Genomic DNA, 72,089 nt, shown 5'->3' on the forward strand with positions numbered 1-72,089 from the left:
TAGGGGTTAAATCAGCCATTTGTGTGAGGGCAGAACACAACCCATACAATTGTAAATTGTGAACTCCCTCTCCAAGCCCAGGAAGACCATCAGTATGCAGATATATGCAGATGTAACCCCTGTCATACCCAGCCCTTCTTGTGTTAGTGCTGTCTGGTAAATGTTCACCAAGTGCAGCTGTTACCCAGCCCTAGATGTGTATTGGAGTCAGACTGCAAAGCACAAAGAGTCATAAGGACAGAAATGCCCACTTTCTAAAAGTGGCATTTCTAAAATAGTAATGGAAAATCCAAACTACACCAGTTAGCAGGATGTATCACTGCCATTTTAAACATATCAAATATGGCAACTTGACTCCTTTCAGATCAGGAATTAACACTTAAAACATACAAGGGAATTCCTAATGCTAGCCTATAAGAGGGGTAGGCCTCACACCAGTGAGAAACAAAATAGGCTGTTTGTCACTACCAGGACATGCCAAATATAAAGGCACATGTCCTTAATTTTACTTACACAGCACCCTGCCTATAGGGCTACCCTGGGCCTACCGTAGGGGTGACCTATGTGTAATAAAAGAGGAGTTTAAGGCTGGGCAACTAGTTTTAAATACCAATTCAGAGTGACAGTAAACTATGCCCACAGTTATTGCAGTAGCAGGCCAAAGACAGGCTTGAAAGGATACGTCTGTGGGTTGTACAAGTAGCGGTGCAGGCCCACTAGTTGTATTTTGTTTACAGGACCTGTGTATATGGTAGACCAATTAAAAGGGACTTACAGGAAAATCAAATATGCCAAACAGGTGTAAACCTTTTATACCATGTTTAGAGGAGAGTAAGCATGGGCGAATTTTGCGAATCTGGCGTTTGCGAATTTGCGTATTTGCGAACTCGCAATCCGCAAAATCTGCGAATTCTCGCGAATTTGCGGATTTTTTTGTTTTTATAGTGTTCGCAAGGATTTCTGCCAGTTCGCGAGGATTTTGTACCAGTTCGCAATTGCAAACTTACTTGTCGGCACGCAACGGTCGCGACTATGTTGTTTCTACGTCTGGTTCATCATCACAGGTTCACAGCACCCTCTGTTTCAACACTGCCACCCTCTGTTTCACCCATGCCACCCTCTGGTACATCACTGCCACCCTCTGGTTCATCATCATCACTGTAGATAATGGGGGGAAAAAGCAAGCACACCTGCCCTGCTTCAACTGACATGAATTAATTTGGGGTTGATTTATTAATGTGTCACTGTTTTAAAATTCCAGTCTGGCACCTGCTTCCTTATCTGTAATTTGCTTTCTGTTGCAGTGCAATTTTATTTTCCAGGACCTTTGTGGCCTACTTGTAGCTATTCTATGATCCGGCTGTGAGGGTCAGAGCAGGGTCATACAATTGTTGCAACTAGCAACTGAACTCTGGAGGGGCCCCAGTCAGGAAGCACTACAGGGAATGGTTACTAATGATGAATTTGAACTTTTGCACCTGCTGAGTGCTTTCAGTTTAGCAAAACTCGTTTTTCTGCAGAACAGCAAATGTAATGCCCCAAACAAACTTACTTGTGAAAGTTGATTTCTGATCCAAAAGTGATCCATAGAAAGTCATAAGGCCTCAAATCCAAAAAAGGGCAGGCAAATGTCAACCTGAGGAGTTATTCTGATAAAAATCATCATTTTCAGAAGGTATATGCTGCTTGCTAGTGGATTTCTTGTGCAGAATTGTAAATTTTGTAATTTCGCGAGTGCGAGATTGTTGCTGCCCGCCGCACCTACATGTTTGCAATTGCGAACTTACGCTGCACGCTGCAAAATTGTATCACCAAGAAAAAAAAATCCGCTGCATGCGAATTTGCGGATTTTCGGTAAATTCGCGAATTTACCGAAAATCCGCAAAATCCGCGAGCGAGCGGAACGGATTTTCCACCCATGCTTAGAGGAGAGACCACATGCACTTTAGCACTGATTAGCAGTTGTAAAGTGCCCAGAGTCCTAACTCCAAAAAAGGTCAGAAAAATAGGTGGAAGAAGGCAAACAGTTTGGGAATAACCCTGCAGAAAAAGCCAGGTCCAGCAGTGCTTAACTGCATTTCATGTATGTGACTTCCTAGGAAGGATGGTCTCTAACTCACACCCTGAACTTACAGACTGGTCACCTTAAGAAAATTCTACAGAATTATGTGGTCGACAGTATCAAAGGTGGCCAATAGTTTGAGGAGAACAAGCATACATGTCCCAAATCCAACTCCCATCATAGATCATCAAGGACAGAAAGCATTACAGCTTCTGTACTGTCAGCTGGGCAGAAACCAGCCTGGAATGGATGCACAAAGTTGGATGAACAAAGAACTTGCTTAACTCCCAAGTAACACAACTTTCTAAACTTTTGGCTTTATAGGCAGACCCCCCAAGATATTGTGGCATAGATTATTTTGCTGCATTAAAATTTAAATTATGCTGCATAATTGCAGCACTTTATTATACTCCTTATCATTCCTTTACAACCTTAAATATAATTTAAACTGATTTAGCAAAGTATTTAACTATGAAGTAGGAATGCATAAAGTGTCTGAGAGTGTTGATTTGCTATATTCTCCTTTGTGGCATCATTCTAAAGCTTAGGTTAAACCAACCACAATAGCAAAGGTAGACCCCCAGAAACACACCTGACCATGGAGTTATCAGGGACCCCACTGACCATGAAGACGTCAGAGACACCCCAGACCATGGACATGTCAGAAGCAACCCCTGGCCATGGAGACGTCAGAGACATCTATAACCATGGAGAAGTGAGAGACACCCCAGACCATGGAGATTTTCACGTGGTGGTCATGTGTTTGGTATTTTTATGCTCTGTTCTGTTTTTATGCAGCATTATTGTATTGATTATATTATATTGTATTGTAACAATTGTCCAACAGGGCAGATGGCCAGGGGAATAAAAAAACAGGTCCCACAGCCTCAAAAAGACCCAAAATAGAAGAGGTGCTTGATGTGTGCCGGTAGGTAGTGATGTGAAAAAGTAACCGTTTGTCTGTGATTATTTGAGACCTCTTCCCTGACCCACTCCCATTCACATTCTCACAGCCTGGGATATATGATGAACACACTTGTTGATTGGCCCTGTTATTACAGGTCTCAAAGTTTTCTACGCCGATAACACGCCAGAGAAATACCTGCACAGGAGATTTGTGTACTGTATTAATGGTTCTTCCTAATAAGTGCTGCCTCTTCCCCTTCTTTCGCTTCAGCTTCCCTTTGGGCACTTATTTTTGTATGCTGAAAACATTTCCTTATACATCATGAATGCATGCGGAAAGTAGGTATGCTTCTTTTAGTTAATATTGACTGCAATGTGGCAGGGAGCTGCTATTGCGGGTGTACGACCGCACTTAAAGACGTGTGTGCGTACATCCAATAGGAACTCCCCATTTTTTTGCTATCTGCCGGGAGACCATTGTTCGCGGCCATAATGGGAAATATTGCAGTCATCGTGCTCCTTAGCCAATTTTGCAGTAGTTTTGTGAAACGCAAAATTGCAAAACTCTGGTAGGTCTGTATAGGGGAGGAGTTAAATGGGGTGATAATTTACAGCACATAGGATTGTTTCCCTACCTCTTCAGCAAAGGAAATGTCACTGCAGCATTAAACCTGGCAGGGACAATACCCTGAGTGTGAAACTGGCTTAAAAGGACTAACAGAGGTTTGGCCATTATGACAGAAAAGCTCTCATAATGGGGTAAGGGAGCCAGATTTCACATTATGCATGAGAGAAGTCAGAGTCTCATGCTGAAACTGGGGAACCTGAAACAAGGAGTGAGAAATAATGGTGTCACAGTCCACATTCTCCACCGGTTGTTGAGGCAGAGAAGTGATCAAAATGCTATCCATTCATTCATTCATTCATGATTTTATTGTATGATTAATTAAAATCTTTACAATGTTTACAAACGATAAAAACAATGCAACAACAAATTTAAAATGCAAGTAAAAAATTGACATGGAGTCTGATTATTGTGTGTCAAAAGTCATTACGGTTATCATGTTACTTGGACAGAGCGTTCTAAATCCATTTGTTTCAGTTTTATCATTATATCATCATTATGTCTGTTCCTTTTCTAGTATCTGCTTTGTTGCCATAGACATGAATTTGATTTCCCGACATGAGAGGATGGGAGAGACGCCACTTAGCCACCGTATGACCGCCTGCCTGCAGGTGCGGATTTTCAATATGTTGAAGATTGCCCGAAGATATCTTCTTCCTAAGGCTTGCAGCGCAGGGCATACACATAGTATGTGTGACACTGTTTCGTTCTTGTATCCAAATTGCTATCCTTAATTGAGTTAATTTTCTCATTGAAAAAGTAGTGAGTGCTTCACACTAAGATTGGGGAGGGCTCTATCTCCTGGGTTTCACGCTTGAGTTCGTTTAATATCGTAAAATTTTACTTTGATTTATTTGCGGCTAAATTAATATGATGTGAACAAAAAGAGGATTTGGTGAAAAGGAGCAAGGTTTTATACATACTAAAACCCTCGTTAAAACGTTCTTTTTCAAAAGTGCAATAGTTCTTATGCCACTGCCTTTCAAATTAGCGTAGCCTGAGCTTTGCTGCTTTCAATTCATCATTGAACCCTAGACTATGTTTGGAAGGAGGCAACATGGTTTGAGCATGTACATCATGGTGTGGAGCAACAAATTAAACAAAATGCACAGATCTCTGTTCAACAAAGGGGATAGGAACTGGACAGTTTTTGCTGAGGATATTAACCATCTCCTGCATGATTCACCTTGCTACAGTTGGGAAAGTACTCTGGAATTTATTATTATTATTAAAACCATTTATTAAGCGCCTGGTTACCCAAAACAGTGTGTCCCCGCACTGTATACTGCACAAAAAAGCTAAAGGTGAGACAGGGGAAAAACAATTAAAGATTTATAATGGCACCGGGATTAGTCCTGGGGGAAAAGAAAGGTTTTGAGTTTTCTTCGGAACATGCTTTCGGAAGGCTCCATCCGAAGAGTGATCGGAGATCGTTCCAGCATTTGTCCGCTAAAAATCTGAATGAGCGTCCGCCCATCCTGGCTCTGGTGATTTTAGGAAGTTTGAACATCATCCTTCCGGCTGATCTCAAGTCTCTGATGGGGCGGTGTATTGTCAGAAGGTTAAGGAGATAGGCCGGACCTTTGCCCTGAGCAATACGATGAGCGAAACAAAGAGACTTAAATTTAATCCGCTCTCTTATAGGTAACCAGTGGAGTTTAGATAGAGCTGATTTACCTGATGCTCTGCGATGAAGTTTAAGTACTAGGCGAGCTGCAGCATTTTGAGCACATTGAAGTTGGTGCAATCCTTTTTGGCTCAGCCCTAGGAGTAGAGCATTGTGGGGGGTTACTAAGGCATGCACAAGGGTCTTTCTAGAGTCGATTGGCAAAAGATCCAGAATCTTAAGGAGAGCTTTCAGTATACTGAAGCATCTAGCTGTGACTTTGTTCACGTGTGTTTTATATGAGAGATCTGAGTCCAGTGTTATCCCCAAATTACGCACTGACTCCACAGGATGAGGGGGGCTGCCCAGTTCCATAGGCCACCACATATGCGACCATACTGAAGCAGATTTCCCAACTACCAACAACTCGGTTTTATCGCCATTGAGGCGTAGACAGTTGTGGTTCATCCAGGCTGATACAGATGATAAACAGCTCGAGAAGTTGATGGCATCTTCTCTACACTCAGGCGTGAGCTTCAGTAGCAGTTGTGTGTCATCGGCATAGCTGACAATACCCACCCCAAAACTCTCAACTATGCAGGCTAGGGGAGCCATATAAATGTTAAATAAGGTGGGGCTCAAACTTGAGCCCTGAGGAACCCTGTGGCCTACACTTCTGGGAGAGGATTTAAAGGGGGGGCAATGCATTTGGAAACTTCTGTTGGTCAAGAAAGACTCCAGCCAAGCCAAGGCCATTCCCTTCACTCCAATGCCTGCCAACCGAGTCAGCAGCGTTGAGTGCAGCACGGTGTCAAATGCTGCACTGAGATCTAATAAAACCAACGCTGCTGTCTCTCCATCGTCCACGAAACTCCTCAAGCCTTCGGTGGAAAAGAGTAGGGCTGATTCAGTGGAGTGACCTGCTCTGAAGCCCGATTGAGTGGGGTGCAGGAGCAAATGTTCCTCCAAGTAGCTCATGAGCTGCTTATTCACCACCTTCTCAACGACTTTAGCACAGAAAGGGAGGAGGGAAATGGGGCGAAGGTTCTGAAACTGAGTGATGTGAATATTGGGTTTTTTTTTAGGGGGATAACCTGAGCAGTTTTCCACACGTCCAGAACCTGACACTCTTTAAAGTAGAGCGATGTAATGAGACTAATCTGATCGATTATTGTCGTTTCCAGTACTCCTTTAAAGCAAGCCGGGGGGCAGACATCGCTGGGTGAGCCTGATTAAATGCTGTTGGCAATGCTCACTAGTTCTTGTTTCTCTGGAGTAATAAAACAAGAGAGGCAAGTCTCCGTGTGGGTGTTTGTAACTACTGCGTGTTCAAACGGCTGGCTGTTGTCTTTCGTAAAAGTGGCATGGATTTTGTCAATCTTACCTATGAAGAAGTCGGCGATAGAATCGCACAGCTCTTCCGAGTAGGTATCTTGGGCGTCCAGCCTGGAGGGACCGTGAGCTCTCTATAGATGGTAAAGAGTTCTTTCGTACGGTTCTCAGCAGAGTCAATTCTGTTTTTAAGGTAGCAGCGTTTTTCTGCTCTCAGCATTTTCTTGTAAGTATTGAGTTCTCTTTTATAATATAGTTTGTCCTCAGGGTTATAGTGTGATCTCCACCTACGTTCTAGATTTTTACATCTGGATCTGGCTAATTTAAGAGGTTGAGAGAACCAAGGGGCAGTCTTCGATTGCCTAGCAGGGGGTTTGGTTGTCCATGGCGCGATCTCATCGAGTGCGGTGGTCACCCATGTTTCATATTTATTCCAGGCCTCCTCCAGAGAGTTGCTTTGGGGAGGGAGATTTTTTTGGAGAGCACATCTAAAAGCTTCTTGATTGAGGTTTTTCCATTTTCTTCGTTTCATGGGGGGGGGGTTTAGAAAGAGTGATGTCTGATAGGGTTTTATCTACTGTGAACGGGATGATAAAATGATCCGACCAGATTATTCTAACCGGAGTAGAGATATCAATACCATCCCAGTCCGCAAAAATGGGGTCTAGGAGATGACCATGTTGATGGGTGGGGGATGTAGATTTAAGGTTGAGGCCCAAGGATGTCAGAGCATCAGCCACATCATGCACTTCCCTGCAATCTGTGTCATCAAAATGGAGATTAAGATCTCCTAGAATCATAAATCTTTTGTATCGCAGGGCGGCTTGAGTAGTGCACTCTAAAAGCTGGTTGCCAAACTGCCCTACCACCCCCGGTGGCCTATACACCAACAGCCCATGAATGGCATTTCTAGGCCCTATATTAATAGTGAATAAGCCACTTTCGCTATTATGTAAAGTGGCCTTCTCTAGGGTGCACTCTATTTCCGATTTGTACAAGAGGGCTAAACCCCCCCTCTTTGTTTGTGTCTGTCTAAACGAAGTAGACAGTACCCGGGAGGAGTTGCCTCAAGTGCCTCGGGGGACGATTCCTCGTCCATCCAAGTCTCAGTAAGGAAGAGTACATCAGGGCTTATGTTTTTTCAATGACCTGCAGTTTAGTAATATCATATTGGCTTAGGGTACTTTGTAGACGGTCGTTCTAGTGGATGAGAAAGCTTGTTTACATATTCCGCATGTTGGCGGCAGTGTATCAGCTTGAAAAGCGTGGGCGCAGTCAGTGAGCACACTTAGGCGCATTAGCAGTAATTCCTGTTGAGTATACAGCCCGGGATGCCCCCGGGTAAGCTGAGCGCGTTACAAGTTTCATATAATAATAATAATAATAGTATAGTGTATAGCGAGCCTAGATGGTACCAACCCGTCATGAGGAGCCGCCCTACGCCCTGGTCTGTCGCGGACGGGCGCTGACGGGCTGGACTCTGGCTTGACTCCGGCGCAAATCCGGCGCGCCCGCTGAACGCGTCTGCTGCGCGGAGTCATAGCCGCTTGTTTTTATACTGGTGGCTCAGTCCACCAAGGGAGTCAAGCCCTACCCAAGATGGCCGCCACCGACCCATCGCCCGAGACCCAGCCCTTAAATCCGCCAGACACTCTTGGGGGGGGGACAGCGCTGGAAAATAAAATAGCAGCAAGGATAGTTTTAAAAGCACATTTTACCCCAGTGCCTTCACCCTAAAATCGGTGAGGTGCAGGGCGTCGCGAAAATTGTCCCGCTAGTGCTGGGAGGGAAAGGACACACAGGGTAATTCACACAAGTTAAAATCTGATGTCAGAGTAAAGTAAATAAAAGACTGCCCGGCTCAAGCCTCAGGTGATTAGTGCAGTAAACGACTGAATCGGCCGAAATCCTTTGTTTTTATACTGGTGGCTCAGTCCACCAAGGGAGTCAAGCCCTACCCAAGATGGCCGCCGCCGACCCTTCGCCCGAGACCCAGCCCTTAAATCGGCCAGACACTCTGGGGGGGGGGACAGCGCTGGAAAATGAAATAGCAGCAAGGATAGTTTTAAAAGCACATTTTACCCCAGTGCCTTCACCCTAAAATCGGTGAGGCGCAGGGCGTCGCGAAAATCGTCGCGCTAGTGCTGGGGGGGAAAGGACACACAGGGTAATTCACACAAGTTAAAATCTGATGTCAGAGTAAAGTAAATAAAAGACTGCCCGGCTCAAGCCTCAGGCGATTAGTGCAGTAAACGACCGAATCGGCCGAAATCCTTTGTTTTTATACTGGTGGTTCAGTCCACCAAGGGAGTCGAGCCCTACCCAAGATGGCCGCTGCCGACCCTTCGCCCGAGACCCAGCCCTTAAATCGGCCAGACACTCTGTGGGGGGGACAGCGCTGGAAAATGAAATAGCAGCAAGGATAGTTTTAAAAGCACATTTTACCCCAGTGCCTTCACCCTAAAATCGGTGAGGCGCAGGGCATCGCGAAAATCGTCGTGCTAGTGCTGGGGGGGAAAGGACACACAGGGTAATTCCCACAAGTTAAAATCTGATGTCAGAGTAAAGTAAATAAAAGACTGCCCGGCTCAAGCCTCAGGCGATTAGTGTAGTAAACGACCGAATCGGCCGAAATCCTTTGTTTTTATACTGGTGGCTCAGTCCACCAAGGGAGTCAAGCCCTACCCAAGATGGCCGCCACCGACCCTTCGCCCGAGACCCAGCCCTTAAATCGGCCAGACACTCTGGGGGGGGGGGGACAGCGCTGGAAAATGAAATAGCAGCAAGGATAGTTTTAAAAGCACATTTTACCCCAGTGCCTTCACCCTAAAATCAGTGAGGCGCAGGGCGTCGCAAAAATCATCGCGCTAGTGCTGGGAGGGAAAGGCCACACAGGGTAATTCACACAAGTTAAATCTGATGTCAGAGTAAAGTAAATAAAAGACTGCCCGGCTCAAGCCTCAGGCGATTAGTGCAGTAAACGACCGAATCGGCCGAAATCCTTTGTTTTTATACTGGTGGCTCAGTCCACCAAGGGAGTCAAGCCCTACCCAAGATGGCCGCCACCGACCCTTCGCCCGAGACCCAGCCCTTAAATCGGCCAGACACTCTTGGGGGGGGGACAGCACTGGAAAATGAAATAGCAGCAAGGATAGTTTTAAAAGCACATTTTACCCCAGTGCCTTCACCCTAAAATCGGTGAGGCGCAGGACGTCGCGAAAATCGTCGAGCTAGTGCTGGGAGGGAAAGGACACACAGGGTAATTCACACAAGTTAAAATCTGATGTCAGAGTAAAGTAAATAAAAGACTGCCCGGCTCAAGCCTCAGGCGATTAGTGCAGTAAACGACCGAATCGGCCGAAATCCTTTGTTTTTATACTGGTGGCTCAGTCCACCAAGGGAGTCAAGCCCTACCCAAGATGGCCACCGCCGACCCTTCGCCCGAGACCCAGCCCTTAAATCGGCCAGACACTCTGGGGGCGGGACAGCCCTGGAAAATGAAATAGCAGCAAGGATAGTTTTAAAAGCACATTTTACCCCAGTGCCTTCACCCTAAAATCGGTGAGGCGCAGGGCGTCGCGAAAATCATCGCGCTAGTGCTGGGAGGGAAAGGCCACACAGGGTAATTCACACAAGTTAAAATCTGATGTCAGAGTAAAGTAAATAAAAGACTGCCCGGCTCAAGCCTCAGGCGATTAGTGCAGTAAACGACCGAATCGGCCGAAATCCTTTGTTTTTATACTGGTGGCTCAGTCCACCAAGGGAGTCAAGCCCTACCCAAGATGGCCGCCGCCGACCCTTCACCCGAGAACCAGCCCTTAAATCGGCCAGACACTCTGGGGGGGGACAGCGCTTGAAAATGAAATAGCAGCAAGGATAGTTTTAAAAGCACATTTTACCCCAGTGCCTTCACCCTAAAATCGGTGAGGCGCAGGGCGTCGCGAAAATCGTCGCGCTAGGGCTGGGAGGGAAAGGACACACAGGGTAATTCACACAAGTTAAAATCTGATGTCAGAGTAAAGTAAATAAAAGACTGCCTGGCTCAAGCCTCAGGCGATTAGTGCAGTAAACGCATTACTCAATGCAGTGCTGATCATCAGGAATGCTTTCAATTTAATGAGATGGCGATCTTAAGATGTGCAAGGGAGGGCCGACGCCTTATTCATAGGTGTGTTGTGTGACCATACCAAATCCATATTAATTCAAAGTAGGAGTCAGTAATTTTGGATATGCAGTGGAGTGGTCTGTATATGACCATGCACACCAGACAACAAGCGGGAAATTTAATTCTTATCATCAAAATGTTAACTAGGAATAGTGGTACAGTTCACAACAGATGAGTTAAGGATGCGTCAGGGAAATAATGACAAACCCGCACCCCTCTTGTGAGAGCCTCTATTTGTGTCAAAAAATATAAATTTAGAGGTTAATGCCTCAAAAATATCAGGCATAGAAGACACCTCCAGATATTGTTTCTGTAAGACAGAGTATGCCTCGTGAGTTCTCCACCTGCAAGTTGTTGATTTTTAGCGATATGCTTACTCAAGGACATGTAAGTGAAGAGAGCTATGTGTAGGGAATGATAGGAATTATTTGTGGGGGGACAGAGAAGGTGAGCTGGACAGAGAAGAACTGGGCGAATCGTGAACCGGAGAACACTACGGAGGGTGGAGGTTTTTAAGAAAGCCTGCTCTCCACAAGGTCTCAGCAACCTTTTGATCACGATGAAAAACTGAACTTTTTCAACTCTGACGCTCCTAATCAGAATAGTAAAGAAAACAGGCAGGGTCCCGGGGCATTGGTCCTGGTTAGGCATGCATGGGCGAAGAGGAGCTTTCCTTTGTTTCACCTTGGGTGCGATCATGTCCACTGAGTGCATGTGCAACCCTGCACATTTATAGGACTTCTAATTATCAGTCAAAAAGAACTAGCCTTCTAACTTTCCAGATGGTGGCCAAAAACGATCTAAATAAAGGAAGGTAAAGCAGAGAAAACGAATGTTTTAAAATAAACTGTCAAAAATATCCAAGTGCAAAAATAACAATGATTTAGTGTCTCATAGCACCAAACAAACTCCCCCCCTCCCGAGTTAATGGTGAGCATGATTGCCCCGCACACTTATAGGGCTTCTTGTTTGCAGCCACACAGAACTAGACTGCTAAATTTCAAGATAGTGCCCAAAATAAAGCAAGGTAAAGCAGAGAAAACAAACTTTTTGAAAAACTCACTGTAAAATCTCAACAGCTGCCAGAGAAGACAGCAAAAGTGATAAAGCAAGAGCTGAGGCATTTATTGGGAAAACAGAAGGAAGGAAATGTAGAGTAAATGAAGGAGAGGAACATTTCAATTTTGTGGAGATGAAAGCAGGACATTAAACACTTTGCAGATTAAGGACACCAATTCATGCATGTATATTATGTGTTAAAATGGGGAATAAAACAAAATTATCTTACATAAACAAATCATGGGGAGCAGGTCAAATGGCTATAAAAACTGCAAAAGGCGGAGTTTCTAGAACACAAAATGAGCTTGAAGGAGTATTTAGCAGGGAAGGGGGGTATAGTGGCAGATTGGAATTTTCACCATTTATTTTATTGAAGGGATTGGAAATGAAAAAAGAAATGATTCAAAAACTTCAAGATTGTTGCGACCCATTAGAAGGGCATTTGGTTCTTTGTTTTCCTTTCAGCTAGAGAACTATATCCATTGGTACCCAGAGATAGAGCTATTGGTGGTAGATTAATTCAGTGAGAATTGGAAAGGAACGAACGACAATGCTTTTTCATATGTCATAAGTATTATTACACAAGAGGAGGCAGAAATGTCATATAGTCTTCTTGGTGACCCCGTTTTGGACAGATCAGGCCTGGTTTCCTTCAATTTTGGAACTGATAATAGAAATATCATCTACTATTGAACCTTGCAGAGGTTTGTTAATTTGTCTGTAAGGAGAGGAACATCTCTTAATTGAGTCAGGAGTACTCATCCTGCTCGGCTGAAAAAATGTAAGAACTCTGGCAGATTTTCAGATATTTATGGACAAACTTCTGAACCCCCAATGAGTCTTGGGCACCAGAGATGAGGAAAATATACAACAGTGCCCGGCATGTTTGCTTATGTTGGTGCCTGGCAAGGGGAACATCCATTACAACGCAACTAATACAACACAGTGCTATTACAACGCAGGTATTACAACGTAATTTCTATTACAACGCATGTTTTTACAACGCATGGTGTTACAACGCAAGTGCTATTACAACGCATGTTTTTACATCGTATTTAAATGATTATTAATAATAATTTTTTTTATTTTTAAAATATATTTTTGGTATTTAGATACATAGTTATTTATATATTATTTTTATTTAAAAATTATTTATTTAGTAATAATATTTTATTGTTTTTAAAAATAATTAAATTTTATATATAACATAAAATTAATTATAATAATTAGTGATTATTAGATGAGGTATGAAGTATTAATACTCAGGCATGTCTTAAAAATTTAATAATATAATTTTTATATTTTCTTGGTATTAAGATAAATATATATATTTTATAATTTTATTAGTATTTAAAAATTATTGATTTATTATTTATTATTTTTAATTTATTTGTTATTTATTATTTATTATTTAAATTAGTAATAATTATGTTTTGTATTTTTAATTAATGTTTTAATATTATTATTTGATTTTATTTATAATTTAATAATTTTCATATATTAGGTATAAATAATTTGTTTGTTATTAAATATATTATTATATAAATATTAGTTTTAAATAAAATTATTTATAATAATTTGTGATTATTAAAAAATGTTGGAAGTATTAATATTCTGAAAATTATTTTATAAAAATGAAGTATTAATACTCAGGTATTTTTTACAACATAAATATCATCTTTGTTATTACATTATTTTTTGGAAGATAAAATAAAATATATAAAAATATTAAAAAGTGAAGAAGAATAAAAAATCAAGTAATAATACTCAGGTATTTACTTAAAAATATAATTAATCTATGTAGAATGTTAAATTAGTAATTATTAAATCAATAAAATATTGTTTAGTGTTTACAATATTTTTTAACAAATTAAAATATTATTTATATCATTTTTATATGTATATTTATACATTTTCCCACGCTTTTGTATTGATTTCAATGAAGCGTTTTGTCCTTTATTTATTTCGATGAATGCTTGAATGGGATCCGCGGGACAGTTTCTTATGGTTTAAAAACAACTGATGCAGGATGGAGAAGAAGGAAATAAGGGTAGACTAATGGTAAGTGATAAAATACATAATTTTAGATAACTTTAATTTAATTAATAACGTTAAAATAAAAAATAATAAAATTAGAAACGCAATTTATTTTGATATAAATTTAGTTTATTGATGAAATTGAATGTAAAAAAAATATTTTTATTTTTATTTCAAATTCAAATATTTTCGTGACATTTTTTATTTACAAATAATAAAATGATGTATTAATATAAACATATAATACATTATAATGGAATTGTCCTTTTTCTATTTTGCTGTTTTTGGATGACGTCTTCACGTTAACGTCGACGTTAGCCGCCATCTTGGATTTACCGATTGCTGGAAGTAGCAGGAAGCTGATCTGCGCTTAAGGTAGGAAACTTTTCAAACTTTATTTACAGTAAAACATAGTTAAAAAGATATATGTATATTGTAATGAGAGGTTAAGTAGAGGTTGCTTATTAAACTAATAGTTGTTTTTGATTAGATTTCAACATGTCGCCGAACATTTCACTGTTATATGCCATCGTCGGGTTATGTTACGGGAAAAATAAAGGGTAAATATGTTTGAAAACATATATTTATGATATATATTGTATACATTTTGAACGTAATATGTTTTGTGTAGTGATAGAAATGTTTGGTTTCTTTAAATTAGATGAACACAGATAGGATAGGTTAGAAACAATTTTTTTGAAAAATGATAGCATTTGGCTTGTTTTGTAAAATAGAAAACTGTTTTTTTTTTATTTAAAAGAGAGTTCGTTTTTCAGATTTTAGAGAGTCAAAGATCATGCAAGGTTTGGTTTGTATTCTTTTTAGAGAATTTAGAAAAAGGTTTTCAATTGGTTGTTATGGTTTCATTTTCATGTTTACGTTTGTTTAAGAGAGTTGAAATCGATGCCCGCTATTAAAGAAAGAAATTGTTTACATTTAGGAAAAATAATGTGTTTCATTGCTAGTTGTAATTATTATTTCGTAAAATTGCCAAATTGAATTTTTTAGTTAGCGAGAAATACTGCAGTTAGGTTGTTTTGAAAAAAATATGACATTTTTTTATTTATTTAAAATTCCATTTATAGTTAAAAAAAAATTTAATATTATGTATATACATTGTTATAAAAGGGTATATTTTTGCAAAATCTATAGTTTGCGAGAAGATATGCAGTTTGGTTTTGATGACATTTCACCATAATAAACATAATTTAATAGATAGAAAAGGGCACATTTTAATTTGACGATTTGTAGAAAAGATACAAAAATGCTTTAAATTTAAGCTTAGAAAAAAGAAATTCTTAGATTTTAAAGAACTTTTTCTGTTTGAAATAGCACAGAAAATTTTGAAAAAAAAAAAAAAAAATCTCCAAATAATTTCTATATTACAACCAGTTTACTAATATAATTTTTCACAAGCCAGCATCACTTTTGAAAAAGTAAGTGGTGACATATGTTGTATAGTATAACTTTACTTTGAACGTTCAAAATGTTTACAACATTTAAAAGTAATGGAATGAAAATAATTTCCATTTTCATTTTCAAAAAGTTTAATAAAAAGTATTATGTAAGGGTTTTCTCCTTTTGAAAGAGAAAAGAAAAGGAATTTTTCCTATTTTTAACAGGTGTAGTTTGAAAAATAAATATTTTAAAAAGGTAAGGGAACCCGACAAGTAATAATTTAAAAAATGTTTGCAAAAATGTCAAATGAATTAAAAATTTAAAAAATCAATTTAGGGCAAAGCAGGAAAGTAAGTTAGAGAAAAAATATTTAAAAATGTAAAATGTTAGCAACATTCTCTAGGTAGTCCAAAGCCACACACAACGAAAATTGTTGTAGTACACCCAATAGTCTCTTAGACATCTCCTTTGTTTGCCTTGAAGGTCGTGGGTTTAGGATACCTGAAAATGCCTGAACTAGTCTCATTTCTTGAAAACTTTGCTCCTTCTTCAAAGTTTTCAAAAAAGAGTAGAAATTAGGATGATGTTTGCCAATCGTTTGACTGAAGGAGTTATGCCATCCCTCTATGGCATTATTTGTTTTTGCACCACCTTCCAAGCAGGTTGAGTAGCAATTCCACCACTCCACATGGTAACGTGGCTTCCTCCTGCGACCCGATCTGCCTAGACGCCCAATCCATGTGTCTTCAAAATAATTTAAAATGGGTGCCAATTTTTCCTCATTTTCGATAAAATATTCCGATTCTGAAATTGCAGTGTAGTATTCATCTACACTATCAGGTGGTACAAAACAAAGTGCAGTTAATTTTTTTAATTCTACTTGTAATTTGCTATCAGATGAGTAATCTGCAACCAGGGATGTTTTTTGAAGTTTACGCCAATATGCCTGGGAAAAATGAAAAAAACATCCCTGAATTTGGGTATCCACGTACAATTTGTTGATGACATTCATCATTGTCAATTCAAAATCTAATATGATTTTCCTAGGACTTTTTCCAGAAGTTTTTTCTTTAATAACTGATAAGAACTCAGTATAGGTTGCAGATTGCTTATCTGGTAGCAAACTGTATACTAAAGGAACTACATTATTATTAATTTGAGCATGAATACTGTAAATTTGGGTGAATGGATGGGGCGTACTTTTAAACGTCCCATCCATCATCCAAATTTCAGTATTCTCTAATTTAAAAAGGTTACGGGGAGTGCTAAATATTAACATGCGTTTGAGAGGGTTTTGGTTATCATACAGTAGAAAAGGTTCATTAGAGAAAGAAAGAGTTAAATCATGAGGAATTACAATGTCAGCAAAAGTTTGAGGAGTAACAGTTTGTGTGCTACTTGCCTGCTTTTTTCTTTGAATTATTCTACGCAAATTTGGGATTGTTGGCATATTACAAGCAACATGTCCAGGGACATGTTGTGCAACCTCTCTCAAAATCTGACCAGGAGTTTGATTGGAGGTGCATGCAATATCTTTCATTTCATTGATAGTATCGCGTATTTCAATCTCCATTGCAGAGGCAGAGTGGTTATGTTCTGTGGTTTTTACCACAATCTCACCAACAGTAACCTCTCTGCCGCTGCAACGGGCTGTATAATATTGTACACACCTCCAATGTCTCCTTGGTTCACTTAGCCTCTCATTACAATATATATACCCACAATGTTTAAGCAGTCTGTTCCCTTTTCTAGATTTGGTATAAGTAGCAGTCGTTTGGCTTGCCATTTCCTGTTGAAAAAAGGAAATATAAATTATATTATAATTATGATAATGACATTTTGGAATTTCTTATTTAAACATATTTAGAAATACATATTGGCTTTTAATGCAGATTTTTTCTTAAAAAGGCACTTTTTTCTACTTAGAATTGTAAGCGGCACTTTGATACTATCCAGCACTTTCCCTACTCATGCACTTTCACGGAGTTGGAATAGTAAGTGGTACCTTTTCACTATCCAGCACTTTCTCTGAATATGCACTTACCTGGAGTTAGAATAGTAAGTAGCAATAGGACACTATCCAGCACTTTCCCTACTCACGCACTTTCATGGAGTTGGAATAGCACTTGGCTTTTTTTCACTAACCAGCACTTTCTCTGAATATGCACTTACCTGGAGTTGGAATAGTAAGTGGCACTTGGACACTATCCAGCACTTTCCCTACTCATGCACTTTCACGGAGTTGGAATAGTAATTGGCACTTTTTCACTAACCAGCACTTTCTCTGAATATGCACTTACTTGGAGTTAGAATAGTAAGTAGCACTTGGACACTATCCGGCACTTTCCCTACTCACGCACTTTCACAGAGTTGGAATAGTAATTGGCACTTTTTTAATAACCAGCACTTTCTCTGAATAGGCACTTACCTGGAGTTAGAATAGTAAGTGGCATTTGGACACTATCCAGCACTTTCCCTACTCATGCACTTTCACGGAGTTGGAATAGTAATTGGCACTTTTTCACTAACCAGCACTTTCTCTGAATATGCACTTACTTGGAGTTAGAATAGTAAGTAGCACTTGGACACTATCCTGCACTTTCCTTACTCATGCACTTTCACGGAGTTAGAATAGTAATTGGCACTTTTTCAATAACCAGCACTTTCTCTGAATAGGCACTTACCTGGAGTTAGAATAGTAAGTAGCACTTGGACACTATCCTGTACTTTCCCTACTTATGCATTTTCAAAAAGTTAGAATGATAACTTCCAATTTTTCACTATCTAGCACTTTTAAGAACATGCACTTACATGAAGTTATATTAGAAAGTGACATTTTTTAATGATTCTGCACTTGTAATGTTTTTAACATTGCTTTTAAATTGCTATGAAATATGTAATTGAGATGTGTTCATTTATGAAAATTACCTTGGTTTTTTGAAGGTTCTTTTTGAAAAACTGTTGAAAATAGTTTGGCTATTGGCTGTCTTTTTGCTGATCTGTGGCTTGGAGTGCTTTCTGTTTGGCTGTGAAGAAAACAATTTGAAAAGGTGTTCAATGTTTAGAAAATGTTTCATATTTTGGGTGTTCTATATATGTTGGGGAAAAGCATTTACGTTTAAGGATGTTTAGAAATATGGCACATCTTATCATTATCCTGCACTTCCTCAGAATATGCAATGATGTGGAGTTTGAATAGTAAGCTGCACTTTTACACTATCCAGCACTTTCCCTACTCATGCAATTTCACAGAGTTGGAATAGTAAGTGGTACCTTTTCACTATCCAGCACTTTCTCTGAATATGCACTTACCTGGAGTTAGAATAGTAAGTAGTAATAGGACACTATCCAGCACTTTCCCTACTCACGCACTTTCATGGAGTTGGAATAGTAATTGGCTTTTTTTCATTAACCAGCACTTTCTCTGAATATGTACTTACCTGGAGTTAGAATAGTAAGTGGCACTTGGACACTATCCAGCACTTTCCCTACTCATGCACTTTCACGGAGTTGGAATAGTAATTGGCACTTTTTCACTAACCAGCACTTTCTCTGAATATGCACTTATTTGGAGTTAGAATAGTAAGTAGCACTTGGACACTACCCTGCACTTTCCTTACTCATGCACTTTCACGGAGTTGGAATAGTAATTGGTACTTTTTCAATAACCAGCACTTTCTCTGAATAGGCACTCACCTGGAGTTAGAAAAGTAAGTAGCACTTGGACACTATCCTGTACTTTCCCTACTTATGCATTTTCAAAAAGTTAGAATGATAACTTCCAATTGTTCACTATCTAGCACTTTTAAGAACATGCACTTACATGAAGTTATGTTATAAAGTGACATTTATTTATGATTCTGCACTTATAATGCTTTTAACATTGTTTTTAAATTGCTCTGAAATATGTTATTGATATATGTTCAATAATGAATATTACCTTGGTTTTTTGAAGGTTCTTTTTCAATAACTGTTGAAAATAGTTTGGCTATTGGCTGTCTTTTTGCTGATCTCTGGCTTGGAGTGCTTTCTGTTTGGCTGTGAAGAAAACAATTTGAAAAGGTGTTCAATGTTTAGAAAATATTTCATATTTTGGGTGTTCTATATATGAAGGGGAAAAGCATTTACGTTTAAGGATGTTTAGAAATATGGCACATCTTATCATTATCCTGCACTTCCTCAGAATATGCAATGATGTGGAGTTTGAATAGTAAGCGGCACTTTGACACTATCCAGCACTTTCCCTACTCATGCAATTTCACAGAGTTGGAATAGTAAGTGGTACCTTTTCACTATCCAGCACTTTCTCTGAATATGCACTTACCTGGAGTTAGAATAGTAAGTAGTAATAGGACACTATCCAGCACTTTCCCTACTCATGCACTTTCATGGAGTTGGAATAGTAATTGGCTTTTTTTCACTAACCAGCACTTTCTCTGAATATGCACTTACTTGGAGTTAGAATAGTAAGTGGCACTTGGACACTATCCAGCACTTTCCTTACTCATGCACTTTCACGGAGTTGGAATAGAAATTGGCACTTTTTCACTTATCAGCACTTTCTCTAAATATGCACTTATTTGGAGTTAGAATAGTAAGTAGCACTTGGACACTATCCTGCACTTTCCCTACTCATGCACTTTCACGGAGTTGGAATAGTAATTGGCACTTTTTCACTAACCAGCACTTTCTGTGAATATGCACTTACCTGGAGTTAGAATAGTAAGTAGCACTTGGATACTATCCGGCACTTTCCCTACTCATGCACTTTCACGGAGTTGGAATAGTAATTGACACATTTTCACTAACCAGCACTTTTTCTGAATATGCAGTTACTGAGAAGTAGGATAGTAAGTAACACTTGTACACTATCCAGCACTTTCTCTACTTATGCACTTTCAAAAAGTTAGAATAGTAACTGCTATTTTATTTCTATCCAGCACTTTTAAGAACATGCACTTAAATGAAGTTATGTTACAAAGTGACATTTATTTATGATTCTGCAATTATAATGCTTTTAACATTGTTTTTAAATTGCTCTGAAATATGTTATTGATATATGTTCAATCATGAATATTACCTTGGTTTTTTGAAGGTTCTTTTTCAATAACTGTTGAAAATAGTTTGGCTATTGGCTGTCTTTTTGCTGATCTGTGGCTTGGAGTGCTTTCTGTTTGGCTGTGAAGAAAACAATTTGAAAAGGTGTTCAATGTTTAGAAAATGTTTCATATTTTGGGTGTTCTATATATATTGGGGAAAAGCATTTACGTTTAAGGATGTTTAGAAATATGGCAAATCTTATCGTTATCCTGCACTTCCTCAGAATATGCAATGATGTGGAGTTTGAATAGTAAGCGGCACTTTGACACTATGCAGCACTTTCCCTACTCATGCACTTTCACAGAGTTGGAATAGTAAGTGGTACCTTTTCACTATCCAGCACTTTCTCTGAATATGCACTTACCTGGAGTTAGAATAGTAAGTAGTAATAGGACACTATCCAGCACTTTCCCTACTCACGCACTTTCATGGAGTTGGAATAGTAATTGGCTTTTTTTCACTAACCAGCACTTTCTCTGAATATGCACTTACCTGGAGTTAGAATAGTAAGTGGCACTTGGACACTATCCAGCACTTTCCTTACTCATGCACTTTCACGGAGTTGGAATAGTAATTGGCACTTTTTCACTAACCAGCACTTTCTCTGAATATGCACTTATTTGGAGTTAGAATAGTAAGTAGCACTTGGACACTATCCTGCACTTTCCTTACTCATGCACTTTCACGGAGTTGGAATAGTAATTGGCACTTTTTCAATAACCAGCACTTTCTCTGAATAGGCACTTACCTGGAGATAGAAAAGTAAGTAGCACTTGGACACTATCCTGTACTTTCCCTACTTATGCATTTTCAAAAAGTTAGAATGATAACTTCCAATTTTTCACTATCTAGCACTTTTAAGAACATGCACTTACATGAAGTTATGTTATAAAGTGACATTTATTTATGATTCTGCACTTATAATGCTTTTAACATTGTTTTTAAATTGCTCTGAAATATGTTATTGATATATGTTCAATAATGAATATTACCTTGGTTTTTTGAAGGTTCTTTTTCAATAACTGTTGAAAATAGTTTGGCTATTGGCTGTCTTTTTGCTGATCTGTGGCTTGGAGTGCTTTCTGTTTGGCTGTGAAGAAAACAATTTGAAAAGGTGTTCAATGTTTAGAAAATGTTTCATATTTTGGGTGTTCTATATATGAAGGGGAAAAGCATTTACGTTTAAGGATGTTTAGAAATATGGCACATCTTATCATTATCCTGCACTTCCTCAGAATATGCAATGATGTGGAGATTGAATAGTAAGCGGCACTTTGACACTATCCAGCACTTTCCCTACTCATGCAATTTCACAGAGTTGGAATAGTAAGTGGTACCTTTTCACTATCCAGCACTTTCTCTGAATATGCACTTGCCTGGAGTTAGAATAGTAAGTAGTAATAGGACACTATCCAGCACTTTCCCTACTCACGCACTTTCATGGAGTTGGAATAGTAATTGGCTTTTTTTCACTAACCAGCACTTTCTCTGAATATGCACTTACTTGGAGTTAGAATAGTAAGTGGCACTTGGACACTATCCAGCACTTTCCTTACTCATGCACTTTCACAGAGTTGGAATAGAAATTGGCACTTTTTCACTTATCAGCACTTTCTCTGAATATGCACTTATTTGGAGTTAGAATAGTAAGTAACACTTGGACACTATCCTGCACTTTCCCTACTCATGCACTTTCACGGAGTTGGAATAGTAATTGGCACTTTTTCACTAACCAGCACTTTCTGTGAATATGCACTTACCTGGAGTTAGAATAGTAAGTAGCACTTGGACACTATCCGGCACTTTCCCTACTCATGCACTTTCACGGAGTTGGAATAGTAATTGACACATTTTCACTAACCAGCACTTTTTCTGAATATGCAGTTACTGAGAAGTAGGATAGTAAGTAACACTTGTACACTATCCAGCACTTTCTCTACTTATGCACTTTCAAAAAGTTAGAATAGTAACTGCTATTTTTTTTCTATCCAGCACTTTTAAGAACATGCACTTAAATGAAGTTATGTTACAAAGTGACATTTATTTATGATTCTGCAATTATAATGCTTTTAACATTGTTTTTAAATTGCTCTGAAATATGTTATTGATATATGATCAATAATGAATATTACCTTGGTTTTTTGAAGGTTCTTTTTCAATAACTGTTGAAAATAGTTTGGCTATTGGCTGTCTTTTTGCTGATCTGTGGCTTGGAGTGCTTTCTGTTTGGCTGTGAAGAAAACAATTTGAAAAGGTGTTCAATGTTTAGAAAATGTTTCATATTTTGGGTGTTCTATATATGTTGGGGAAAAGCATTTACGTTTAAGGATGTTTAGAAATATGGCACATCTTATTATTATCCTGCACTTCCTCAGAATATGCAATGATGTGGAGTTTGAATAGTAAGCGGCACTTTGACACTATCCAGCACTTTCCCTACTCATGCACTTTCACAGAGTTGGAATAGTAAGTGGTACCTTTTCACTATCCAGCACTTTCTCTGAATATGCACTTGCCTGGAGTTAGAATAGTAAGTAGTAATAGGACACTATCCAGCACTTTCCCTACTCACGCACTTTCATGGAGTTGGAATAGTAATTGGCTTTTTTTCACTAACCAGCACTTTCTCTGAATATGCACTTACTTGGAGTTAGAATAGTAAGTGGCACTTGGACACTATCCAGCACTTTCCTTACTCATGCACTTTCACAGAGTTGGAATAGAAATTGGCACTTTTTCACTTATCAGCACTTTCTCTGAATATGCACTTATTTGGAGTTAGAATAGTAAGTAACACTTGGACACTATCCTGCACTTTCCCTACTCATGCACTTTCACGGAGTTGGAATAGTAATTGGCACTTTTTCACTAACCAGCACTTTCTGTGAATATGCACTTACCTGGAGTTAGAATAGTAAGTAGCACTTGGACACTATCCGGCACTTTCCCTACTCATGCACTTTCACGGAGTTGGAATAGTAATTGACACATTTTCACTAACCAGCACTTTTTCTGAATATGCAGTTACTGAGAAGTAGGATAGTAAGTAACACTTGTACACTATCCAGCACTTTCTCTACTTATGCACTTTCAAAAAGTTAGAATAGTAACTGCTATTTTTTTTCTATCCAGCACTTTTAAGAACATGCACTTAAATGAAGTTATGTTACAAAGTGACATTTATTTATGATTCTGCAATTATAATGCTTTTAACATTGTTTTTAAATTGCTCTGAAATATGTTATTGATATATGATCAATAATGAATATTACCTTGGTTTTTTGAAGGTTCTTTTTCAATAACTGTTGAAAATAGTTTGGCTATTGGCTGTCTTTTTGCTGATCTGTGGCTTGGAGTGCTTTCTGTTTGGCTGTGAAGAAAACAATTTGAAAAGGTGTTCAATGTTTAGAAAATGTTTCATATTTTGGGTGTTCTATATATGTTGGGGAAAAGCATTTACGTTTAAGGATGTTTAGAAATATGGCACATCTTATTATTATCCTGCACTTCCTCAGAATATGCAATGATGTGGAGTTTGAATAGTAAGCGGCACTTTGACACTATCCAGCACTTTCCCTACTCATGCACTTTCACAGAGTTGGAATAGTAAGTGGTACCTTTTCACTATCCAGCACTTTCTCTGAATATGCACTTACCTGGAGTTAGAATAGTAAGTAGTAATAGGACACTATCCAGCACTTTCCCTACTCACGCACTTTCATGGAGTTGGAATAGTAATTGGCTTTTTTTCACTAACCAGCACTTTCTCCGAATATGCACTTACCTGGAGTTAGAATAGTAAGTGGCACTTGGACACTATCCAGCACTTTCCTTACTCATGCACTTTCACGGAGTTGGAATAGAAATTGGCAATTTTTCAATAACCAGCACTTTCTGTGAATATGCACTTACCTGGAGTTAGAATAGTAAGTAGCACTTGGACACTATCCGGCACTTTCCCTACTCATGCACTTTCACGGAGTTGGAATAGTAATTGACGCATTTTCACTAACCAGCACTTTCTCTGAATATGCAGTTACTGAGAAGTAGGATAGTAAGTAACACTTGTACACTATCCAGCACTTTCTCTACTTATGCACTTTCAAAAAGTTAGAATAGTAACTGCTATTTTTTTTCTATCCAGCACTTTTAAGAACATGCACTTAAATAAAGTTATGTTATAAAGTGACATTTATTTATGATTCTGCAATTATAATGATTTTAACATTGTTTTTAAATTGCTCTGAAATATGTTATTGATATATGTTCAATAATGAATATTACCTTGGTTTTTTGAAGGTTCTTTTTCAATAACTGTTGAAAATAGTTTGGCTATTGGCTGTCTTTTTGCTGATCTGTGGCTTAGAGTGCTTTCTGTTTGGCTGTGAAGAAAACAATTTGAAAAGGTGTTCAATGTTTAGAAAATGTTTCATATTTTGGGTGTTCTATATATGTTGGGGAAAAGCATTTACGTTTAAGGATGTTTAGAAATATGGCACATCTTATCATTATCCTGCACTTTCTTAGAATATGCAATGATGTGGAGTTTGAATAGTAAACAGCACTTTGACACTATCCAGCACTTTTCCTACTCATGCACTTTCTCAGAGTTGGAATAGTAAGTGGTACCTTTTCACTATCCAGCACTTTCTCTGAATATGCACTTACCTGGAGTTAGAATAGTAAGTAGTAATAGGACACTATCCAGCACTTTCCCTACTCATGCACTTTCATGGAGTTGGAATAGTAATTGGCTTTTTTTCACTAACCAGCACTTTCTCTGAATATGCACTTACCTGGAGTTAGAATAGTAAGTGGCACTTGGACACTATCCAGCACTTTCCCTACTAATGCACTTTCACGGAGTTGGAATAGTAATTGGCACTTTTTCACTAACCAGCACTTTCTCTGAATATGCACTTACCTGGAGTTAGAATAGTAAGTAGCACTTGGACAGTATCCGGCACTTTTCCTACTCATGCACTTTCACAGAGTTGGAATAGTAATTGACACATTTTCACTAACCAGCACTTTCTCTGAATATGCACTTACTGAGAAGTAGGATAGTAAGTAACACTTGTACACTATCCAGCACTTTCCCTACTTATGCACTTAGAGTTAGAATAGTAATTAACATTTTTTTTCTATCCAGCACTTTTAAGAACATGCACTTAAATCAAGTTATGTTATAAAGTGACATTTATTTATGATTCTGCACTTATAATGCTTTTAACATTGTTTTTAAATTGCTCTGAAATATGTTATTGATATATGTTCAATAATGAATATTACCTTGGTTTTTTGAAGGTTCTTTTTCAATAACTGTTGAAAATAGTTTGGCTATTGGCTGTCTTTTTGCTGATCTGTGGCTTGGAGTGCTTTCTGTTTGGCTGTGAAGAAAACAATTTGAAAAGGTGTTCAATGTTTAGAAAATGTTTCATATTTTGGGTGTTCTATATATGTTGGGGGAAAGCATTTATGTTTAAGGATGTTTAGAAATATGGCAGATCTTTTCATTATCCTGCACTTGCTCAGAATATTCAATGATGTGGAGTTTGAATAGTAAGTGGCACTTTGACAGTATCCAGCACTTTCCCTACTTATGCACTTTTACGCAGTTGGAATAGTAAGTGGTACCTCTTCACTATCTAGCACTTTCTCTGAATATTCACTTACCTGGAGTTAGAATAGTGAGTAGCAATTGCACACTATCCTGCACTTTCCCTAATTATGCAGTTTCACGGAGTTGAAATAATAAGTGGTACCTTTTTACTATCCTTTAATTCCTCAGAATATTCACTTACCGAGAGTTATAATAGTATGTGGCCTTTTTTTATGAATCTGCACTTATAATGTTTTCAACATTGCTTTTCAATTGCTATGAAATCTGTAAATGAGATGTATTTATTCATGGAAATTACCTTGGTTTTTTGAAGGTTGATTTTCAAAAAGTCTTCAAAATACTTTCGATATTGGTTGTCTTTTAGACGTTCTGTGGGTTTTGGTACTTTTTCTGTTTGTCTATAAACAAAACAATTTGAAAAGTTTTATTTCACTGTTATGTTTTTTTATCGTTTATAATTCTGAAAATATTATACTAGTGCACATTATCGTACGATTTTGTATTAGCAGTTTTATACTTTTTATTTTTGTTATGAAAGGGAAACTTATTCTATATAGATATATATACTCTATACACTGTATTTTCTTTCGGTTTAATCTTATTTATTTATAGTATTTGGGGTTATTTGATGAACTGAGTGGGGGTATACAGAGGGTTCGTTTTTTAACGTGCATTGTTATTTACGATTAAATTAAATAATTTAAACAAATAATGTATATTATTATAAACAGTTCTATTATTACGATTTTTATACTATACAGTTAATGGTCCAATTATTGGTTAAATATTTTTCTCTAATCCACTTTGTTTAGTATAATTATCACTTTCTGTTTTCGAGTTGGTTCTGCTTGAGCTAATATTTCAGTACACTTTTGAAATATATGTATTAATTAATAATAATTCGTTTACCATGCATTTGGATGTACTAATTATGAAATATTATTTTTAAATAATTTCACATTACTTTGGAAATGTTCGCGTTATTTTTAAATTAATTATAAAACAGTTTATTTGTCCACGAAATATTTTAAATCGTTTTATTAATTATATTCTGTTTATCGAAAATTAAATAAATTTATTTCTCTTAAAACGATTTTTTTCTCTTATTACCGTTCACTTTGTTAACAAAAAAACGAATCTACCTCACACATTATGTTCTAAGTTTAACTTAATTAATGTATACTATTATATTAATTAATATAATATTAAAACAGTTTTTGGTAATATATCGCTGATAATATGTTAACCTTAAACATTTTAGCAAATCGTTTTAAATAACTTACTGTTATATGAAATAGAAATGCTTCTACGTTCGCTTTCGTTGATATTTATTTCAAGAGGTCAGAGGGTCAGGTTTTCACGTCTGATTACTCTGCTAGTTGATAATCAACTGTTTTCAAAATGGTGGGATACGTCTATTTATAACTTTTCTTAATTAGCATTATATTTGTTCTAAATTATATTGTTTTCTATCATATTTTTTTCATATTCATTTCATGTGGAAACGTATAATTTAAATTGTTTTATTTTAAAGTAAGCTTTTAAAAGTTTCGTTCCGTTTTAGCATCCATTTTGAATCTCTTGTTGACATTGGAGGTCATGGAAATAGTAGATGGACATTATTTTTCATTACTGTGTTTAAAATGGCGTTAATTTGTTCGTAAGGTCATTATTTTTGTCCATCGAGTATTGAAAACTCTTATTTTTTCTTGTTATCCTAAAATTATATATATATTCTTCTGCGTTGTTACGGAATTCGATGTTATACAGTAATATTTTTAATACTCGAGTATTAATTTACTAACGTTAAAAATCGGTATCGTAATATTATGGTAATTTTTTGACCCGTTTTTAAATACACTTAGCCACCCCAAACCTCTATTTTCTCTGCATCCCGTACTAGGCATTTTTTAATAAAATTTAAATTATATATATTTTTGTGTGTCATTATGGTATACGATGTTAAATAGTATTATTTTTAATACTCAGGTATTAATTTATTAAATAATTAAATCTGGTTTTTAATACTCGGGTATTAATTTATTAAATAATTAAATCGGATTAGTAATATTATGGTAGATTATTGACCCGTTTTTTAATACACTTACCCACCCAAAACCCCTATTTTCCCTGCATCCCGTGCCATGTTTTTTTTTACAAAGAAAAAAATGTATATAATTTTTTTAAATGCGTTATTATGATATACGATGTTAAGCAGAATTATTTTTTAATTTTTAATACTCGGGTATTAATTTATTAAATAATTAATTCGGAACCGTAATATTATGGTAGTTTTTTGACCCGTTTTTTAATACACTTACCCACCCAAAACCCCTATTTTCCCTGCATCCTGTGCCAGATTTTAGATTACAAAAAAATATATATATATGTAATGGTATGCGTTGTAATAGAATGCGTTGTAATAGTACTTTTTCATAAGTAACACTATTTTACGATGTAATAGTATGCGTTGTAAAAAATCGCGTTGTAATAACATTTGCGTTGTAAAAAATGCGATGTAAAAGCATGCGTTGTTATAACATGCGTTGTATCATCATATATCCGCCTGGCAAGTGGTTTAAATCTTGAAAAAGGTAATGAAGTAATGATTGCAATAATTTTCAGAATTGTTTGGGAAAGTTATGGGTTATGTAATTGATAATTCTTACAGGTCAGCTATAGCAGCAGGACGTGCTCTATTGAATGGTATATCTGTAGGAGAAGGATTTGCAGGGTTATGAAGGGAATTCGTTTGAAAAGACCACCTAAGTCCCACCTATGAGATTCTTTGGGATTTAATTCAAGGGGATATCTGATGTGAAATTTTTAGAATTAAACAATCCATTCTACCAACCAAACAGGATGTTTTTTGAGGTTTGGCAAAGCACAAGGGCAATGCCTGCATCAGTGTTTTACTCAAAATGTGATGTTTGTTAAGATTTATTAAATAATGTGAGAAAAGGGTTGAGGAACATAGGAGTGCAGGTGTGGATGAGTTGTTAATTTCTTATGTAAACGTAATTCAAAAAGGAGCCATGGGGGATTTTAAGGGTACCAACGGGATAGCCCCCCACTCAATAAGTTTCAATATCAAAGAATCCCTGTACCCTGGACACAGGTTAGCAATAGTCTAACAGGCAGCCAAACGCTCTTTACTGGAAACAATACACTAATCATTTGAATCCAATCTCACCCCTACTATATATTGTTGGGTGTGTTCTGTCTATGCCTAACCGTCCAAATCAAACAGTTGTTTGTGGAGAAGAGAGGAAGGTCTTAACCAGAATTCAACTCGACAATACCCGTGATGGCTGCTTCACTGTAAACAGTACATCCAACCACCCAGAAAAATGTGTTATGAAAAAGAATGGCACCTCACGGGCGAACAACCCTCGGGCCCTTGGCAGATGTTACCATTTTCCAGCCCCTTTCTCATCATCGGTTGCCATTCCTTCTCAAAAGAAAAAGGAGAAATGAGTGTCCAAAAGAGAAGAACCAAAAGTATTGGTAAAAATTAAGAACAGGTGCACAATAAAAAAATCAAGGACTCGCTCCTTGATGTGACAAAGACTGTGACTAAAATCAACAGCTACACCAATAGTACAACTTTATTCATAGATTTGGTGTAAACTGGAGAAATAAAAAGGCTGGTAGCTTAAAATCGCATACCACCAACTGTAGCTAACATGTTTCACTGCCTGATAAACTTTATAGCAGATTCATCAGGGCTCACCATACAGTCACTGCACCAGAGTTGGACATCATCCGTGTAGGAACTGTTGAGTTGAAAACATAACCTCAATTAAAAAACCATTGGACCCGCACCTCACATTCATAGTGTGTTAGCAATCCTTCCATCTAAATAGAAAACATGTTACCCTTGCGCAGCCCCGTCCACTCGTACCGGCTGGCAACGGATGGCTCTCTACCCTACTGTTGATTGTTGCATCAATCTGTAGATAAACATAACACAGTGTCAACCAGCCACTCCCCTTTACATCGGACTCTGTACACAGCCCCTTTGTTGAAATCCGGCACCACACTGTATACACTGTACTCCCCGCAACTTTTGCGAGTCATTTAAAAAAAAAATGTTTTCACCCCGTGGCATCTCGGATGTTAATCAGGTTTCTAATGCCATGTCCTTCCAGTGACCAGTCGGGCTCATCATATAATCCTGTAATTGAAGCAGTGCCTCTGACGGCCCCGTATTTGATGTGTTCTATTCAGCCTCAGACCATTCACTATCAGAGGAAGATGAGGATCCTGAGCTCCAATGGTCTGATTACGACAGTGAAGCAGGTGATTGGCGTCTGAGTGAGGCCTCAAGGGACTTGGATTTAACCGACCCTATTAATACAATCCCCAGAGCCCCTGGCTCCAAACCACTGACTAATGATCTAAGCTCACAAGAAGAAAATGCGACAAGCAATGGAATGGCAGCCGGGGGGAAAAAATCTTAAGCTGGTTCTATAGAAGTTCCAGAAGAGGTGTCTCTCTCAACAATCTACAAAACTATCATAATGCACAGAGAGGCGACTAGGCAAGAGAACATGCCCACGCAAGGAGGCTGTCGCAAAATGCAAAACTCTCTTCGCAGTGTGATTAAAACATGTATGGATACAGTAGCAAGGATTGGAGAAGCAGAGGAGTGGATTTCCGCTCTAGAAGATGCTGCAGTCTCCCAGAAAGAACTGACAATAGAGATTAAAGAGCAACGTAACAATATCCTATGGAAACTCTCTGATTTGGAAAATCGGCAAAGAAGAAACAACTTGCGAATTCTGGGCATTGATGAAAATAAGGAAGGCGAGGATGTTAGGCAATTCATAGTGGAGCAGTTCACTGAAGCCTTCCCAGAAGTCACGCAATGGGACTGGAACTTGGAAATACAGCATGCACATCGGTTTCCATTCCACAAAAATCAGTCCTCATCCTGTAGCAACAATGCATATCCCCAAGCAATTTTAGTATGCTTTAATAACTTTCTTGCTCGTGAGAAAATATTTGACCTAGCTAGACCAAATAAGAAGCGGATGGCTAAGAACTGTGAATTCTTTGTTCGGCCCGTTTTTTGCTCAGAAAAAGTTGAACGTCGATGGCATCTGCGCCAGCTGATTACTTCATTTCAAGCCAAGGGAGCCCAGGCGTTCCTGCTCTTTCCAGCCAAACAAAGTATTTTCTCTCAGAAATGCCTGCAATAGAGTTTCTGGACGCTATGTAATTTAAGAGCCTTAATTAATTCAGTCAAATGGGACAGGAGTAATTCTTTCTGTTGAATTTAGTAAAGATATAAGATGGCCCGACTATTGTATATCTTTGTAATATATTCTAGCCTCTGATTAAAGAGTCATCTATAATGTGTAGGTAGTGGGGGCCACGGACACAGCGGAGTGTGGGTACTCACCAACTTCACCATCATAAGGACTTTGGTCCTGCTGCTCCACATGGGGGGTGAGGGACGGGGGGAGGGGGGTGGGCGGGTGTGTGTCTTGAGGTGGGGTGGGGGGGTGGTGTCATGGTGGTGGCTGGTGGACAGGAGACTGTTCTTTTTTGCAAAGTCATGCTCAAGCTCAGGAAATATACTTTGTGTGGTACTAATTGTGACATTTCGTAACTCTCTGGCCAGAAAATTAAATTTGCATTCAAAAAGTGAAGGGAGGTTTGCAGGATGTTGGTTTTCGCTGATTCCAAATGGGGGGGGGGGACAGGCTTAGCTGTGCGACCTGGAATATCTGTGGGTTGAACGATCTTAAGAAGCGAAGGATTGTTCGTAAAATTCTCCAAATTATGCAGATAGATCTAATCTGTTTGCAAGAAACCCATGTTTCTTGGGGTAATCGTGGATATCTAAGATTTCCTGGGTATGAACTAGCTGCCTGCTCTCGTCAAACAATCACATTTACCACTATTAGGGGCGTCGCTATTTTGCTAAAGACAGGGGTTGGATTGATTAAAAGAGTAAAAGTAGATAATTTTGGAAGGTGGGTAGTTCTGGAATTGGTAGTAAATAACCGTCCTTTATCGATTTGCTCGATACATGCTCCTAATCTGGATGACCCCCAAGTCCTCAGGAATTTAAATATCGAATTAGCTAGCTGGCCTCATCCAATGCTGTTTTGTGGCGATTTTAATATTAATGTACCCAGCCAAATCGATATATTAACATACCACAGCTATGCTGATCGAAAACCTCAAGTGTTTAAGGCTCTTCAGACCCTTCTCGTAGAACATGGCCTCATTGATATTTGGCATTATCATTGTCAAAATAAGGATGGCTATACATTTTATTCTAATCCACACAATAAAATGGTCCGCTTGGATTATGCTTTTCTATCCGATCAAATTGTTGGGTCGGATAAAGTAGAAGTCGCACCCAGGACTATATCTGATCACAATCCCATAAATATTAATCTCCTGTGGGAGCGTCCTATCAAACAGATCAGGTCATGGACCTTCGAAAGAAAGTTACTTCTGGATGAGCAATATCAGGAACAGATGATGGCTTGGATCATAGAATTCATAAGTATTAATAGAGGGACTGCCCCCAATTGTGTTGTCTGGGACACATTTAAAGCGGCACTGCGAGGTGAAACTTAAAGATTAGCTTCTTATCGTTGGAAACAGGCTCTGGGGAAAATTCATCAGAGACTGGAAGCACTCCAACGTGCAGAAACTGACCTAAGCACTAACATCCGGCTAGGTCAAGATGTCTCTAGCAGCCAGAAATTAATTGCAAAAGCGAAATCTAATCTGCTTGAACCATTGTACAAAGATCTTGCAGTCAAATATACTCAATTCCAAACTTTGATGTACGAATTTGGAGAAAATTCAGGCACGGTTCTTGCAAAAAGACTACAACAAAGAGCAGTGGATAATCAAATTGTTCGAGTTATGGATCAATCTGGTGCTATTCAGGAAACCCCTAATGATATTATGCATATCTTTGTGAATTTTTATCTAGTTTATATACAGAAGACACCATTATTATTCAACAGCAACAGACTAGTATGGATCAATTCTTTTATCCTTTAGATACAGTGAGGGTAACAGGGGAACAGAATGAAGCTCTTTCAGCTCCCATTAGTTGGGAGGAGGTCGAAACTGCTATAAAATATCTCTCTAATGGCAAAGCAGCAGGTCCTGATCTTATCCATCTAGAGTTATATAAGACCTTTTCATCGATATTCAAGCAGGAAATGCTCGATGTTTTTTAGATCTGCCCAAATCGGGATTATCCCTGATTTGTGGCGTCGAGCAGTAATAGTTCTTTTAAGGAAAAAAGGTAAGGATGAGCTAAACCTTTCATCATACCGACCTATAGCACTCATTATTACTGATAGAAAAATGTATTCAAGAGATTTAGCTTTTAGACTAGCCCAAGTTATAGTCCCTTTGGTCTCAACTCGTCAACACAGGTTTATTCCCGGCAGGGACACAACCAATCATATTCGGCGTGTCATTGCTCTCCTTGACTGGGCCAAGGCCACAGGTTCGTCCCTTGGAGTGATCCTGTTGGACTCCGAAAAGGCGTTCGACAGGGTCTCATGGGGATTCCTGTGGGCCGTCATGCGTGGGAAAAGATTCTCTGAGAATTTCATTCAGGCTCTACAGGCTCTTTACTTGGCTCCAATAGCTGCAATTCGTATTTCAGGGATGGAGTCAGATTATTTTACTATCAGCAGGGGGACTAGACAAGGTTGTCCCTGTTCCCCTCTACTATTTGCTTTTTTTATTGACCCCTTCCTTAGTATGATTGAATGGTCCTGGGACATTTCCCCAGCCAGGGTTCAGGGAGTAGAGTATAAGACATTGGCATATGCTAGTTTTCCCGAAATTTCTATACCTCTTCAGGTCTATTCCTATATTGGTGACAAAACTAAGAGTTTCTCCATGTCTTTCCACAAAGTGTAATTTCATATATACATACCTTCTAGTAAGAGTTTGATAATGTTGGTAACATCATATTTTTTGTGAGTAAGGTACATATTCATATATGCTTTTGGATTTGGTAATATTTCGGAATGTTTTGCTGTCATCATATTGTTGACACCGGGACTGTCACAAAACTGTATTTTGATTTTGTCACAAAATTATGGGTACTTTGTTCTCTACACTTAGGTGGTGACTTTATTAAGAGTACACTTTCATTATAGACTAATGTTAGTAATATTTACTATTGTTTTATTATTTTGGCTTGCAGCCCTGAGGAAGTTATGTGGCATGAGATTAATGCCCTACGAAACACGTGTTGGCTGCAGTGATTGTTTTCTTTGGGAGTTTTTTGACTATAATTTTGAATATTGTATCTTGAACTTTGGATTGGAACTTGGAATTGAATTTTGATCCGAACATCGTCTGGATTGAACTTTGAGAATTGAATTAAAATACGGATCAATGTATTACAAGACCCGGGAGTCTGGAAAACTTATTGGATGAAATTTTGGACATTTGCTCTCATACTTGTTTTTGAAATTTCATTAATACTACATGTGCTGTGCATAAATATCACATTTTGATTGCTCGGCAGGAGTGTGTATAAGCTTTACTCTGGGACGTGTCCTTGAGGTTTAGAGGGGGTTGGGTAACCTCCCTTTCCAGCCTAGTAGCAATTCACCTAGATACGTGGGTACTTTACTTATAGCCATACTCAGCTGTGCGCCCTAATACCCTGTTACCTGTTAGTTCGTTCATCTATTCCACTTTTAATTCCTAAGGCAACATTAATAAGGGCAGAAAGGATTTGTCAAAGATTCTTATGGGATTATCGTAGGCCAAGAAGGGCGGCAAAATGGACTTGTCTACCACGCGAGCGCGGTGGCTGGAAAGTTCCGAATTTGCTATATTATTATTGGGCAGCTTAATACAACATTTCGGCATTCCTTTGTTGGGCGACTCAGTCGATATTCCTGCGCATATATCTCCATCTATATATACAATATCACTGGGTGATGCTGCTAAAGGTGTCTTAACCCGGATCCTTGAACCAAGCTATTATAAAAAAACAAAGTTCAAGGTCTGTTGGGCCTTATTTTCGGTTTGGTAAAGAATTTGTCATCATTTTCTTCTTTCAACCTTAACTATTACACCCCATTTAATGCTTCAGGACTGCTACCTCCCCTAATATTCCAAGATGGTATGATCATAAAATGGAGTGCTATTGGTCTGAAGGATATTGGGGATTTGACTCAGCTTGGTCAGATGGCCTCATTCTCTTATTTGAAGGAGAAGTTCCACCTGCAGTCTAGCCATTTCTTTAAATATTTACAGCTTAGAAGCTTTCTCGATAAGAACCTCCCTAGAAACTCCAATATGTTCGACCAGATTACTATTGTCTAATTAATACGGAGAAAATCTAGATTAGGTGTCCTCTACAATGTTTTCTCTCGCAACTCCCTGATGATTTAGCTGTTCAGAATAGCAAGTGGGCGGGTAAATTTGGAATTCCATCTATAGATTTGAAATACTCGTTAGAATTATAAATGTCTGTATTAGTTTCTGGTACGCTTCGTACACAAAGCTATATGCCAATTTTAATCTTTATCATACCCCTGCTAAGCTTGCTAATTGGGGAGCTGCCAGAAGTGCCAAAGGGACATCTTGTGTTAATGTAAATTGTTCTCTGCTGATTCTATTCATATGTTCTATGCATGCCCTGATTTACGTTCTTTTCTAAATGAAATTGAAGGTTTTATTAATCAGCTAATTCAAATTCCTGTTAAGATCTCAGCGGAGTTAGTCATTACCGGGTATGATTATTCCATGGCCTCTGATAGAACGATACATATCCAAGCTTTCTTGTTCATTTCAATGGCCATGATTAGATTATGTGTAACATCACAATGGCTGAGTGTCGAGCCTCCTACTTTTGCTCATTGGAAAGCAAGGATGATTGCCTGGTATAAACTAGAGTCATCGGTTCAGCTGTTCAGAGGAAAGAAAAGATGTATGTTTGCTTCTAAGAACTTGGCACCGTTTGAGAACTGGCTATCTAACTAAAAATTGCTTTATGGTTTTTTATAACTTCCTTTGCTCTGTTTTTTCTTGAAAGCTTATTGCTTTATGATACTTATTGATTTGGCCATATTCATGTATCTGATGTACATCTCTCTGTTTAATTCTATGTTTCAGTCTCCAACCACCATGTTCATTTTTTCTGAAAACAATAAAAAAAAAGAAAAGAAATGAAGATCACCAGATTATGATGGCATTTATAACGGAGACCTGGTCTGACAATACCTCAGGCTCTGACATTGTTAGGGCCCTGCCTGCGAATTTTCTGTGCTATACTCTTGACAGACCTTTAAGAAGAGGAGGGGGGTTGGCCGTCATATATCATAGTATCCTTTTCTCGATAACCTCAAATCATGCATGTGAGGAATTGTCCATTAAGGTACATCTCTCTCCCCAAGACACATTTAAAGCTATGCTAATCTATCGTCCTCCAGGGAGTGGAAGCATATTTTTGGACTCGGTTAGAGCTCTTTTAGAGGAGGGGCTGTGTGCAAAGTCCTTTACAGTCATGGGAGACTTTAATTTCCATTTAGAGAATGTATTAGACCTAGACAATAGGAGACAATAGGAGACTAATGGAAATCATGAGTGGAGGGGGCCTAGAACAACGTGTAGTTGGCCCTTCACATGTGGCGGGACACAGATTTGATGGCATTTTCTCTAATAATAATGATCTGGCCATATCGGAAATGGTGCAGGTCCCATGGTTGGACCATGTGGCCATTATCTTTATGCTCCGTCAAACCCCTCTAAACCAGTCTAAGCACAAGCCCAGCGAGAGTATCTCCTTACGGGCATGGAAAAACATTGACAGCACAGAGATGGGGAATTTTTGTTTTTGACTACGCCTATTCTACCCGCAAATTTTAACACAGCAGCTGACCTGTATTCCAGGTGGATTAAGAGCGCATGTGACAAATTTGCGCCATTGAAGCTTTTTACCCCAGGAGAGCCCAGCCTTCAGCACCTTGGTTCTCAGTGAACCTGCAGTGAACCTGCAAGAGCATAAAACAGAGTGCAAAAGGCTTGAAAGGGCCTGGAGGAAAGGATATAGCATTATTAATAGAGAAAAGTATAAAGAAAGCCTCAGTAGATACAAGAAATTACTCCCAGGGACCAAGAACGTGTACTTTGTGGAGCAGATAAAGGAGGCCAACTCATCCTCCAAAGAACTGTTTAGGACCATCTCCAGTCTGACTAAGCCTACCGAACCCTCTTCACATAGTAGTCCAGCACTTTGTGAATCGCTTGCCTCTTTTTACCAGAATAAGGTGGAGGCTATCTTCTCTTCCTTTTCTAAAGGGCAAGGGGAGATGGGCGAGGTGGCAGCTAGCCGTGACTCAGGGGTGAGGTCGGTGTCTGATAGATCTCAGAGGTTACTGGCCAGTTGCGGTACTTAAAAATATTCCTGAGGTTGTGGCTTCCATCCTTACGCCCTTGTTCAATACCATCATAGACATGGGCGAATACCCTAGGCTTTGGAAATCTGCCTCAATGCCCCCGCTAATTAAAGAACTTACTTTGGATAAAGATAATCCCAATAACTACAGCCCTATTTCGCGTCTTGTCGAAGGTCGGGGTGGGAAAGAGGGCCTGGCACCTCCTGAAATCTTTCTTGGCGGACAGAATCCAAACATTTGAGATGGGGAAGGACAAATCCAAGCCTTTTACCCTCCCATGCTGGGTGCCGCAGGGTTCCTCCCTGAGCCCCACTCTTTTTAATGTCTATGTCAGTCAGTTGGTGGCACTGATAAGGTCCTTTGGGCTAAAACTAACATTTTATGCAGACAACACACAAATTGTGTTGTCCATTCCACAAGGGACCAAAAACATGATGGCCACCAGATGTCATGACTGTCTGAAAGGGATCTCTGGGTCGATGGCCTCTAATTGCCTGAAACCGAATGCAGGCAAGACTGAGGTCATTATATTTTGGAATAATGCTCACATCTGGTCTTCTGACATGTGGCCTGAGGTTATGGGAAATCTTCCAGTGCCGGCAGAGGAAGCTAAAAACCTGGGTGTGATCTTAGACTCAATTTTGAGGACCAGGTCAGCCGAGTGGTGTCTACCTGCTTCTATCTCCTTAGGACCCTGAGAAAAATGAAATTTCTCCTTCCAGTAGATGGTTTCAGGACAGCAGTCTCAACCCTCATTTTGTTCCGCCTTGATTACTGTAATAGTCTGTACCTGAACTTGAAAAAAAAACATCTGGTCAGACTACAGACAGTACAAAATGCAGCGGCGAGACTGCTAACTGGGATACCTAGGCGTGCCTCTAATCGAGATGGTCTCCGGCAACTGCACTGGCTACCAGTTACCAAACAATCACAATTCAAGGCTCTGCGCACGGTTTTTAAGGCACTGAGTGGCAATGGCCCGGTATTTTTGACCAGCTCCTTTGAATGGTATGTTCCGAGCATAGCACTGCGCTCCACCGATGGAAGACTAGTAGCCGTACCCAGAATAAAGAAGGCCAGTTGGAGAAGCAAAAGTTTTTCCTATTGTGTGGCTAAAGCCTGGAACAGCTTGCCAGTGCATCTAAGGAGGGCCTCGGAGCTCCTCTCCTTCAGAAAGGGGCTGAAGACTTGGTTATTCTAGGTTTAGGCACCCCCATCTTACAGTGAGTCAGTGTGTAGCGCCAGGACACCCTTGGGTAGAAGTGCACTTTATAAGCTTCAATAACATAACATAACATTATCTCTCCTTTCCAACCAAAGCTGTGGGTGGGGAAAATTGGGGGATTTAAAAATATTATTTGCAAATATGAAATATTTGATTATTAATGCAGATGTAAGGATGAAATGATGCAATGCATTTAGGGATTATGGTATTTAAATATTTGTGTATTACAAATAGATTTTTTTTTTAGGAGACTCAATAGGAAATAGTTATTGATGCAACATAAAGTGTGACTTGGTTGAAGGAACTGGAAAGCCAAGATAGGAAGAAGATTGTGAGCAAGGGGCTTATATGTTACTGCAGAGTTCTATTTTCACTTTCTTTTCTTACAAGTTTCTAATTCTTGGATATTTGAAGAGTTGTTGCTCAGAGTAGTATTTATTAGGTTTGTACATGATGCTTGCCTCCAGATCTTTAAACAATTGTGGTTCTCTTTACACTAATTCTCTGAGAATCAGCATTTTCTAGTCAGATCTTAGAGCCTCTTTTTAAATAGTGTGAGCTAGGTCAGCAATGCTATTCTCCAGGTGCACTTTAATTTCTTCCAATTTTGTTTGCTCTTTGTAAGCTCACAAGTACAATAATGTAACACGTATACTTTTTACAGCTGGGAGTGTGTTTTAAAGGGATAGTGGTACTTTGTGAAGAGGTGATCCAACTCAACTGCTTCTGCATCTCTCTCAATACAAATAGAAAAGGTAAGAATTAAGACTGCCAAAAAGGTTTGCATCTGTTTGCTCTTGTATGTGGCCCATGGTCTGTTAGAGCGTACGGATTCATTAGAACCGTATTTACATGCTTGTTGTAGTTTTCTCAGCCAGAATACCTGCCAATGACTATGCCACACACGGAGCATAGTTTTACATGTCTTTATTTGTCTAAGTTGAACTGTGAACTCAACATTCTAAACCAGCCTTCTATGCAGTCTGCTCTAATAATTGTGTCACAGTTCTACGGAATCCCCCAGGAGACAAAAGGGTTCCATCATTTCTAATCACAAGACGCTATCCTTGTGTAATTATTAGAGTAAAAGATACCACTTTGTGTTCCATCTATGGCAGGTCCACAGTGTAATGGAATTTACACAGGTCAGAATGAATAAAGATCAGATCAATAGTATGCGTAGGGTCATTCAACAATTGTGTCTGTCCTGTGGCATTAAAGTGATTCTATTAAGGCCTGAGACTCTTTTATTGAAGGTCGTCATTCATTAGCAGTATGGGAAACTGAAGACGAAAACAGATTATGCTAAAGTCTCATTAGACTGCACTGAGAAAATATAGCTTCAGATAGTGCTTTATTTAACAAAATGGAAGGTCTTCTCAAACTATCTGCATACGGAGTAGAGCTTCATCATATAAAACATTTAGTTCAAGAAACATCTGTGCAATAATTCTGAAGCATGCATCTGCTTTGCTACTTGAATTGATTGCTTGAATAACTTTCCTTCTACTTTATAGTCTCTTCATTGTGGGCTCGGGGAGCGTGGAATTGTTTTCATCCTAAAATAACAGGTTTTTACTTGGGTTATTATTTCTGACGTCTGCCTAGAAACACTTAGTAATATTCTAAAACATTTAACAGAATCATTTCTGATTCTAACGTTTATGCCATACCTATGAAATTTAATGTGGCTACATAAAAGATGCTATTTGGAACAAACACAAATTCAGTCATTTACTTCTACAGTGCAAAGTTCAAATCTCAAGATGCTGCGATATATGCGGATGCGCAGAGCACAATGTACTATTTGTTACTATTGTTGAAGGAGGACCAGAGCGGCATGAACCACAGAAGGCTATGTTTCTTCTGAGTCATGGCTCCTCCTTTCTCTCAGCAATGGTAGTAAATTACATTTTCCGTCTTTCCTTACTAAATAAAGCAAAACGTTTACGAATTAATGAGCACCTTCATTGTACCAGTACAAAGTTTCTGTGCTGTAGTTCCTGGCTCAAAGTAATGGCCTCAACTGTGAAGTACCTGGAGCATTGTGGCATCAAGCAGCCCTTGTGGGCATCTAAGAAAATGAAAGGACGAAATAGTTATTGGAGGATTTATTATATTTTGATTTATAAACGTGTTCTTTTTGCAGCTCATTAACAGCAAAGACACACTGTAAATTTGCAGGTGTCTAAAGTGTAACGTGTTATTTTCTACCAGGGCAAAACATTTGTCAAACTCACTTCTCCCTGTTGATCCCAATTAGCTGCAATAAGTAGATGCGCTGTTTTCCTCCACGGCTCTAAATATAAATATGGGTCTGTGTTTTAGATAAACACATTTTGTTCAGTTGTGCATTGCATAAGTAGCAGAAATAGTTCAAAATACGTTGACATATTTTTACACGGTCTATTCATGGATTTGGGTTTGGTTAATTTGTAAATTATAAATGAATTGCTCACATTTTATGAGTGATGTGTGTTCTGGATATAAGTTCCTAAGCTAGTTTCAATGTTTTCCCTGTCTGAAAATCTTTCTGTGATGTGGGCAATGTAAGCTCTGTCTTTCTGATGTGGGCAATGTAAGCTCTGTCTTTCTGTGATGTGGGCAATGTAAGCTCTGTCTTTCTGTGATGTGGGCAATGTAAGCTCTATTTGCACCATTACCCATTCCACAAGCAGCAACTATGGTAGAAATGGTGTAGTTTCTTTGTATCAACTCGACCTTTCCTCAACCTAATTCAATTGTAAAGCCCATGGTGGAAAATCAGTTCTTCACCTTTATGCCCACCTTTTCATCACAACTCTCCACAGAAGTTTTTTCACTCATTATTGCCACCTGATATGCCATCCCTGTCATCAGCCAGCCCTCCAGTGCAAAACGACTGGACGAAACATGGAGTAACACTGGTAGGCCACATGATTACACTTTTGAATTATGTTCTAAGATGAGCATGATGCACAATGCTGTACTACTTTGACACCTAGTCAATTCACACATGTTGCATCGTGCTCATGCAGTGATTTCCCTTTTGGGCCAACTTTGGTTCCCCCTTAGTTTAGCGTGTTGGATATTTTAGGCTACTTTGCCTTGCACAGCCACACATAAAACAAAGTGTTATCCCGGTGCACTCGAAGTTCAATGATTTTTACCACTAGATTGATTAAGTTTGTGGAGTGGCGCTCTAGTCGTCGCACGTAGTCAAGGCGTGCCTTTTAATCTGAATAAGAGTGTTGAGGGTAGAGGCACCTATCCTCCAGGCTGAGCGCCAAATTAACAATGAAAACAAGTTTCTTATCAAAGTTCATATGTTTTTATTTTCACTTCATGAATGTATTCCAATTATTCGATTTAATTAGACTGTATGAATATCCTTGCTGAAATAATTCAATTCTTATGTAGCCACATCATTAGACATTTTCTCAAAATTTCTTTACACCCAATGCATTTCGGGTCTTGCAGAACATGACCCTTCGTCAGGGGTCTGTACAAGGGGAACAAACAGGACCAAATTAATCACTCAAGAGTATTGTGAAACGTAAATGCAAATGACGGCATTATAGCTATAAATGTCAAAACAGTTACCTCACTTTAGAAACAAAACAATAGGAAAGAGTCAATGTGCCACCTGAGCGGGAAATACAAACGCCACACCATGAACAACATTCCCTATAGCAAAGTGATGCCACATTACAAGGTACACCTTACCGCTGTCAGTGTCAACAGTACACAAAAAAACCCGAAGATTAACACCAAATTGCAACTTACGAGTAACAGGACGCGTTCGCGTCTCAGCGTGTTCTGTCAGTTTGACACAGTATTACAACGATCGCTATCATAGGTGGAATATGCATCATGTGATCGCGACCGTGACCAATCACGGCGCGAGCACCAGGTCACATGTTCAGAGTGCAATGGCTTCAAAACAAAGCGGCGTGTAGCGCTGTGGATGATCAACACTGTCAATGATGTTCGTAAAGCACAGGGCACAGAGAATACGTAAACATAACATAATTGAATGCTGCAATATAATGAGATAAACATAAGCATAATATGAGCTGTGTAAATGCGATATATATACAAATATGATAGATCAATGAGGGGGACCAGAGTTATTCAAAAGTCAGTGTTGAGGATCAGTGTGTTATAAAAAACACGAATGTTCAATCCGATCATTCAAACCAGTGGGGTGGCTAGAGTTCTGTTTCTTTATCCAATGAAATTCAGCTCTTAGTCTCTGCTTGACCGGATCCAGGTCGGGGAGTTGTAAGATTGTCTCGATAACCATAAATTTAAGTTGGGAAATTTGATTGCCCATTTCTTTCCAATGGCTTGCTAAGGCCGATTTCATATTTCCAAGTCTGATGTTACTCTTATGTTCCGTAATACGGACTTTGATTTTGCGTTCCGTTTGTCCAATATAAATTTTGCCACATGGGCATTTGATCAAGTAGATGCAATTGGCAGTATCACATGTGCTGGAGTGATGCAATTCAATAGGAAAGCCTTTAGTAGGATGCGTGAAAGTTTTTCCCATCATCACGTTGTTACAGTGGATACAATTTAAATATTTGGACATCCCTTTCCATGTTTTTTTTCTCCTTAAGAGGAGTATTGAGTAGTTCTTTGATGTTTTTTGATCTTTGAAAAGCGAACGTGATTTTGTCATTATATAAATTGATAAGATCCGGTTAAGTTTGAATCAAATGCCAATGTCTGTGGGATAACCTCTCTGTACGTACTTCTCAGTTTGTTGTTTGATTGACATGTCTACATCATCTTCATTTGATGTGATTCTCTTGAGTTTAATATATTGTGAAGTTGGCAGGTGTTTCTTTAAAGCTTCAGGATGGAAACTTTGAAATAAAAGACTTGCGTTCCTATCTGTGGGTTTGTGGAAAACTTTCGTACTGATTTAATTATTGACTAGTGTGATTTGTACATCCAGGAATGCTATAGTTTCATCGGAAATGGTGTGAGTAAATGTTATCCTTTCATTGTGAGAGTTGAGCTTCTCAATATTTTCTTCAAGTTGTTCTCTTGATCCTCGCCAAATTAGGAAGCTATCGTCGATGAAACGCTTAAACATGATCAAACCTTCTGTCCATATTTGATTACTCAAAATGTAGTCTCTCTCAAACTTTTGCATGAAAATGTTTGCGTATGAGGGGGCCCCCCCCAAAGCCCATTGAAGTGCCATTTGTTTGATTAAAGAATTGACCATTCCATTCGAAATAACTATGGTATAATGCGAATTGCATTAATTCCAAAATCAAGATTTTTTGGTACTCTTCCAGGTTGCTGTTTAGTAGGCTCCATTCGAGCGCTTCAATGCCTTGTCTGTGTGGAATAGAAGTATATAACGCGATCACATCAATAGTACATAGCCAGTGAGTTTCCCCATGGTGCAATTCTGCGCTTTGTAACATGTTTAAAAAGGCCATGGTGTCCTTTATGTATGTTTCACAGTTTTGAACCAGAGGTTGTAAAAATTTGTCGATGAATTTCCCTATAGGTTCCGAGATCGACCCACAAGCCGAGACGATGGGTCTGAATGGCGGGTTGATAGGATCCTTGTGGATCTTAGGCAACATATATAGTTGCGGTCTTCTAGGGTATTTCAAGTGAAAAAATGCATGAGTTTTTTGACTGATCCATTTCATCATGAGTGCATGATCCATTATTAGTTGTAAGACTTTTTGATATTCTTGTGTTGGATCGCCTGGTAATGGTAGGTAAATATCCTGGTTCAGAACATGGTTGTTAACGCTCATGTTGTAAAATTCAGTATCCATCACTATAAGAGCGCCGCCCTCTAAACGAGATGTTTATCTCATTATATTGCAGCATTCAATTATGTTATGTTTACGTATTCTCTGTGCCCTACGCTTTACGAACATCATTGACAGTGTTGATCATCCACAGCGCTACGCGCCGCTTTGTTTTGAAGCCATTGCACTCTGAACATGTGACCTGGTGCTCGCGCCGTGATTGGTCACGGTCGCGAACACATGATGCATATTCCACCTATGATAGCGATCGTTGTAACACTGTGTCAAACTGACAGAACACGCTGAGACGCGAACGCGTCCTGTTACTCGTAAGTTGCAATTTGGTGTTAATCTTCATTTTTTTTGTGTACTGTTGACACTGACAGCGGTAAGGTGTACCTTGTAATCACAGCGTTAGCGTGGCATCACTTTGTTATAGGGAATGTTGTTCATGGTGTGGCGTCTGTATTTCCAGCTCAGGTGGCACATTGACTCTTTCCTATTGTTTTGTTTCTAAAGTGAGGTAACTGTTTTGACATTTATAGCTATAATGCCGTCATTTGCATTTACGTTTCACAATACTCTTGAGTGATTAATTTGGTCCTGTTTGTTCCCCTTGTACAGACCCCTGACGAAGGGTCATGTTCTGCAAGACCCGAAATGCATTGGGTGTAAAGAAATTTTGAGAAAATGTCTAATGACGTGGCTACATAAGAATTGAATTATGTCAGCAAGGATATTCATACAGTCTAATTGAATCGAATAATTGGAATACATTCATGAAGTGAAAATAAAAACATATGAACTTTGATAAGAAACTTGTTTTCATTGTTAATTTGGCGCTCAGCCTGGAGGATAGGTGCCACAGCCACACATAACACATTTGATTTCATGCCAATATTTTAGGAATATGCTGTATGTGTTGTTTTGTTATTCAGTGAATCCTCTCGGAAGTCGGTCTGCACATTTTGTACAAGGTTGCCTTGAATACATAACAACATAGGGGCTGATTACGATGCAGTGCATAATGGGTTGTGCGGTTTCCTGTCTGATCACCTCAATATGATGGAGGCGGCCAGAAAGGAAACTGGCTGGCCATTCTGACTGGCTTCCGATGGGCTCCGAGTGCCCGACCACCAGTCAGAATGCTGCTGGTAATCTCATGGGCAGCTCTTTCCGCCCTTGAGATTACGATGCACGCTTTCTGACATGTTTTCCATGCCGGTCTTTCCGACATGGAAACCATGTTGGAAAGCATGTTTAGTGGCCCCTAGCAGAGCCCGCTTTGGTGCACAACCTCCGGTTGGGGGCCGAGGGGCACCTATGGTGTCCCCGGTTAATCCATGCACCATGTGGCAGGCACCATGGGGTGACAGGGTGAACCACATCTTCAATTTACCAGGGGATCATGCATTATAGCCAGTTTACAGCCAGAATGCATGCTCCCATATAAAAATATAGGAATGCAACAGAACAGTGTTTGGTCACATCCTAATGGGGCGGTTGTGACTGCCAACCAGGTGTCAGTCAGTCCAATGATAAAGTCAGTGTCAGGCGGAATCAATTCTGTCCGTCATTGTAATGACCCCAATAATGTACAGTTTTATTTGCTCAGTCAGCAACAGATCCTAATATTTTAGAGATAATATGGTAGCCCAGCCGCAGATTTTGCAACACAGTAATTTTATCATGTATACTGTGTCTTGTTCCCTTGGGGGCAAAGAGGAGAATTCCAGCAGAGAGACCTGTCCTGGAACAAACACATGCAGAGCCTGACATTCAGCCTTGCATAAATCGAATTTACACTCATTATGCGTACCACCTAAACAAGTACAACATGTATGGGGTCAGTTGCTAATACCAGAGACCACTGACATATCCCTTTGCTTACATGGAAATGATATGCATCGCATATGCCTAGGCAGATAGATAATTTGCCATGGTGGGGCTGTTTATTCTACACAGCCTGCTAGCAATGCGGATTATGGATCACTGAAATAATATTGAGGGACAAAATATCGACTTGCCAAAATATCGTGGACAAAATATCGACAGTCAAAATATCGAGTTTGTATCTACAAACAGGTAAGTACAAAAATATCGAGTACAAAATATCGTTAACAATAATATAGATGTAAAAAATATCGACTTTATTAAAAACAGTGTTAAATTAAATTAATATTAAATTGTAATTACTAAAATATACTTAAAACTACTTAAATTAATTTATAATAATTAAATAATAAATGAAATAATAAAAATAATTTTTTACAACCTAAAAATACCCCTTTACCCAAGAACTGAAAACTGACCCTGAACCCTAAAAATAGCCCTTTACCCATGAACTGAAAACTGACCCTGAACCCTAAAAATACCCCTTTACCCATGAACTGAAAACTGACCCTGAACCCTAAAAATACCCCTTTACCCTAAAACTGAAAACTGACCCTGAACCCTAAAAATGCCCCTTTACCCAAAAACTGAAAACTGACCCTGAACCCCAAAAATACCCCTTTACCCTAAAACTGAAAACTGACCCTGAACCCTAAAAATGCTCCTTTACCCAAAAATTATCAATATTATTTAATTACCAATTAATTATTAAATAACAATAACAATAAAGTAAATATATTAGAACATTAGCTGTAATTATTTTAATAATTAATATTATTTTTTCCAAATTAATTACTTAAAAATAACACAAAATTATATATATTAAAAATTTACTCTAATTAATGTAATTAACTAATTACAATTAATTAATTAACAATTAATTACTAATACAAAATATGTTCAAAATTATATTAATTAATTAACTAATTAATATTAATTAATGATCAATTAATTATTAATTAAAAATATTAACAAACATATATTAATTAATGTATTATTATTAAATTACTTCCCACCCTATTCCCCTATAAACCCACAACCCGCTACAGAATTACATTACGCAATTATTATAAAAACAAAATTCATTTAATAAAATATTTTATAACATTAATACACACTATTCACACATATTATTACATAAAAATACACTATAAAATATTATATATTATTAAAAATTCGATATTTTTGCTATCTATATTTTATACAGTCGATATTACTTCACTTACCTGAAAAACGATATTTTTGTAGTCGATATTATGTCCAGTCGATATTTTGTCCAGTCTATATTTAAAACTCGATATTATGTCCAGTCGATATTTTGGAGTCGATATTTTGTCTGTACACCGCGGATTATGTTGCTTAGTTATATTTGAATACTTATCACAGCATACATGATCCATAATAGACCAGAATGGTTTCAATAAATGTATTGTAAATTTCATTGTGTTTTTCCTTCGTTTGTTAAGGGCAAGCATGAGTGGGAGACTTAAGGTGATGATCTGTTTCCACTATTCCCTTTGAGACTAGAGCGTCATGTTCTAGATGTGCCAAAATCACCTGCTACTCTAGGAGGGTTAGGGGTTCAGAAGAGGCACTGAGAGATGGCCTGGATTTGAGCTGACAGATAATGATGTTGAAGAGAAACTCATTTCCTACATTCTGATGCCCTATTATCCCAAGGCACAGTTCTGTTTACCAGCAGAATCCAAGCAACACTCAATGATCATAAGCTTCACAAACAGGATATATTACAAATGTGAAACATCATAAGTCGTTTTCATACATGCCACACAAATGTTACATGGTTGCAGTTTAAAAGACAATTCACCACACTGGATTCAAAATACTCAATGGTTACTCAGAAGTCACATACCAGAAATTGATGCTATCCCCTGAATCAACTTTTGAGAACTACATACCTTCACTTAAACTATCAAATTTGGCAACTCAGATGATGGACTTGGAATTGTAGAGATTCTCATATCAGGTTAACTATTATGACTCCACAGAAATAGTTGTCAAAAGTTTTAATCATATTCCCTCACAATGAACACTTAAATGACAAATTGTGGAAGCAAGCTAAAACATTTTAGGGATGCTTGGACTCCGATTACAAGACTGGAGGTATTTTTTAAGTTACAGGTCAGAATGTTCTCATTGAATTTCTGGTATTATGGGCTAATCTCCTCAGAGTGGAGAAGTACTGTGTTTCCTGATTTGAACTGATACATTTCTACATGGTGTTCTCAGTTTTATGTGGATTAAAGCACGCAGCAGATAGTCAATATGTGGGGATGGTGAAAAGTACAGCTGATGGAGGAAGAGGGTTGAAAGAGTAGGGGAGGGAAAGAGATTTCATACTATGATGGCGGGACAATGATTGTGATCAGGTAGAGCTCTATACCACCTCAGGGATACAACTCCACCTGACTCAAAATCATCTGTTGAAGTCATGCTCTCTAAGAAATGTGATAATAACTGGTATGTCGTACTTCATATCACACTTATGCTGTTTCTATGGCCCTGACTTTGAGTGGGTCAGAGATATGAGACCCTTGCACAAACCACTGTTTGTACTGGTGGCAACATTTTGAGTTGTGTGTTATTTACCACACCTGGCAATTACCAGGTGCAATAAAGCCCTTACCATCCGTTAAATGGCAGAATTTTGTTTTAAATGTTACCATGCTAAAACCACCAAAATAATATAGTATTTCCCTAAACATTCATTTGGTACAATAAGCAGCAAAATCTGCATGTTATTCTCACAAAGATCTGGAATATGTGATATTTAGCTGATAAATTCCACACATCTCTGTGTCAGATTTTTATTGAATGCGATAATTATCAAACTTGCCATGGGTCACTCTTCTTAAGCCCAAAAACCTACTTCCCCAAAGAGCCAATACAGTCTTTCTGCCTTCATGGAGGAGGGGGAAGGTTCCCTTGACACCGAGAATTTGTATATGAAAAATTTAAATAGGGTTACGGGAACAATGAATGCCCTGGAACTGGTCTACAGCTGGCTAGCTAGCCATGGGGCCTAGATGGCCTTTTTGCCTTCTGGAGGAGCAAATTAGTTGGTTTGCGCCAATCATCGCCTCCACTGGGGCATGAAGCCCACTAGACCGCAGAGCTTTGAGGTAAAAATTAGTCAAGTGGGGGCTGACCAACTTTGACACCAGATCATAACCCAACCCTTGAAACCCAGAAAGCCTTTCTGGTACTCTATTTTTCCAGAACTATGCAGGATTGGCAGGGGTAGCTGGCTGAAGGTTGACCCGGGATCCAAATACTGCAGTAATCCCCATGGAATTTTAGGGAAATAGACTTTTTTCTTCAAGCATAATTAAAGTTTTCAGGCGTTTATGTGTTAGAAAAAGTGTTGGCATCCATGCATATCACACTATTGTGCATTTCCTTGGTTCTCCAGTTTTAGAAAAACCCCACTGATGATAAAGTTTCATAGGAGCCAGAGGGCAATGGGCTCAAATATTACAGCTTTCCCTCTAGACAGACACAAACACAGGAAGGTTAGGTGTATCTGAGCACGCTTCTGCATTCTGATTGCACTTCTTGGACAGGAAGGGAGGGAAGAGCTGACATTTGCACCTAGGTAGGTAGTGCCCTGTCCCCACGCAAAGGGATGATTACTCCTTGCTGATAGTATGGCGCCATGGCTAGGAAGAAAGGACCCTTCTTTGTAGCCCCCCCACTTCAAAGGCACAACAGGGTATATGCAATCTCCTACAGGTGATCATTGAACAAGGGAAATGGTGCTCAACAAGCAGTACACATATTATTTGTATTAACAAATCATTTTTCTGCGGTGCTCAAAGGTAGGGAGATTCACCCAACACCCTAAGATATGATCAAAAATATCATCAGTACAAATGCTTCTCAACCTCCAGCACACACATACATACAGTACAAAAGGGTCCTTCAAAGTTTAAAAAGTTTTTTCCACAAGTGAATTATTTGTTCTTTCTGTTTGTTGTCTAGTTCTTTATTAATTGCCACAAAGCCAAACAACTGTTTAGTCGCTGTTTGAGATACACCTGCGACTTCCTCAGGGTTGTCAGTATCTCAAGATTCCTCTTGTCCTACTTCCAGTTGTAATTTGAAGTTAATCCGATGTAAGTTCATATATTAAAACTGGGTCAAAAAAAATCTGTATGCGGTGAGAAGTAAAAGCGTCCATGATGCGCGGTGAGCGAGTATGCTCTGTAATTGGTGTTCTGTATATGAACTTACATTGGGATAACTTCAAATTGATTGACAGGAGATTTTAGTATATGGGGCCACCAATTACAAGGACACTATTCAAATGTACCAGGACGGAATTACAACCGGAAGTAAGACAAGCAGAATCTTTATTTGTGGCCTTGCCATCTTCCATGGACTAAACAGACCCCAAAATTATTTGTGTATGCTTTTTTCACCTTGTAATGTTTTTGGTCTCTATTTATGCAAAGGTGGTTTTGGGAAAATGGTTATTGGTTGAGGGGGAATGAAAACCTACTGAAGCAGCAACCACCATTCTTGTCACAGTGAGGCACAAGCAACCCTCTGGTAGGATGGGCAGAGCAGTCAGACATAACTTAGAGGCCACAGGTAAAGTATTTATACAGCACTTCAAACAGTATTGAAGTAAAAGGACAACACAAGAAACATTCTATACCAATTTAAAAGCATGGAGCCAAGCTGAGTAAATAAATCAAGAACAAAACTAAAAACATCCAATCAGTAGGATCGGAGATATGCAAGTATAAAGATTTCTGTGACAATAGTGCCAAAAAGCACAAAGAGCCAACTGTGGTTCTCTGATCGCAGCGGACCAGGAAAAAGTCACAAGTCCAGGCCGACTGCGATGGAGTGCTGGCTGGCTAGGTCCACAGAACACAGTACCTTAAAATCTTGTGCCCACTGTGCCCTGCGTTGCTTCAAAAAACTTAGCAGTTTCCTGTGCAGTTTGGATTTCAGAAAACAAAGCACTCCTGGGCAATTCTCATGCATATTTAGACCATGTGAAAGCTAGGGAGTAGCACGGAAGAGGACTTAATTGCTCAGATCAAATGAAATGGAATTCCATCCACTCTTCCCACGGCCTCAAGCAAAAGGGAACATATTTGAAGACTAATATGTTATAAGTATTGTTGACGACTTTTACAACAAGCTGTATGATACATTGAATGAGCTCTTTTAAAATTACTGCAGCACAGGGCGCACTAAAACTCAGTCACTTATAGAGAAAAGACCAATTTGTGCAGAAAAAGGTTGTAATGTACCCACAAATTTCCTCAAGTTCCAACTGGTGATATCCTTCGTTTAAGTCAAGTTGGGAGAAAATGTTGGCACCATTCAACTGACTAATCAATTCATCGATGTGCGGCCCTGGATGTATTTTTTTCTCAATTGACTTGTTGGCCTGATGCATGTCAACACAAATGCGTACAGCTCCTGCACTGTCTCTTTTAGGCACTACCTGTATGAGGGAAACCCATGGCATTGGACTGGTGGAGCGTTCAATATTATTTTGTTTAATTAACAAATTAGTTTCTTGCAAGTGAAATTCCATTTGTCTGTGTCTTTGGGCAATAGGACGAACATCCTTATATATATGTAGCTGGACTTTAATAGTCTTGAGGTTTTCTAGCCCACAAAATAACAAAGGAAACTGACTTACTATTTCATGATGAGCATTCACATTGTAGTTCTCTGATGTTAGTCCCATAGCCATAGTTTTGAAACAGGCACTTGAAGCTGTACCTTAAAGTACATGAATAGGTATTTGCACCACTGGTTTCTTGTTTCCATCTTAGCTAAAATGAACCTTGACTTTTTAAAGGTATCAACGTGGTCCAAGTATATACTTTAGTTATTGGTTGCATAATTTTTGGTAATGGCAACAATTCACAATATTTCTCCTCAGGCATAATGTTGATTGACGCAACGCTATCAATAATAAAAGGTAATGAACTCCCATTTATCTTGAGGGTAACGTTCAGACAACGTTTATAGGTCTTTGGTGCTTTTTCATGTTAATCTTTCTTTCGTCTGTGTTTTTTTCTCACATTCGACTAGTCCCACATATGCATGCCTCCTTGATGTGTTATCAACATTGCACAGTTATCATTGTCACTTTCACTTGAAACCGACACTGAATAACTGTTTGACAATGATTTTGATGAGAGTCAACTTTGTTTTGTGTCGATTTGCCATAGTTGGTGTGCCTGCTTGGGCTTGTGGGAGTGCGTCAAATGTCATCAAATGTCTTTGATGCATCGCTTGGTTGGCCATTTTGTCTTTACGATGTAAAACACATACTATTCCCCTCACCTTTCAAACCATCGCAAAATCGTTTTCTTTGGCATAGCTGTTAAAATTCTGTCCGACGGCAGGACATCTACCATTGTGTGTAAATGACAATCCACATCTGAAGCACATTTTAGTTTTCTGTTGAAACATCACTTTGTGTCCCTCAGCTTTATGCTTTAGCTTACTGATTGTTCATGACTGATGCACTCTGGGCACCTCTGGCCTCTTTGCCTGCTGCTTGTCCATTAGCACAGTCTTCAGCATAGGTAAACATGAGCACTTGCACTAAGCTCAGAGTTTCCTTCAGGTCTTCATAATGGAAAAGAATCTGACAGACATCCATCTATCACTCTGAGGTGTGTAGCTTTCTCCTCATTGAATTATTTGAACTTACAGTGATTTATTAGGCGATTCAGTCTCTTAACAACTTCACCTACAGTTTCACCCAATCTCTCGTGTTCTTGATTGAAAATGTATCACTCATAATCTACTTTGTGAATGGATTGAACTTGATATTCAAGACTGCTTTGGTGTGATTGTATGTCACTTCACCATCTTATGGTATCTTTGCATGGCCTTTTATACCTCTTCACCAGTCATGTTCTACAGATACTTGATAATCTTTTTGTCATCTATTTTTTCATTTGCATCTATGTAATCCTCAAAAGTCTCTATCCAAGCAGTCCACGTATTGCCAATGTTGTGTTTTTGCAGGGTCAAATGACAATGGCAGTTTTAAGAAAGTGGTAGTGTTGTAGACCAGTGTGGAACTTACTGAGGCAGGAAGTGGTAGTCTGTTAGCCACTGCTCCTAACTCATTCTCTCTGAGACCCTGTGATGTATTGACCTCTGGATCACCCTTGATGATAACTGGGAACGTGATTTTCTTCTGTGTCTCCTTTGGGACAGCAACCGGCCACTATTCTGGACTCCTCACTGACTTCACTCTTCAAAGAACTGTGGAGTTGTTTTGATTTCATGTCAGCAGTCTCTGGTGATTAGCACTTCATTTATGGACATGTCTGGATGCTCCACTCCGGACCTATTTCTGGTGCTACTCCACAGCAGCGGCTTCTTAAAGCCGTTGAGACATCTGTGGAGTTGCGAAGCCCTCCGACGTGCAGCGTGAGCTTCGAACCAGCAAACCTGAGGGACCGATTTAAAAATTGTCCAATTTGGCATATCGAAGTATGCGCACCGCCGCAAAATATCCCCAGACCTTGAAGTACCGATCTGGGTCTTTGTCGTTGAGTTTTAGCTAGGCTGGATGGTTGCAGTCGCCCCCCTTGAATGGGTCCGCATTCCTTGTTTAAAAACCGCCTACGAGTCGGTTTGTCTGATCTTTTTGAATATTTACCTCTAAAATCTCTGGTTGCCGTCGTACTACCTCATAGGCAAGAGGTGCGCGGAACGTCAAAAGTGGAATCTTGCCAGGAAACTTTGAAAGGAAGTTAATACTTTCAACCTAGTGGATTGTATGCTGTTTCCCCCCCCCCCCCTCCCTTCTTCTGTGTGCCCTGACAAAGGTGTGGCCTTAGACCTGGCCTAGCACCAAAACGCGCGTTGGCGCTTTGAGTCTGTCCTGCTATATGGTCATCTAGTCTCCTATCTCTTGTTTGGAGACTTTCCAGGACGCAATATATATACAACATCTGGCTACTGAAGCATGATGTGTATGGGATGATTGAAGAATGGGATGATTGAAGATGTGAATTAATTGAGGTATTGGATACTTAAAGAATGTGTGAGTTTGTTTATTTGTTATATTGTGAGATTGATTGAATGTATGTAGGGATGTGTGGGATGTTACTGGAATATTTTGTATGTATTATCACTGTTATGTTTTGTCAATTTTGCTCTGCTGTTTTGGAAAAAAATATATATTTATACTAAAGAAATTAAATAAACAATGAATATTTTTCTATAATGAGTTGATTCTGTTTAAGGTTGTTTTGTTTCTGGTCTCAGTGAGTTTACTACTGCAAATCTTATTACAAGACTCAAGTGGACCCTTGATATATATTAGAAGTGGCAGACTGTTCTGTTCTTTGAATTATCCTTTCGGGGGTTGTGCTTAACTCAGGCTGCAGCACCCCATATATGTCTCTGCGGGAGACAGCTTCAGCTCTGGTGTAGGTTGGAGGCCTTCACCCTCCTCTGAGCAAAGTACATCAGAAGAGTCTGTATCTTATGAAAGGAGGGCGGCAGGGACTTCAAGGCCTAGTTCCCATCGTGGCTCGAACGCCCCCGAGACCTGCAACTTTGTGACAGGAGGAGCTTAAAGGCGGGTCAGGCCTCCTGCAGTGCAGGACACACGCATGCGTGCCCGGGCGAAGCCTGGGCCAAGGGCGGGCATGTCTGCGCCCATCAGTGGCCCACTGTTGCCGGGCTGGGCTTACCCTCTTTGTTTCACGATAGCGGATATCATGGCCGAAATCATTGGAATTTTCTGAACAACGGCAAGGTGCTAGGAGGGCAAGGGCGTGGTTTGGGGCTGAATGCTGCCCTGCGGTCATTGATAACAGATACAGCTTGTGTGAGTACTTTTCCCCATCCCTGCCTCCCCATGAGACCACCCCAAGCATTTTGCTTGGTGTGTGGGATGTGGGCTGATTGATTGAGAACATCTTGAGGAAGAGGAAAGTTGCTCCTTCGTGTTCCCCACAGGATTCAAGTAAAGAAAACATTGACTCATTTTTTAGGTCTCGTGGCGTTGAACCGCGTGAAGCACGGTCTGGCCAGAGACCTATTGTCATGGATTCTTCTTTCCAGGTGAGGGGACAGGAGCTGGCCGCACGCTCGGAATTGAGCGGGCCACGCGCACGTGAACGCGCTCGCTGTGGCCAGCTCCTGTCTCATCTCCTGGAAAGCTATACCACACAGCCACACCTCCCACTGCACGCATGCGCACACACAGAGACACAAACACACGAGCACACATACACGCCCGCACACACACATACAGATACTCCCCCGTCGCACACAGAGACGCACACGCACGCACACATACACACACGAGCACGCCGCCACCCCACTAAGTCCCGCTTACCCCCAATCCGGTGTTCTGTGGCCTCCGTGGGGCTCTCCCTCAGGCATGGGAGCCCAGCGTCACCGTGAATTATGTCCGCTCTCCAGCACGCGAAACATCTGAGGCCAGGGTCAATGGACTCCGAGAACGAGACTGACGTCACAGCAGCCCTCCCTGGCCCCTCCTCCGACGCCGGATGACCCAGACTGCGGCGGTACGCTGAGGGGAGCCGATTGTAATGCTTTGCGTGTTATTAGAATCTTATTTAAAAGTAAACGCCAGTAGATACACTGAGAAGCATATTGGAGAATTGTGTTGCGTAGTGTGTTTTTTTTCTCATTGGTACTTGCAAATAATTATTGAGAATTACATGTTTAAAAATCGGAACATCAGACGTATTTTCGCCATTTGTATGTCTGCTGTGAATGTAGAATCACAAAATAAAACTGTCTTTAGCTGTTAAAATCAGTGCAATGGGAGAACAACGTTTTAAGAAGCGGGGCTACTGCAAGTTTCGAAGATTTTAAAAAAAATATGACCAAAAACTGCAGATACAGGCGTTTTGTCTCCAAGACGTGTTGCACTGTATCAGCAAGCCAATCCCCTATGTAGATATATTTCCATTGTCCCATTCCTCATTGCTTCCTTCGAATTGAGTAAACACAAATACCACACCGCAATCACTTTTGTTATTGATGTATGCATTGGCTGGCTGCATTGTGTATAGCACCTGCGAGTGCACTGTGAAACAAAGCACGTTGAAATCCATATGCACTTTGCGTTCCATGCAAGCAGGCGTGCCCTTACAGTGGAGGGCAGCAGCCAGGCATTGTTTGCAGATGCTGTCTGGAGCCGAGAAGCCCTGCCAGACAGGCAGCTAGGCTCAGCGCCTGGTCCTCCCAGACATGTGCCTTGCCATTTTCATTTCAATCAGTCTGCTCAGGATGGCTGCTGATTCATTTTGTGGGACGGACCCCTGGGAACCAGGTGGGAACCTGAGGCGAGCAGCTATTGCATCAATGCAGCATTCCACATCACAGGAGGCGGGGGAGGAAGGGAAAGGTGGAAATGACTGAGAGGGGAGGGGGCGTGGCTTGGACGCCGATCGGGATGGCGGCGTGAGCTTGCAGCTCCGCGCGGAATCCCGCTAATTCTCCTGTTTTCGGTACCCTGGGCGACCCGGAGGCGACGCACCTGCCCTCTGAAGTGTAAGGGGACAGCCGGGCCCCGAGGAGATCGAGTTGAGGAGACGGCCGAGGTGTTGCCGAGAGTGAGAAGAAAATGGCGGCGATGAGACCGGGTGGCCCCGGACTTCAGTTTTGAGCCGAGTTGTCGCCGACTGGCAGGAGATCCTGCAACAGATAGATCGGGGCACTAGGATCAACGGTGCTGTGCCCAAAGACCAGAGGACGTTGACCCGTCCCGCCCAGTCCTTGGGAACCCTCGCTGGCCGCCGTCCCGAGATCTCTCCTTCCCCCTTAGGCTTCCGAAGGGGTCGGCTGAACAGGGCTCGCCAAGCTGGTCATTGCTCCTGAGGGCATCGGCGGCAACATTGGACACTGCCCGGTGCCGGTGAGCCGGCACGGAACCACGAGCACAGACACTAGACGGGCACTTGGGCCTGTGACGCGGCACCCTGGAATGGCGGCGATCGGAGGGCCGATGGTCGAGGAGCGCGCTGAGGGGGACCCGGCGACATCAACTCGGATGGGCGAGATTCCTTCGCCGGAGTTGGACCAGGAGCAGCGTCTGAACCGACGTTTGGATGCCATACTAGATGCGATCACCTCGACCAAGGAGGCGCTGCAGGTGGCCACGGGCCTGGGGCTCCTACGAGCGGACCACGCGAAGCTGGCCGACAGGGTCAAGGACCATGACCAACTGTTGCTGGACCTGAAGCCGTCGGTGGTGACGGCGGAACACAGGATCACGGATATTTTGGCCCGGCTGGACTCGCTGGAACGACGGGCGGAGGATGCCGAAGGCCGCAATAGACGGAACAACGTACGGGTCGTAGGCCTGCCGGAACGGATTGAGGGGGAAGATGCGGTGGCCTATATGGAGAACTGGTTCCGCACAGTGGTGGCGCCGGAGGGGCTTACTCCTTTCTTCACTCTGGAGCGAGCTCACCGGGTACCTGCTCGCCCGCCGGGGCTTGGCCGCCCCCCCGACCGATAGTGGTGCGGCTCCTCCACTACAAGGACCGGGATCTCCTCATCCAGCGAGCTAGGATGTCGGGCCCATATGAGGTGGAGAACAGTAAGGTCACAATTTTCCCGGACTACACCCAAGCGGTCCAGAAGAACAGGGCATCGTTCCTAGCGGTGAAGAAGGAGCTCCGGGAGGAGGGCATCCAATATTCCCTGCTCTACCCGGCCAAGCTGCGGATCATACTGGATGGCACTACGCACTTTTTTCAGACTCCGGACGAAGTTTGGCAATGGCTGGAGTCGTACAGAGCGGGGACGGACAGGTCGCATAAAAGTAGGCGAGATCAGCCTAAGCCGCCCCGGATTAGGCAATCGCAGCGCATCAGGTCCCGCAACAGGCGCCAGCGGGAGAAGCGAGAGGCTCAAATGGAGGCGGAGAAGAGGGATGCACTCGCAGCGACGGCGGCCATTACGGGGTCGCAACAGACTAGTGAACTGGCAGAATCGGACTCAGGCGGGGAAGGCAGCAGGACGGGAGAAGAACTCTCTGAGGCGGAAAGCTCGAAGGGGCCGATAGTGACCCCACAAACATCGGATGGAATATTTTGCGGCTGAGACTGTTTTGGGACTTGATCGAGACTTCATGGTAGGGTGGTATCCTGTTGGTGAAGAGCGGGTTGCTGGGTATGGGGGCTGAGTGCCTAGTGGGGGATGAAGGCGCGGGACGCGGGCTCCGCTAGCTGGGATCGGCGGTGACTCACCCCCCTTGGGCCCTTAAGGCCTGCTGTGGTGGAGACCACAGGGTAAGAGTGTGGGAAGTTGGTTCAAGGTTTGGATGGGGGCGGCCATTGGGTTCGTGAGCTCTGTCCTGGGGAGTGGGGTTTGGGGAGTTTTTCTGTTCTGGGGGTGTTTGGGGGGGGGGCAACTGCATTGGGGGGGTTATGAACCTTTATTATTTGAATCGGACTGTTCGATGTTGGAATGGGGACATTACCTAATTTGAAATGCCTGACGTGGAATGTCCGGGGGCTGCGTACTATGGTGAAACGTCACAAAGTTCATGCATACCTGGTGCGTAGGGGGGTTCAGATCGCTATGCTACAGGAGACTCATCTCACCAAAAAAGAGTGCGCTGCATTGCAAAAAAGATGGCGGGCCTGGTAATTGGCACCACTTATTCAGCGTATGCCAGGGGGGTGTTGATCTGGGTGAGGGCGGGGATACCCATTCAAGTGCTGAATCAAGTGGTGGACCCTGATGGCCGGTTCGTGGCGGTGGAGGGGAGGTTGTATGGAAGAGATGTGGTTCTCTGCTGTGTGTATGCACCGAACACTGATCAAGCTCGATACTTTGATGGCCTCTCGGGGTCCTTGGCCTCTTTCCTGGCGGGCCCGATAGTGTTAGGGGGGACTTCAATTCGATCACGGATGTGGCTCTGGATAGGTCCCATCCCCCCTGGTGGACTCCCCGGTACGCAGGTTGGCCTTGCACAGGAAGGACTGGCAGGATAGATGGGGGTTGCTGGATGTTTGGCGGGAGCAGCACAGAAACGCCAGGGATTACTCCTTTTATTCTGCTCTCCACGATCTGCATGTCAGGATAGATTCGGTGCTCTGTGAAGGGTCCCTAGCCCCCTTGATTTCTCATACGGAGTACCTGGCTAGGACCATCTCGGATCATAACCCCCTATTGGTGCACATTCAGCGGGAGCGCTCAGCGATACCAACATGGCGGCTTCGGCCGGAGACGCTAGAGGATTCTGTGTTCAGAGACGCGGTCCAGCAAGGCATTGATAGTTATTTCGGCGTGAATGAGGGCACGGCTACGAGTAGGTCCACGGAATGGGATGCAATGAAAGTGGTGGTGAGAGGGGTGTGTCTGGGTAGGTTTTCGAATGCTCGCACGACTGTGTTGAATGTGCTCATGAAAGCGGAGGAGACTTTGAGGGACTTGGAGCGCCGCAGGCCGGCTAGGCCTGACTTGCAGACCCAGTTACTGGAAGCGAAGGAAGTGGTTGCCACCGAGACAGAACGTTTGAGGTGTTACGACTACAGGCAGTATATCGTCAGAGCACATGCGGAACGGGACAAGGTGGGCACACTCTTGGCCAGATTAGCTAACCCAGAACTTAGGGGCTGCCCGGTCCTCAGCATTAGTACTGCGCGGGGGGAGATGGTGCACTCCCAGGCAGCGGTGTTGGAATGTTTCAGGGTGTACTATGAGGGTTTATACCAGAGTCAGCTGGGAGTGGAGGTTCAGGACATTGCAGACTACCTGGGGGAGAGGCAGCTTCCGGTCCTGGACGAAGAGGACGCGAAGGAGCTGGGTGGCCCGATCACGCTCACTGAAATACGGGTGGCCATTAAACACATGGCCCGTAATAAAACACCCGGGGTGGACGGATTGCCAATTGAATTTTACCAACAATATGTCGACAGCTTGGCCCCCAGGCTTCTGGTGGTGTATACGGAAGCTTTTGAGGCCGGGGAACTGCCTGGGTCCATGCAAGAGGCCTTGATTATACCGCTCTTAAAGCCTGGCAGGGATGCGGCGGATGTACGGTCCTATCGCCCGCTATCCATGTTGATGGTGGATTACAAGATTCTGAGCCGAATCCTAGCCACCAGACTGGCCCCACACATGACGGGCTTGGTGCACAGGGATCAGGCCGGGTTTATACCCACGAGGAGCACGGCGCTGAACATTCGCCGCTTGGTGGGAATAATGGACGCCATCTTGGACGGGGAGGGAGCTCCGGCGGTCCTGTCCGTGGACATCGAGAAGGCTTTTGATAGTTTAGAATGGTCTTTTCTGGATGGAGTGTTAGAGAAGTTTGGCATGGGAGAGGGGTTCCGCCAGTGGACGAAGGTCCTATATGCCTCGGCGACGGCGAGGGTGCGCTTGGGCGGTCTGGTGTCGGCGGTATACCCGGTGGGTAGGGGCACGCGACAGGGGTGCTCCCTATCCCCCCTATTGTTTGCTCTGGCGATGGAACCTTTGGCGGTCCATGCGAGGTCGGGCGACAGGTACGCGGGGATAGCCAATGGTGAGCAGCGGCATTATATATCGTTATATGCGGATGACCTGCTCCTGTACCTCGACAACACGGCGCGGGCCCTGGACGGTGCGATGGACCTGTTGTCGGAGTTTGGCCAGCTATCGGGCCTCAAGGTCAATTGGGCAAAGACTTGTGTGTTTCCGCTTAGAGCGGGATCGCCCGACCCTGGTGGCGATCTGGGTGTGGTCTGGGAGCCATCTTGTTTCACCTATCTAGGAGTCCGCATCTACCACGCGACTGCGGACCTATTGGAGGGCAACATTGGTCGATGTGTCCGGGCACTGAGGGGCAGCTTGTCCTTCTGGTCGACCCTCCCGCTGACGGTTCTGGGTAGGATCGCGCTTTTAAAAATGGTGGCGCTCCCCCGCTTTCTCTACTACTTCCGGACGTTGCCTGTCTGGATCCCTCAGGGGATCTTCAAAGACCTGAGGACAATGATCATTGGCTTCCTATGGGGGCATGGTCGCCGTAGAGTGGCGCTGAGCACGCTACTTCGCCCCAAGATAGAGGGGGGCATGGCTGTGCCCGATTTTGAGCTGTATTATTTAGCGGCGCAGTTGCAGGTCCTCACACAGAACGTGGCAAGGGTGTTCAGGGGTCCAGAAGAGGACCGGAACCGGGGGATACCACGCCATGTGCTATCCTATATTATCATGCAACAGAGGCTCGAGTTGCGGGGCCTCACTATGGAGGAACGGACGCTCCGGCTGTGCTGGCAGAGGAGCCTTCGGAGAGCGAAGGCGACGCAGCCTTATGCACCGGAGATCCCGATCGGTATGCTGACGGCCTTGCCGCACGGGGGAGATTGGTCCCCATTGCTGCACTGGGAGGAGGCGGGCCTACAGGTAGTGGGCGACCTATACATAGATGGGGCCTTAGCACCGTTCGATGCGCTCCGGGAACAGTTTGGGCTGCCCGACGGGGGGTTCCTTCTGCACGTGGCAGTGGTGGCTGCTATACAGAAGCACTGGAAAGGGGGGCTCATGGACCCGACAACGACTATGGCGTGCCAGTATGTGGTAATGGCGGCGGGTACGTTCAAGGCTGTGACATGCCTCCATAATAGGATGCTGAATGAGGGACTGGAACCGCTCCAGAGGCTCAAGACTAAATGGGAGGAGAGTGTGGGCCGGCCCATACCGGACACGGCATGGGGCCACATCTTGCGGCGCACGTGGAAAGGCACGAGAAATGCGCGCTTCCAGCAAGTGCATTTCTACGTGCTTCATAGGGCCTACTTAACCCCTGAGAAAATACAGCGGCACTTTCAGGTACCGGATGCCCGATGCCCACGGTGCTCCTCTCCGGGAGCGGACATGGACCATTTGTTCTGGGGGTGCTCGCACTTGGAGGCCTATTGGGCGGAGGTGGGGGACCTCCTAAACGAAGTGACTGACAGGGAGGTGGACTTAGATATGGCGGCATGCCTGTTGCTCTGGTTCCCGCACACCAAACACACCAAGGTGACGAGCAAATTTATTGATCTGGGTCTGATACTGGCGCAAAGGGAAATATCGTGGCATTGGAAGTCCAGGGGGGGACCCTCACTGCGTAGATGGAAGAATGAATTGCTGCGGTGGTCAGACTGCGAGAGTGTGCTCCGGATGAAGCAGGCTGTCAAGAATGGGAATGAGAAGGCTTTGGATGCGGCGCATGCATGGGAGTTAGTGGTGCAGGCCTTGCGTGATTCTTTGGTGGAGGATGAGGACGGTGGGAATTAGGCCAGCGGACACTGCGGGGCAAACACAACAGAATCATAATCCGCACTGTAGTGGATCCATCCAACATGTCGGAACGAGGCATATACCTTTCGCAGTTGCCAGGGGGGGGGGTTTCGGGGGGGTTGGTTAATGGGAGTTTGGGGTGGGTCGGAAGCCAAATAGATGGTTGCCCAACAGGGCACCTTGAATCTAATAGGATGGTGGAGTACTGTGCGGAGTGAGGAATGGCTGGGGGGGGCGGCCAGGCATGATAGACCTACAGTGTTCGGGGCAGGACCCGACATGGGTGGTACCACCGATAACCACTGGGATGGCTGACGGAGTGTTGTTGAGGGTGGGGGGGTAAAAGCAGATACGTAAAACGACATATCAACCATGGTCCCTATGGGACGTGCACAGTGATGTTTTCCTATTGAGTGGAGTATCATGCCGCCCGGCCTCCGGGATGCGGGCTGAATGGCTGTGTACGATCTGTGTTCTACTATTGACCCGGGGGAGGTCACGGGTGCACTGGCTGACTACTTGTATTCTGTGGTTTCTAACTCTGCAATAAAAATATGTTTAAAAAAAAAAAAATGACTGAGAGGGGAGGAGGGAGAAAGAGAGTGAGACAGCGGAGCAGACAGATAAAGAGAGGGCGAGGGAACGAAGGAGGGGAAAGGATTCTAGCACAAGGGGAGAGAGATAGCTGTATGCCATTAGGGAATGCTGACTTCGCAATGCTGAGAACAAATGAAATGAGGCAATGCCTTTAAACCTGCTTATGCATGCAACAACGCGTTATAACACAAAGGCAGGAAGTGATGGGTAATATGCATGGAATTATTACGACGATGCAGTTAATTTCAGACCACGGTGTAAGAGATGTGGATGTCTGGCATGAGCTAAGTGGCAGTTCGATCTGTGATCCCAGCAACGAAGAATACTGCCCAGAAAAGACTGGTGTTCATACCTACCTTATATCAGCTAATATTTAGCTCATACGTACTCTCATATTACAGCCCCTAAAGTAAACAACTTTCTCCTAGTGACGGCTAGTCTGATTTCAACCAAACTTGTTTAGCAACAAGGACTGGCAAAGCCAATCGGTCGGAGCTATTCGAGGTTCACGTTTTGCAATGCTTTATTTTCAGTACAACCTTAACCAACGGAGCTGTTATCAGCTATTGGGCCAGGGGAACATTGCAGGGCGGTGCTGTACATTAGCATATTTGTGTTCATTTATGCAGATTCTCTACCTTTTCAGAATGTTTTGGGGTCTTCCCAATAAAGGATGTGGGAGTTTGTAGGTTTGCCTCCTATGTTGGTTAAGTTACAGCTTATCTACAAGTCACACTTCTGCCCCAGTGTTATCCCGCAGAACAAACTCCTTTTCAGATCGGTTGAAGGATAGCGCCTACCTGCCCTCCTGTAGTGAATGCTTGTTTAACTGTGCTGGGAGTCTCTTGGTGCTCTGGGCGTGCACTCAAGAACCGTCACTTCTGTCTTTCCACCTGCAGGTGCCGTCACTACATGGTGCTGTCTCAGTTCTTTCGAGGGTGCGTACTCTAACTCTGCTCTCACCACCGTTACTATTCTACCCACAAAATGAAACTGGACGCTTTCTACTTGCACTCATGGCCTCTATTTACCGCCTTCACACCCCAGGGTTGTCAACGTCTGCCTCTACTGTCTCCTCACACTCGGGTTGTCAGTGCTGTTTGTTCACATCCAAAGCTGCTTGTGTTTTCGGCTGACAATCACTGTTAAGTTCAGCCACTGCATCCTGCTCACTGTGGGGTTCTGTCTGTCTCCTGAATTGACTATATCCTTTCCTTAAATCAGAGTTGCCATCACTGTCAGTTCACACAAGGGCAGTGGCTGCTGTGTTGGCACGGGCCCCACTTCCAGCCTAAACTGCTGCAGAAAGGCATGTCCCTGGGCAGGGGCAGCTGCAGAGCCCAGGAAGCAACACGTAGGACAGTTACACAGACAGTCATTGCAATGCCATGGTAACCCTTTAAAATGAATGCACTCTGTGCATGTCAGTTTATTGTTTCTGGATTTAGTGCAGGGCGATAAACTAAATGCGCCTGCAGATTTGCAGTGTTTTGCTGCAGACACACTCACTTTGCCCAACTGTATCAACATTGTTGAATTTAATGTATTTTTGCTTCATTCTTATAACGAGGCTGTACATGTATTCGAATTTTTTATTGCTTCAGTTGTACAGGAGATAAACTGTAGAATACTGTGTACACAAGCGGGTAACCTAAAGTGTGTGGTTCCATTCCATTCCGTGCGTTAATATGCAAACGTGTGGTTTTAGACGCGCTATCTGTGCAGCGTGTCTAGCTCAGCTGTTTCAATATTCACTGTTGCATGACAGTTTGTTATTGACTCTGGAAACTATGTAGCCGTTTAGCTGAAATACAGGCACTTTCAGGAGGAGTCAGCCCCGTGCGTGGGGTGCATCATCAGAGCTGTGCGAATAATAACTGTGTCAGCCCCGTTCGTGAGGTGCATCATCAGAGCTGTGTGAATAATAACAGCTGTAAGCCCCGTGCTGAGGTGCATCATCATAGCTGTGTGAATAATATTAGCTGTGAGCCCGTGCGTGAGGTGCATCATCAGAGCTGTGTGAATAATAGCAGCTGTGAGCCCGTGCCGGAGGTGCATCATCAGAGCTGTGTGAATAATAACAGCTGTGAGCCCATGCCAAAGGTGCATCAGTGCTGTGTAAATAATAACTGTGTCAGCCCCGTGCGTGAGGTGCATCATCAGAGCTGTGTGAATAATAACAGCTGTGAGCTCGTGCCTAAGGTGATTAATCAGAGCTGTGTGAATAATAACTGCGTCATCCCCGTGCGTGAGGTGCATCATCAGAGCTGTGTGAATAATAACAGCTGTGAGGCCGTGCCTGAGGTGCATCATCAGAGCTGTGTAAATAATAACTGTGTCAGCCCTGTGCGTGAGGTGCATCATCAGAGCTGTGTGAATAACAACTGTGAGCCCGTGCGTGAGGTGCATCATCAAAGCTGTGTGAATAATAACAGCTATGAGCCCGTGCCTAAGGTGCATCATCAGAGATGTGTGAATAATAACTGCGTCAGCCCCGTGCATGAGGTGCATCATCCACATTGTTCAGGTCACCCAAATTCCTGCACTCTCTACCACACTGCTTTCAAGAACAGCATACTCTTGCACACACTCTCACTGCTCACCAATTCAAAGTTTGCTACAAATTTTATGCAACGCATTGTCATACACAATGCCAATAACTCAAACTTTAATGCTGCGAGACCTATTGCATTGTAAATGCTTGTGTTAAAAAAAGTGGGGGTAATCACTAAAGAAATAAACAAGTTAGAGAAGTGGCTCTCTTTGGAAAAGGCAGGGGCAGTAGTATCCCTCATGGGGAAGTTGGCAGGCCAGGCTGTTGAAAAGTTAGTAGAGGGCACCTTGGGACAAGTTGAAGATGAAGAAGACTCAAGGGTTTCTAACCCTGGTGCTAACCTAATTAATACAGCAACTGGTCAGATCACACGTAATTGGGTTATGACAACCACTACTCATGGTGCAGATTTAAGTGGCCCTCCCACTCCGAAGAAACAACGGAAAGTAAATAAGAAATCAATTCTGGTGAAGAAAGGAGATGATATCACAGGTTTAGATACCAAGGTTGTCAAAGACTTTGATGAGTTGAGGGTGGCCATGAAGCAAACAAATGTGGAAACAGTGACTGGTTTACTGAATAACTTTTTAAATGAATTCTCGAAAGTTTTTGATGACACAAGAATGACACTCAATAAAATTGATAAAACATTGTCTCCTTTTTAGCCAGGTCATGCAATGTACAGCTTCTGATAATATAGACGCCCAACAAGTAATTCCCCCTGTAGCGCCACACACTGAGACCCAGATCCCTCAAGTAATCCATGGTGTAACATGGTTTGTGACACAGGCTTGTGATTCAGGGTCAAGTATACCTGGACCGCTGGCATCACACAATAGTGGGCTGAATCAAAGAGGTCACCACTTGCAACATCGGTTAGCCTGCAGGTATAGTGAGTCTGCCCCCAATACCCCAGACCTTCAAGTCATAGATCTCCCACCAGCTAGCTGCCCTAATACTGTGGTCCTGGCCGGGGGTTCCAGGACTAAACAGTGCAATGAACAAGGCCACCGACCAGTTGACCAATATAGTAACCCACTGTTTATGTAAAGCCGCAAGGTTCAACATTGCTAAGAACAGGCATATTCTGATGGCCAGGAGGGTAGCATGGATTGGCAGGACAAGGAAACAATATCTGGAGACAGTGTAAATGTCATGCTTAGGCATCCAGCATTGGTCCACTAGATCCTATCACATTCCTTGCAATCATTTTCAGCTGAATCGGGGATTAAACCACTTCCTCTGTTATTTCTTTTAGAGATCTCTATTTAGTCCCAAACCACAGCATCGCTCTGCTGTGTATGAAGATGGCTCTACCACGGGCGGGGGACTCCCGACATTACGGAATACAATTGCCCCTTGATGGATTTGAATGATATAGACTGACTACAAGAAGAGGAGGGCACAGAAAGAGCTACTGACAGTTGGGTTGAACTCCCTGTTGAGCCATGCGTGATGGAGGAGACTAACTCTGGGATAATATTAGGAACCTCTCACGAGCATAGGGACCAAAGTCAGTTGGGGTTATGTAGTTCAGATAGGGCAACTATCACCCCCCTCTGCTTTCAGGAGGGGCACATTGTGGGTGACTTAAAAATAGTCTCATGGAATTTGGCAGGTTTAGCAAGCATGTTTCTGGATGAGAAGGCTCAAACACATCAAATATTTCCATATAATATATATACAGGAAACATGGGAGCTAGCTAATAACATTTTCTTAGAAGGTTATAAACCTTTTTTCTGCCAAGCATTAAGGTTGAGTGCAGGCAGAGTAAGGGGGGGGGGGTTTATAGACCTCAGGTTTCACTGTAGGTGGAAGACACTGACAAGGTACTCGGATGTTGCACAAGGACTTACATTTATGAGTAATACTTAAAGATTAGTTTTAATTAACTTTTACAATGCAAAATCTTACTCACATGGATTGGTTTGCCTGGATTGATTAAGTAGATGGCTTAAGCAAATTGAAGGGGAAGGCCTGTCACACTCTCAACTAATTTTAGCCAGAGACTTTAATTGCAATCTGTGTCCCAACTTAAAGGTGACTCACCGTGACTGATCGACCTGCACACTAAGGGAGGGACCACATATGGAACATACTAAGGAAGGGCGGGATTAGAGTAAACACCTATGGTCTAACTCACACTTTGAACCTGATTGCTACTCACCCTGATTTAACAGTGCCCCTGACTTATAAAGGTAGAAACTGTTATTGATTTTATATTTTTGTATCTTACACTGAGGAGGTTTTTATCCCTTCTTAATTTCAACCATAGTATTTTTAGTGACCATAATCTGGTGATCTTATCACTCGTTGCCACTCGGTATCAGCCACCACCTCACAGGATAATTGGAGGAACGATTTCTGCAACTGATCAAGGCAGGCGGCTACGTAGGGTACAGGTTAAGAGCATTGCTTTTAATGATTTCCTCTTTAGTATAGGCAAGCAGTATATTCTAAAATGTTTAGACCCACAAGTGCAGGGGGAAGTTTTAGTTCAGGCATTTGTTGCTATTGCCCAACTGTTGACGGTTTACTACCAGCACCAGTAAACTTCCCCCGTACAGATGCCCCAAGATGGTTTGACGGGAAGTGCTCTCGGGCTCTCAGAGCTCTTAAGATGGCCCTTATACAGTCTCGTAACGACAGGGGTCGGGTGGGGGCCTGCCATAAATTATATAAGCAAGCCTTCAAGGGGGGGGAAGTGTGAACTCCAAAAGAAGGCATGGGAGGAACTAACAGCGGCAGCTAAACTAAAGGACAATACCCGTTTCTGGGGGGTCATTAATTATCCATGCTTTAAAGATTTGAATAAACTTGTGACAAACCACAGCATCTTACCAGAGCATTGGCTGGCTCATTTTGAGGGCCTCTATACTCATTCCCATGGAGAGGAGCAAATACAGGTACCTAATCTTGATCAGAAAGCTGATTGCATTTCTTGTACTTTGGATGAGGTGAGATTAGGAACTGAGGGTCTTTCGCTGAATAAGGTGCCGGGTCCAGATGGGATCCAGCCAGACCTTTTAAGATGTAACACAGAGGCTTCCCTTCTAGTGAGGGTTTTAAATGTGGCAGTAGCATCTGCAATATCAGCATCATGGTCTACTCCCACCCTTGCACTGCTTTTTAAAAAGGGCGATAGGGACAGGTTGTCAGAATGGGCAGAGGTCAAACAAATAATAACGGATGTCCAATATGGGTTCCGAGCCGGTACGTTCACCACAGACCATTGTCTCAATCTTTATCTCATTATAGCAAAATATACAATAGCTAAATTGGGGACGCTGTATCTAGCTTTTATGGACCTTACTGCGGCATTTGATTGTGTAAATCTCTGTAAACTCTGGAAACTCATAGGAGAGCTGGGGGTGGATCCGGCAATCACTAACACCCTAATGGATCTACACTTGAACACTTCTACAGTAGTTAGATACACACAGGAGGGGAAAACCACAGATCATTTTAACTGCTCCAGTAGGGTCAGACAGGGTTATATTTTAGCACCACTCTTGTTTACACTATGGGGGATACTCTCAAGAACATGTGATAATCATCGCCAAAATTGGTTAACGCAATCTTTCATATTGCCGTCTGTCGTTTCCTGATAACGAGTCAAATGTCCGCTATAAATCACCGGGACAGCGATAAAAATCTAAACTCGAACGTGAAAACATTTGCAATGGGCCCAACTGTGATAAGCAGCGCCATGCCTGCAAGTCTCACAAGTCAGGTGGGAAAAATCACTATAAAAGGGGCAACAAAAACACAAACAAAACACATACAACTACGAAGCACCATGGAGGTAGCCAGAGCAAGTTTGGAGGACAACCAGAACTCCACAACCCCCACGGAGGACCAGCCTGGGACCATCATTGGGGAGATGGTGGCAGGATTTTGGGGATCAAAAATTGCACAACATGACCTGAGCCAACAGCAACAGGGTGAGTAACGACCAGGGACTAGGGGGATGAGGGAGATATACACAATGGCACACATGCACAAGTAAGTATAGCACATCTGTGGACAAACCATGCACAAGAGTCACAACTCCGACCAAGACCCCAATTACCTCAAGTCTGCAACATCTCAGCACTGTATGAGCACAGAAGTGAAAGGCACACCGCCTGAAAGGGATAAGGGCCAGTCAAATCAGAGCCGAAGGGGCAACTCACCCACAATTCAGTACACACACCTAAGATGCAGAGCACCCCAACATTGACAACAATGTGGTACAAACTGCAACACTTTCACAACAGAACAGAGGACACAACTGCCGCCGCTTGTGTTTGGAACATGGCCATTCTCATTTGGCATAGCAGGAAACTGTGAGATAACAATTTAAAACTTCAACTTCACATCCCTGATGACGCAGACATGCCAAGTGTCTCACTTCGAATAGGGATCTCCTCATAAACAGTCACAATGTACATTGTCACGCAGTCTGACAGTAAATTTGTACAATGCGTGAACATACATGTGAACACAATGTCAATCTGCATTTCCCCTTCACATTGCAGAGGGAGAATCAATACCTCCTGCAGAGCAGACCCAACAACTCAGCACTGATGATGGAGAGAACCTCCCCAACATCTACACCGACACACTCCAACAGCTCAGGGACAGCTCCGGCACTCCACCTCCAAGTGCAGGGCAACCCAGCTGCATCCTTGAGACCCCACCCCTGCACAGACCACACAGCAGGAAGCACCCACCACCACGGCTGTCTCCCAGGACCCCCACAACCAACACATGGCCTTCCAACGCCGTGTGTTAGGGTGCCAGGAAGAGATGCCGGACCAGCTGCGGGTTGGGTAGGGCCTCATGGCAGACAACTAGATGCCATACATGGGTGTCTAAGTCCCAACAGGGACCAGTCACAGCCCCTAATGGACACCCACTGTCCACTCCTTGCTCTACAACAAGCCATAGCTGACATTGCTGGAGTCATGACTCTAAGCCAAGAACAATTGCCTAGTAAGAGTGGCCGGAGCGATGTCAGCAAGGAGTTGTGTCACATACAAATGATCATGAAGAACATGGAGCGTTTGCAAGCCTCACAAATGGCTGCCACGGCTGCATACCAGTGAGATGTAGCTGTGATCTTCCGTGCCCTGCAGATCCTTTTCATGGCATTCCCACCACAAGGCCTGGGCGGATGGATGCTGATGCTACCACTCCATCCACATCTCCTAACCCTGAAGTGTCAGTGCCACACAGTGCAGCAGACATTCCACCTCCGACCCTTATGTGTCACTGCCACACAGTGATGGAGACAAAACACCCCCACCCGCATGTGAAGCACCTGACACATCAGAGGACGAACATGATGATGACTCTGGCTTTGTGGAAAGAATGAAGTGGTAGCATTCATCTCTGCCATATGGCTGGGTTCAGCTTGGTTCTGCCCTCTGCATCATGCCCTGGAATAACACCTCCCATTGTCCCCCTATACATTGATTGACACTCACCTTGGACCTCGACATGGACTGCCATATTTGGTCTGGTTACCAATGACACAGCAATCACATTGTGGACTGTAGTCTTCCACTCCCTATGAACTTGTCAATCCCGAAAGGACTCAGGCTGGCCCTCCACGGGCCAACAATGTAAAGTTGGGGTTGCATGGCTCTGTACTGGTCCAGCGTCAACACTCCGCTGAATGTGAATAAAACATTCCAGTTCACACAGCTGTGTCATGGCCATGATCAATCAAGAATGAAAGTATGAATGAATGTAGGAACATTGATTCCACAAAAAAGTGCATAGACTTTATTAGCATATGCGTGTCAGTACGGGCAAGATAAGTGCCACAACATACAGACCAATGCAGCAGTATGTCAGAATGAGGAACATTGCCAAGCGCCTCTGTCCACTCCGGGAGAGTACCTCCCCTTTCACAGGTGTATGTTAAGCCTCTTTGTTGTCCACTCATGTATTCGGAGTTCAGGCGAATGCAGCCATGTCCACTGTTGTCGTGGGATAAGTGACCAGATCTCCAAGATCCAACAAGGTGTTGGGACATGTGCAATGAGTTCCAATCTGTTGTGGTGGCAGGTACATAGTTACTCGTCCATGAAAGAGATTGCAGCTTCGTAGGCTAATATGTCCAACATTAGGTTGTTGCCGACTTCATCAAACAAGGAGGCAAGTCCATCCATTAGCAGGCCCGGACAGATGTGATGCGTCCACCCCCTTTCACCAACTTGCACTACAGCCCAATAGGGGAGCGGTTCAATGTGGTCACTGCACACAAGGATTTGTGCAATCTCCCAGGTCCAGCTGCCAGCATGTATGCCAAGTATCAAGGCCTCCCATAAACGGGTATCACGGTGACACTCCTGGTCGTGAGCCAACAGGGGGCACACACACACATGTCAAAAACCAGTTCATCTACCATCCTGTTGGAGAGGCACACATCCATGCACCACTCGAATATGCATGAT

This window comes from Lissotriton vulgaris, chromosome 2_1 (genome assembly GCF_964263255.1).
Source record: "Lissotriton vulgaris chromosome 2_1, aLisVul1.2, whole genome shotgun sequence".
NCBI classification, from domain to species: domain Eukaryota; kingdom Metazoa; phylum Chordata; class Amphibia; order Caudata; family Salamandridae; genus Lissotriton; species Lissotriton vulgaris.